Source organism: Ochlerotatus camptorhynchus, unplaced genomic scaffold (genome assembly GCF_037179485.1).
Source record: "Ochlerotatus camptorhynchus isolate MF236.1 unplaced genomic scaffold, CSIRO-AGI_Acam_v1.1 ptg000041l, whole genome shotgun sequence".
Lineage (NCBI taxonomy): Eukaryota > Metazoa > Arthropoda > Insecta > Diptera > Culicidae > Ochlerotatus > Ochlerotatus camptorhynchus.
Genome location: NW_027040532.1, coordinates 1,794,993 through 1,867,081, shown reverse-complemented (window position 1 = coordinate 1,867,081; position 72,089 = coordinate 1,794,993). Strand labels below are relative to the sequence as shown.

The 72,089-nt window shown below is 39.5% G+C and overlaps 1 protein-coding gene across 1 annotated transcript; it reads left to right on the top strand.

Moving 5' to 3' along the window:
• Positions 1–39,405: 39,405 nt before the first annotated feature.
• On the top strand, positions 39,406–70,681 carry LOC135713712 (sodium/potassium/calcium exchanger 3-like). Its single transcript, XM_065236923.1, has 7 exons — positions 39,406–40,026; positions 52,014–52,307; positions 52,373–52,509; positions 68,780–68,950; positions 69,012–69,396; positions 69,454–69,804; positions 69,864–70,681. Exons 1-7 carry the CDS (start codon positions 39,918–39,920, stop codon positions 70,187–70,189), a joined length of 1,773 nt encoding a protein of 590 aa, XP_065092995.1. The 5' UTR covers positions 39,406–39,917; the 3' UTR covers positions 70,190–70,681.
• The last annotated feature ends 1,408 nt before the right edge of the window (positions 70,682–72,089 follow it).

The following is a 72,089-nucleotide window of genomic DNA, read 5'->3' as shown; positions in this document are numbered from 1 at the left end:
CGAATAACTGTTGAAAGTACCCGGGTCACCTATATATGAATCAGCGGTGCTGGTGGTGTAGTGGTAAGCGTGATTATCTCTCACTCCAAAGGGCCTGGATACAATCCTAGTTGGCGCCGTCGGGATTTTCTGAGACATAAAACAAACCTCTGATCACGCCTTCCTTCGGAAGGAAAGTAAAACCGTTGGTCCGCGGTCCATGAGTTGATGGGTCGGCAGGTAGTAGATAGGGTCCAGGTGTGGGTGGGAGCTGCCTTTCTGGCGTCGGTAGCATTGGTATTCAAAAAGTCCACACGTCTGATCGAAGTGTTTAAACAGTTGATTTTTCATATGCACAATCATTTATAGTGTTTGAAACTTTAAAATGTTGATAATCTTTCTCTATCAATTTAAGTGTATTGCACATTGAACCACACTACTGTTCAAAACAGATGGATATGAAGTGTTTGCATTTCAATGCGATGTGAATTTTTGTTCTGCAAGGTAAACATCGAAAACATGAATTGTGACTACATCCTTATCAACCAGCCTCATATATGAGAACAACCGTACTGTTTACGTCAATTTTTTTTTGGGTAGATTTTCTCGTATAGTTTTCAGACTGCAGTGAGATGTAACCCACACTTCTGAAATGTCCGCGAGTAACATCCTTTCACCGAGCATTTCATCGGTAATTTTCAAATTAAAATTCAGAATTTTTAAAATTATCTTTTTCGAAAAAAAATCTAAGTGCTTGTAAACAGTATCACTGAACTGTCAAAAGTTCATCCGATGAACACTGACTTCATTCGTGACGTCACACTGCAGAACCTAATTAACGTTTTGTTCATCTCTAATAGGACAAGATCCAAAGCGTTATATTTCAACAGATGGCACTTTTTCAGTGACAGGGAAATCGAAATTTCGAGCCAAAAAAGCATTCCATCTTGAAATTAATACATTAGGGTGTTTCATTCTGGGAAAAGATTGATATTTTTGATAGGCCACCCCCTAGTTCAGTTCATAACACAAAAACAAACATCTGTGCAAAGAATCAGCTAAATTGGTCGCGCCAACGATTTCAATTTTGTTCGGGATTTTCGTCAAATTAGTATAGGAGAAAATGATGACCCACTAAAATCATTCTTACTTTTTTCTTAATGAACTGATTTGCATGAAATTAAAATATGTTATACTTAAAACTATAATAAACAACTTTGTTGAAGACTGCAAGTCGATTTGTTGCTCCAGAAAACAGAAATTGTCTCTCGGAACTCAGATTGCAGATAAACCAGGTATTGCAGAAAAGCAGGTATGCTGATAGGACATATTTCATAGGATGTTTCTAAGTTTTTTTGATTACCTCAATGTTCATAAACATATTGTGCTGTCATCTCTGGATACAATAGTACCATGGAGTTGAGGAGTGATACGGAGAAGTGGTTGATCGGTCAGCCAATTAATACGATGTACTATTGGCAAATCAAAGTGGAGAATAGCAAAATTATGAAAGTGATAATTTCAAAATTTTGCATGGTGAGGCTTAGGAGTGAAATCTTAAAATAGTTTTATCTATTGAATAGTTTTTTTTTCAAATCTGGTTTCTGCTACGGTGGAAGAAAAGTTGAAATCTATGTATACAACTAAAAATCAGATAAGATTTAAAAAAAATATTTTCCAATTTCTTCATTCGTCTGTCGTCCAAAAATGCATTAGCAGCCCGGAAAAAAACCATACAATTACCACAAAATATTATAAAATCACAACGAAATCTATTGCCAACAATCGATCTTATTGTTATTCAAAATATTGTTATTACAATAGATATACAATACGTCCCATATAGTATGAATTTTCAACAATATAAAAACAATAAAATAAATGGAAAATGGTTCAAGTTTGTTCGGGAAAAAGTGGTTTTTTGTATGGTTAAGATACATAACAACCTCCTTGTTCTATTGTAGATATCCCCATTTACCATAGAATATATTGTGGAAACAATACATTATATGGTTATTTTTTATTATTTTTAGCTCAAATTATGCAGGTAAAATATTATCAGTAATCATAGAAGCTCGTTGATATGAATCATTACTATACACCTCTTTTCTAATGTTGTGTTCATCGAAGTTGCAGATAAGAATGACTGATTTGTTTTTACTCGTGCGTAGTCAATGTACCACGGAGAATCGGCAGACTTTTACTTAACCTGTCAGTACTCGCGCCAACTTTTGTAACACGAGTACTCGCGCGTTGTTCAAAATAAAACAGTGTGGTTTTTTTTTTTCACTTTGGGGGCACTTCATGAAACCTGATATTCTCCAAAATATTCTTCAAGTTCTGGTCTATTTGACATGGGTATTAAGTTTCATGCAACATATTTAGTTTTAAAGTACAGTAGGTTTATTTCATCGTGCTGTAGTTTGTAAATGGCGCGAGTACACAAAGGTTAAATTGAAATTCGTATTGACTGCTGTTGGATTATCTGTTAATTAAAGTGGCTCATGGCTATTGCGACAGAGCCGATGATTGATCATGTCACCGCTCCAGACAAAGTTTTACATTGCATGTGTTAGTGTGTCAAAGGACGTTGCATTTGTAGGTTAAAAAGGAAAATTATAAAAATATAAACATCACGAACGATAAGCCTTGTTATCGGTGTCATTGATAGAGGATTAGGCGTCTATCGGTTCCTGTGCTCCAGTATTACAAAGTAAAATCCCGATGTCTTGAGTTTATTATTTTACTTGAAACTGTCGTGGAAACATTCCAGGGGAAATTTTCCATTGTTTATGTTTAAAGGATAGCTTAAAGAAGTGAGATAATAATAAATAAGTTTATGGATAAATTAGGCTTATTGTGTTTGTGAGACTGCACTCTATTTTATTGTGGGGATGTTTCGTAGAAATCCTGAGTCATCGTGAAATCTACCGCGCGGTTTATGAGGCAGACTACCGGTTTATGATAAAATCTTTTTATGACTTAACTTAACCTCACGGAGCATTATTAAACTCCGGACACTTGCTGCTTCTGCACCGAGTTATGTACCACGCACTTTATCACTAAACACATTGATATAGCTGACAGTCTATAATGTATTTAATTATATAATTATATAATTATAGGTGTATAATTATATATTACTTATCAGTGGTCTACTAACAGGGCAAATGGTACCACCTTTCCTATTTTCTATAGTTCTGATGTACCTTTTGCCTTTAATCAAATTCCTACATGATTTGATACCTTGCAATATGTTAGCAATATTATCAGGTTGCCTTTATATTTTTGATCTCCAATAGCAAGATAACTGACAGCCTTTTCATGACGGGATCTGTAACTCAATTGTAACTCCAATACTCTTTCAATATTGAATTTTTGTGTAAATCAAACCACACTAAAAAGTCGATCATTAAGCTTAGTCGAGATTTTCTTTTATGATTTGCCAATTTTAAATATCTGACCAAAATAAAGTTATATTCAAGGAAATACAGATTAAAAATCGAAGATTGTAAAAAAAACAAAAATTTTAAAATTGGTTTTAATGGGTTGTTTTGCTTAAAAAAACTATCAAATTCATAAAGTTTTAAAATGGCTTTTATGAAGAAAACTAGCAGAAAGTCATTTTGCTTGATCCTAATTCCTTTAGATTCATGGTAGCAATTATGGAGGCAAAGATGCCTGCAAAAAGCTAAACGTCAAAGCTTGTTTATCTTTCGATAGTTGAACTGATCCAGCGTTCTTCCAGGCGATTTTCTCCCGATGGGTTGGAAGCCGTTACTCAGAAAGGGTGCGATACTGCTTTACAACATTTCGCATTTTGAACAGCTGGAAGCTCAATCGTTCCCGAAAAATATCCCACCTTCCTTCTGATAGTTCCCGAAGTGCACGATGCAGGAATGTACGCTTGAATGAAGTTTTTCGAAGAGTTGACCCTTTCGCCGAATAAAATCGCTGTTGTGAATCGGAAACCAGCTAATCTCCGATAGCTGACAGTTTTAGTGGTTTGCTGTCGGTACTGATGCAAGTTATTCCGATCGTCAACTATACGCAAGATCTAGAGAAGGCTGTTCTGTTTTTAGATTGTTTCGACAATGTTTGATGAATTCGAGGACCACGCTCACTTCACTTTTCTCCGCAAAATGCTTAGTCGTTGATGGTATCTGTTCAGCCGAACGTGATGGTTCTTCTTAAGGAGTAAATTTTGTTGAAATCGACTTCCCTTCGGTCATAAGCATCGCTTGAATTTTTCATCCTACTTCGTGTATCCTTCGACATTTCCGTGTCATAAATTTGGCTTTTATTCACTTATGAGCCCTAATAAAAAAAATACCATAAACGAATGATAACCCAAACAATTGAACTATTCCATAAATGGTTTGGATGATACCAAACACGTCGTTAAGAAAATAACCATAACAATTTAATTAGGGAGGATCCATATTTTAAGTTCAATTTGTAAACAGAGTAATTGGGGATTTTATGATACACTTTAAAAAGCCTAAAAAACAACAATATACTTTGACTATATGTTTTAGTATTACTTCTACGTGAAGTCAACGATTTACATATTTGAAGATGCTAATTTCAAATAACAGACTGTAGTGGTAATTTTTTATACGATAGATGGAGTAGATGAAAGCATAGAGTTGATAGTTCCGTTAGAGTACGGCAGTGTGAAGATTGCATATAGATATTAGAATAGCGAGCTAGGCCAACTTTTTAAGGAAGGTACAAATCGGGTAAACAATAGTTGCAATTTCCAAACCTACGACTGGATGCCTTCCTTCAAATAACAACTGAAGTGCGGTAAAAAATCGGTAGAACTGTTTCAAACACATCGTTGGTACTTGAGCGGTCGGTTTTCATCTCTTTTTGCCAGTGGTGGCGGGGGGACACCAATCACCAACCCTCTCCAAAGGGGGAGTTTGGTAAAGAGAGATGAAAAAACCGATTTGTACCTTCCTTAAAAAGTTGGCCTAGCTCGCTATTCTAATATCTATATGCAATCTTCACACTGCCGTACTCTAACGGAACTATCAACTCTATGCTTTCATCTACTCCATCTATCGTATAAAAAATTACCACTACAGTCTGTTATTTGAAATTAGCATCTTCAACTAAACAATATACTATATGTTTTTTGCTCTCATATAATGCCAAATGGTTTTATTGTTGCTTTTATAATAGTAGGACACGTTTATAGAATATTTAATCAAGCCATTCATATACAATTGCTAATGAAGTTTATGATTGCATTACAGCACAGTTTTTTGGCGGGATTGAGAGCTGCTTTAAATTAATTTAAAACAAGACAATTTTTGACGTTCTCGCCAGACTATAAAAGATTTTTAAAACAGCAAAAAGCTAAATTTTAAAGCAGGAATGTTTTTCACTTTGAAATGCTGTATTTAAACTAAAAGGATTGTTCATTACCGTTAGAGGACCATCATAAATCAGAGTGGATGCCAAATGGTTGCTGAATTGTTACTTGGAGTTGTTGCCTTGACGTCTCGTAAGTTTAAAATCATTAGCCTGGGATATTTAATTTTAATTCGAGCCCGTGATACCATTAAGGTACAACGGAACAAGTTGAAATGGATTGTTTAAGGTGAAATTTGAGGCTCCCTAGAAAAATCATAAAGTAACACAAACCGTAGTTTTTTGCACTAACAGTTTTGTAAAAGCCTCTTCTACCATGAAAAAATTTAGAACTTTATTTTAATTTCGAAACACTTTCAGCCTTGTTAAAATAATCGATTCATATCATTGTGGTGTAGTTTTTCTTAGTGTAGTTTTGAAGCCTTAAATCTAGGGAATTAAAATGCCTGATTTTTACCGAACAGTTCAGCTGTTTGAAGTACGGTAAAAATTACCAAAGTCGGTAATCATTTCTAAGAGTAATTGGTAAAATACATAAAATTCCACTTTTTTGAGATGTAATGCGTAAAACATGTGTGTTGTAAATTTCATATAAAATTAAAATAAACAAAGCTGAGGAGCACGCTAAGCTGTTTGACAGTCATAGGATGCGTTTAAGTCTATATTATACTGTTAAACATAATCACGGCGATAACTCACTTTCGCTTGTAGTTTTGGCTTCCATTTCAACTTACCTAGCATTTCAACTTGCCCCGGTGTACCTTACCTCGCAAAATTAAAAAGATGCAAGCTACTCAATTCCAGTTCCCCAGGCGCCCTCTCTACTACTCTACTCTACAACGCTAATCGCAATTAACCCACGTTTTTTCGAGGCTTTAAAGTGTATATATCATGGTCTGCAGAACCCTCATAAAATCAAAATGGCTACTTGAGAAGTGTCGAATCATACCTCCTTATCTTGCTTACTGGACCTCCGAGTGTCATCCGATTGCTGAGATGTTCGCCGTCTATTGTTAGTAGATGTTCTGTCTGTGCTATAACGAGTAGAAGGTTCTGCCTTGACCGGAGAGCTTCCTCCTAGCAATTTGGTTGATGATCGCTGTCTTTCGTTTGCCATGCTAATTTGCGAGCTGGAGTTGATGCTATTATTGATTTCCGAAGCTATGTTTGGTGGGTCCATGGGTGTTCCTGGTATGTTTTCGTTGTTTGTTATTCTGGGACCAAATATTTTGCTGTAGAGATCAGGACTGAGGTTGATTATTTTGTCATTAGGAGAGGTTGAAGAATAGCCAATTAGATGTGAAGTGAAGTACAGAGTGTAGAGCATTTAAATTAGAAGATATTGTATTATGCATGTAACTGTGACTGTTATGTTAATGGCAGTATTCGATACACTTGAATGCATTTTTTGGTAAAACTCGATCTTGTTTGATCGAACGCATTTTTTAACTTTTAATTTTTCACGCAATACCACGCTACATGCTTGAAACACAATAGTTTTAGTCTAAAGTTGATAAATCTTAATCTTACCTTCGATTTTGATCATCGTTGATGCGCATCTGATCCAAGGCTTTGTCCTGTGTTTCGAGCCACTTTTCCACGGGGCTTTTCAGGAGAGGGCTTTCCATAATATCATCCAACGATTTCCTATTCGGTACATCCTGTTTGGCGGTGTCCGTTTCACTCATTGACTCCTGCGAGCTACCATGGTAACCAGAAGTTGTGCTATCAGCCACGTGGTGATTACTATCGTTCGACTGATCAACTGACGCCGTGGAAACTGTTCCATGTGTGTCGTGCTCACCGGTGGTATTTGTACTGTTGGTCCTAGTTACATTGAATTGGTTGGAGCTACTGTTGCTATTGGTATTATAACTGTTGTCACTGTTGCTGTTGTGATTCATGTATTGGCCCATCCCACCATTTATGCCGATGGTGGGACCAGAGCAGCACGGAAATTTATTAATAGCATGAATGTTGTCGGTACTGTGTCGCATAAATAATTGATTTCGCTCACTTTGATGATTTATCTAGAGTGTAGGAAACAAAAAGTAGAAACTCATTATGCAATGTGGTTATTGATGGAAATAATAGGTGCAGTAACTCGAATAATCAATATTGGAAACTAATGATCATAGTCGAACCAAGAACATATAAATGTTACTTCATTGTAGTGTACGAATCTAAAAATACATTTTAATAGCTTTCATACAGGAATTTAGGAAGTATTTAAGTATTTATTATTGGGTAGAGGAGAAGGGGACTCGTTGATCAGTTTTTCAGACAAATCGCTACATTTTTAGGTATTGTGATTATTTTAGATTTAACGCCATGTTCAGACAAAGGAAATGTAATGTGTTATACGCGGTTTTCGTGATACAAGAACAATGACTATTAGACAAATGTCTCGTTCACACCAACCAGAGTCATTTACCAGATTATATATGATATATATATGAAAATCACCAATGTGTGACTTTAGTACTGCTTTTTCATCGGTTTGGGACATAAAACCACTGCGGGGAGTAGTTTAATCTATTGTAGTATTTTTCTTGTCCTTAATTCAGTGATATTCCATCACTTTTAAAAAATGATGAAGTATTCGGTTTTAATATACTTGCCATTCTTGTTTTCATCGTAAGGAACCGATTCTAACTGAAAGGTCCCACTATTTATACCATTCGTAGAGCTAGAGCACTCCCCAGCCCCTTTGTCAGTCAAAATCGGATTCCGCAGCTACAAAATCAAGAAATGACATCGAAATTGACCATGCATCTCAAAACTTCAAACTAGAGAACAACGAATTGAATATTAGGAATCACATAGATGAAGACTATCTAACTCATTTTTCCTTGTTTCAAGATCATCCCCGGTGGAACAACATGAGTCTTCACCCATATCGTGGGTAGATCACCTTTTCGTGGTACTAGTCTTGACTACTTAAAACTAGGTGAACAGGATTTTTCAGTAATCAAAGGAACACATCTTAGTCCTTGTTAATTTTTATGCCTTGTTGATAGTGATAAGTCATCGGGTTGCCTGGACCGAGGATGATCTTGAAACAAGGAAAAATGAGCTAGCTTCATCTATGTGATATTCTTATAATCTTATTTTTAATCTTATATTCGTTGTTCCATAGTTTGAAGTGGTTAATACTAGGGTTCTGATGCATGGTCATTATCGGTGTCAGTGCTTATTTTTGTTGCTAAGGAACTCAATTTTGACTGACAAAGGGGCGCGTCTTTGGAGGGTGTTCCAACACTCCGAAGGGTATAAATAGCGGGACCTTTCAATTAGAATTGATTCCTTGCGCTCATTCTTGCCTTCATTGCGTGGATTATAAGATGCTCCATGACCCTCGAGGGATCGATTTTGCTCACTGAGCAGAAAATCATGGATTTAACCCCAAGCTCTTCCACAGCACAATACATCGCCACCATCATTTGTATATTTGATATTGAACATTAACCTCGGAAACTATTTGCATATCAAGCGAAAACGTAGTCCTGTTTTGTCACGAAGTGTTATTGTTCAAAAAATTTTACAGAAATTACAAGAAATTTGCACATATTCAGACAAATTTACAAGAGAGATTGTAGATCTGCATATAAATGTTTATAAAAAAATTCAAATCTTCAAGCAAGCTACAATATTTCCAGATCAATTTGTTAAACTATAAGTGACATTTTGCAAATCTTCAAGAAAATTTGCACAACTTCAGTCCAAGAATCTGCAGTGCAATATAAAGTTTGGAGATCTACTGAATCATTATTGAACATCAGTGAAGCTCGTAGATCTTCAGAACAAAGCCACAGAATTTCGAAAAAAAATACAGAACTTCTGAAAAAATCACAAGAATGGTCTTAGATTTCTAGATAAATTTGAAGAACTTCAAGAAAGTGTGTAGATTTTCTAATTTTTTTTAGGAACTCAGAAATTTTAATGAATCTTCAGTGAAATTTGCAGAACTTCAGGGTAATTCGTCAATTTTTTAAAAAATATTTATACAATTTCAGAGAAATTTGTAAATTTTGAGGGAGACATTTAAAATTTCAAGGAAGCTCAAATATTTTCAGATAAATTTGGAGAACTTTAGGTAATTTAGAAGATCTTCAGGGAAATTTTCAGATCTTCAGAGTAGTCCGAGAGCCTACAGAGGAATTTACAAAACTTCAGAGAAGTTTGTATACCTACTAAGAAATTTATTGAGCATCAAGGTTTTTTTTTCGTGGATCTTGAGAATAGAACTGCGGAGCTTTCAACAAATTTACAGAACTTTAATGATATTTGCAGAACTTTAAAGATATTTGCAGAAATTTGAGAAACTTCAGAAAATTTCAGAGTGTAGATCGTAAATCTACTGGATTTTAAGAGAAGTTTACAGAAATTCAGGAAAGTTCGCTGATCTTCAGATATACTTGCACAGTTTCAGAACAAATAGTAGATCTTCAGAGAACTTCATTGAACTTCCGGGAAGCTAAAAATTTCCAGATAAACTTTAAATACTTTAGGGAATTGTGTAGATGTTCAGAGATATTTGCAGATATTCATTGAATCATGAAAATCTACAGAGAAAATTACAAAACTTCCGAGAAGTTCGTAGATAATTAGAAACTTAGTGGACATCAGAGATAATTGTTGATCTTTAAGGGTCTTAAATCTGCAGGAATTCAGGAACTTTGCAGTTTTTCAGAGAAATTTGCAGAACTTTTTAAGAACACAGAACTTCAAAAAAATCTGCAGAACTACCGAGAAATTTGCGTATCTTCAGGAAAGTTTGTTGATCTTTAAATATATTTTACCAGAAAACATAAACAAAACTTCAGAGAAATATGCAGAATTGAGTTCTTAACAGAAATTTTCAGAACTCAAGGAATCATGTAGATCTATAGAAAACTTTTCCTACTAGTTTGTCGAAAGTTGGTATCGACATCCTGGCGAAGTTTTGAAATCCTTTTTCGTCTTCATATCACAGTTCTTGAAAGACAAGATGAGCCAGATCCCTGCTAGTGTTCTTCCTGAGCAACCATATCCTACTCCACAAAGTTCACTTCCTCATTCTTATTTTAATTAAAATAATAATAGCTAATACGCCTGCCAAAGCTAGAGCAATTTTCCGTTAATTCATGATGGAAGTATTTACCTTTGATTTCTGATACAGTTTTGATTTGAAATCTAAATTGACAGTTCTTTTGACATGGACAATAGAGTGATGCAAAATTTGAAATTTTCGCTCCACAATACTTAAACGATTCCAAATCGGATCCTGACTAACCTCTCAAAATTTGAGCCCATTTGGTGAGAAACTGAGATGGCACAAACCATTTGAAGTTTGTATGGGAATTACTATGGTAAAACCAAGATTTTTGTTCATGTCTATCTAATAATTCACCATATCGGTTTGCTTCAAAAGCTTTCAACTGTACTTGTAGGAATTTTTCCCAGCTACAACTTTACTCAAGACCACTTTTTGTTTAAATGCAAGGATCGAAAGTTATCAATGGTTCAATGCGCTGATGTCTTATGATCATGCTCAATCAACTGCTCAGCAGGCAACATTGGTGTTTCTGGGGCGTTGAATAGGACACAAAAATCATGACTACTATGTCACACTGCAAAATACAGTGTTGCCTACAGAGCAGCTGCTTGATCATGTCATAAGTTTACCAATCTCTTAAATAATTAATAACTTTTTCCTGTCTCGTTTTACATAGAAACGATATTGAGCAAAGTTGTAGCTGAGAAAATTTTCTATAAGAATGGCTGTTGCGCTATTTCGCAGCTCAATATGGAAAAAAAAACACTAGAAGGCAATGAACAAAGAGTTGAGATGTCCCATAGTAATTTACATGTAAACTTCAAATGGCTTGTGCGAAGTCTGTTTCTAACCAAATGAGTTGTAACTTTGAGAGGCTAATCAGGACACGATTTGAAACCATTTAAGCACTGTGGAGCGTAAAAGTCAAATTTTGCATTAGTCTAATGTACAAGCAGCGTGAACACCAGAAAACAGGGGGGTTCGACAAAGTGTGTCGAAAGTAAATTCGAGCAAATTTTCCTTATGCCGGCGGTCAAAATCAGACCAGCAACCCACTTCAGAATGTATGGAGAGTAGACTGATGCAAAATTTGTAATTTTCCAAATTGGGTCCTGCTTAGCCTCATAAAATTTGAACTACTTTAGTAAGCAACTGACTTGGCACAAACCATTTCATGTTTATATGGGAATTACTATGGGAAAACTTATGTTTTTGTTCATATCTATCTAAAAATTCACCACATCACTATGCTTTTAAAAATGATAACAGTGATTGTAGCAAATTTTCTCAGCTACAACTTTGTCTAAAACCACTTTTCAATCAAATGTAAGGAACAAAAATTATTAATGATTCAAGTCACTGATGTCTTATGATTATGCTCGTTCAACTGTTCAGCAGGCAACATTGGTGTTTCTGGTGCGAACAATAGAGCAGAAATATCATGGCTACTATGTCACACTGCAGAATACAGTGTTGCCCACAGAACAGTTGCTTGATCATGCCATAAGATTATCAACCTCTTAAACAATTAATAACAATTTATTTTGACATTTGGCTGAAAAACGATATTCCGCAAAGGTGTAGCTTAGAACATTTCCCGTAAGAATAGATATTAATATTTATTTATTATTTATTTTCCCATAGTAATTTCCATATAAACATCGAATAGTTTGTGCCAAGTCACTTTCTTTCCAAATGCGTTTGAATTTTGGGAGGCTAATCAGGACCTGATTTGAAAGCGTGTGAGCACTGTGGAGCGAAACATTTCAAATTTTGCATCAGTCTAATGGAGAGTCACACCCATTCCGAGGTTACGTTCACTTACAATAAGCCCCGCATGTATGTATTACCTTTATCAATTGGATATTAGTATTACACACTTCCAGTTTAAAAATGTTCTTTTGAATCTTGGCACGTATTTAGTTTATGTTTTTTTTAATTGTAAAAAGTATTTGGACCGGTCTCACCATGTTAATTAATACTTCCTTCGATGAACACAATTTTTCTTGCATTGCCATGGTCATCTGGGAGGAGGTTTGCATCTTGCGCTTTCCTCATGAACCATTCGCGGCCACCAGCTACCACCCGTCCAGTCATGGTCGTATCCAGCGAGGCATCTTTCGTATTGCCCGAAATCTCCGACACCAGCGAGAGACCAGTAGCCGAGCACTTTTGCAAGCGGAAAACTTGCTGATTCATGGCAACGTCGGCCACCAAATCACCACCAAAACACGCGACGGGCACATTGTCAGCACGTTCCCGGGCTAATTCACCAACCGGACCGAGTTTAAACTCGCTCACGGTGACGAATCTTTCAATAGAACAAAACTACACGCTGAAAGTGTGGCATCCGAACTCGGAGAACCGGGCTCCCGGGAGGCAATGAAAACTGACACCGAACCATGGAACTGAAGCTGCATCTTGGATTTTGGAGGTTAGATTTATGGTCAACCGAGTCACCCAACGCAAACACAGGCAAAACACGATATCTTACTAAATGATAACTTTATGAACACTTGAAACTACATTTCAGCACACAAATTAACAAATTTAAAGCAAAATATGTTTAATTCGCAGACGAAAAACACGCAGCAAAAGTTAAACACGTTAGCTTTCAAGCGTGGCCTTTTGCGATCGACCTTCTTTCAACAGCTTTCGGGCTTGGCTTTTTATACTGCAACGCAAAAGGAATGCCGTTGCCGAGTGTTTCTGGACAGAAGCTTCCGAAATTCTCCAAAAAGTATTTGGTTTGGCAGACCATATGTAGTTGCGGCCGGAAATCCAAAAGTTTCATCTCTAACGGCACTATCAATAAAGATGTGTACGAGAAAAATGTTTGCAAATGCGGTTGCTACCGTTCATCAGAAGCCACGACACTCCAGCTCTGTTTTGGCCTGATTTGGCTTCTTGTCACTATGCAAAATCCGTCCTGGAATGGTATAATGCACAAGAGGTCAAATACGTGCCAAAACAGCCAATCCGCCAAACTGTCCAGAACTTCGCCCAATAGAAAGGTACTGGGCTCTGGCTAAGCGGAAACTATTCGGAACAAAGAGGAACTGGGCCGATGTGTTTGAATGCATTGATGTTGATGAGATGACTGTGCGTTTCTGTAGCATTATTCAACATTGGTTGGAATCAAATGTTCCTCTCAAAAGACGACCAATTTCTCCAGCTTGGAGTACTCCTCAGCTTAGAGTGCTGAAGCGTGAGCGTAACGCAGTCCAGAGAAAACTACGTCGTCACAGAACAGCTAACACGAATCGTGACTTCAAGCGTGCCAGTATCACTTACATTAAACTTAACAGTGTCTTGTAAAAATCACACGTCTTCAGAGTCCAGTGGAATTTGCGGCGTATACCCCGACATTTTTGGAGCTTTGTCAACAGCAAAAGGAAAGATTCGAGTATATCGTCCAACATGCTACTCGATGGGAAAGAGTCCACTTCTCTTACCGAAGCGCGTAAGATGTTTGCTAAACACTGTCTTCGATAAAAATATGACAAGTGAAGTGAATCTGCTGCCTCTTGAAAGCCTAGTGACTTAGTGGAACTGAGCACATTAGAAGTAACTCGGGAAATTGTACTTTCAGCAGCAAGGAGACTGAAAACCTCACTCTCTCCTGGTCCAGATGGAATTCCGGCAGTGGTGTTCTGCCGTTGCTCAGCTGCCTCAGCAGAACCTTTAGCAGCCTTATTTAATGCATCCTTTGAGCAAGGAAAATTCCGAACATTGTGTATATGTTTCCTGTTTTCTAAGCGGGATATTAAGAACTATCGTAACGTGGGTAGATCACCTTTTCGTGGTACGTTACGGGATGTAAGATCTACCACCGATTCCTAGTCCTGACTTCTTCAAACTATGGGAACAGGTTTTTTTCAGTAATCAAAGGAACACATCTTAGTCCTTGTTACTTTTTATGCCTTGTTGATAGTGATAAGTCCTCGGGTTGCCTGGACCGAGGATGATCTTGAAACAAGGAAAAAATGAGTTAGTTAGTATTCACCTATGTATGTGATTCCTAATCTTCTATTCGTTGTTCCCTAGTTTGAAGTGGTTAAGACTAGGGTTCTGATGCATGGTCATTATCGGTTTCATAGCTTGTTTTTGTTGTTAAGGAATCGAATTTTGACTGACAAAGGGGCGCGCCTTTGGAGGGTGTTTCAACACTCCGAAGGGTATAAATAGCGGAACCTTTCAGTTAGAATCGATTCCGTGCGATAAAGGCAAGAATGACAACTGTATCAAAACCGAATACTTCATCATTTCTCAATAGTGATGGAGTAAAACGACATGCACTAAACTAAGGACACGGAATATACTACAATAGATCAAATTACTGGTCGCAGTGGTGTTATGTCCCGAACAGAGGAAAAAAAAAAAAAAAAGAACTATCGAGGTATCACCAGTCTTTCGGCAGCGTCCAAACTGTTTGAGATCATCTTGAGCGAATTTGTTCTGAATCGCTCGAAGAATTACATTTCGACTGACCAGCATGGATTTATTCCCGGTAGATCAGTAGCTGCTAACCTTCTGGATTTCACCAGTACATGCATCCCCGCGATGGAGGATAAGGCACAAGTCGACGTCATATATACTGATCTGAAAGCCGCATTCGACAAATCGACAGGAAGGTTTTGTTATGCAAGCTTTCCCGACTAGGAGCGTCTGAGCAACTTAGGTCATGGTTACATTCCTTCTTGACTGGACGAACTCTTCGAGTACGACTAGGATCTTGTGTTTATTAGTACTTCTGGAGTACCTCAGGGAAGTAACCTGGGTCCACTTTTTTTTACGTTATTCTTCAACAATGTAGCAGCTTTGTTGGGAGTTAAATGCAAGCTCGTTTATGCAGATGATCTTAAAATATACGTCATAGTTCACTCGATTGAGAATTGTCATCGTCTTCAAGCTCTGCTAGATTTGTTTGTGGATTGGTGCCGTCGCAAAAAGCTCATCATCACCGTTCCAAAGTGTGCAGTGATGACGTTTTACCGCTCTAAAAGTTCAATCTTTTATGACTACTGCATTGACAATGTAACGCTTCGCAAAGTAGAACGTATGACTGATCTTGGTGTTCTTTTGGAACCAAAGTTGACCTTCAATCTTCACTATTCCTCGATCATCTCTAAGGCGAATCGTCAACTGGGATTTATGTCGAAGATTGCACGAGATTTCAAAGACCCTCACTGCTTGAAGGCACTATATTGCTCTTTAGTTCGGCCCATACTTGAGAATGCATCTGTGGTATGGTCTCCATATGAGCTAGTGTGGAATCTCCGAATAGAACGTGTTAAGAAAAGATTTTTGAGGTTGGCTTTGTGCAGCCTGCCGTGGCGCGATCCAAAGAATTTACCACCTTATGCAGACCGATGCATGCTATTGGACCTGGAAACATTGGAACACAGAACAAAATGCAACAAGCCGTATTTGTCGCGAAACTTTTAAATGGCGATGTGGACTGCACTCAACTGCTTTCAAAAGTAAACTTCCATGTTCTTCAAAGGATGTTGCGGCAATCATCCTTACTACAACCAAGATTCCATCGGACTGCATATGGATACCATGAGCCAATATCTGTGAAGATTCGGGCATTCTCCGCTGTGGAAGAAGCATTTGAATTCGGAGAAACATCGAACCAATTTCGAAACCGATTGAGAAGATTGTGATTATTTTTGTAATCTGTTTATTTGTTGTTTTTTTGTGTATTATCTAAGTTTTATTCATTAAGGCAACAACTGTCAGATGAATTACAATAAATGAATAAAGCAATTTTTTTTTATCAATTAATTTATTTGTACAGGCTTAATCGAATAAACTTTACAGAGCCAAGTTATCATTTGCGTTATACATAATTGATGTCTTAAATCTAGAGTTAAAGGAACTGAACCGATTACTCGTGGTCGTCTCGAGGTTAGTAGAGATTTACAGTTTTATGGATAGGGAGAGGGAGGAGGAGGTTTGAGTTATGATTTACGATACAAATATTTCATTATTCCTAAAACATGAACTTATTCCTGTTCAATTTGGTATCCACAGTGTAATTATACAATTATTACAGAAACAAACATTTAAAAAACCCACACGAACAAAACAAAAACTAAACACAGGTTAGTCAAACTTACAATCTAAGGTTGATATTCTCAAAGAAAACATATATAAGTTTCATAAACTCCAGATCACGTCTACCCAAAATATCCCGAACTGGAACATTAGGTTGTCTACTTCGAGCCCGAAGGGAATCGTACAGCTCAGATCTGACTCCGCGATGCTCAGCACAAGACCAAATAATGTGATCTGCGTTCTGGTCTTGTCCACATCCACAGAGATTGCTGTCCCCCAGCCTAACACGGAACAAGTGAGAGTTTAACGAGTAGTGATTGAACATGAAGCGAGACATTCATTCGTATGAAGTCTCGACCCACATCCAACCCCTTGAACCAATGACTCTTCGACACCTTAGGGATGATCGAAAAAATAAATAAAGCAAATGGCATCAATGATTTCAAGAGGAGATGGAGGCACGCCGCCACCAATGTATCTGAGGATACTGCACGGAAGCTGATGGCGGGTATCCCACAGAAAGTTCGAGAATTTTACAGAATTAACATTCAAATAAGCTACGTTTGCTATCAATATACTGAAATAAACAACCTGTTTGGTTGTATTATGTATACTTTTTTTACCGATATTATCTTAGTGCCAGAAATTTAACGTGGACAGGCTTTTGTCTTCTTCTTCCTCGCATTTCAAGCTTATTGCGCTCTCAACTTAGTGGTCTAGATGCACTTCTACAGTTATTAATTGAGAGCTTTCGATTCCTGTACCATTTTTGCATTGGTATAATTGTGTGGCAAGTCCAATCATACTTCTATGCCCAAGGAAGTCGAGAAATTTTCCAACCCGAAAAATTCCTAGACCGGACCGGGAATTGAACCCAGCCACCTCCAGCATGGTCTTGCTTTGTAGCTGTGCCTTTACCGACTGAGCTAAGGGAGACCCCAGGCTTTTGTAGGAGTGTATAAAATGCCCCTTGCGTTTCTATGAATATACCGTGTATTTAAATGCAACAATGATGTGCATTCCGAGTAGGATAGGACGCACCGTTTAGGCAAAATCGTCAATTGCTTGCGCATGGGAGCTACAATCAAAGAGAAAGCAATTGAGTATGATTCATTACAATGTTTTCTAGGAAGATCGAGTGATTTCTAATACACAAATCATGATTTTCATGATTTGCAAGGAATTTTTTAAATCGCTTCCAAAATGATAGCGGGGTAAAACGCTTGATTCATTATATGCATCACATCATTGGGGCAAGACGCACGACAACAATGGAAAAAAAAAACTCACCACAACATTAAGGTAAAATGCAGCGGTTGACAGAGACAAACCATAACCTGCAAGAGAATACAAAGGCATGAGGTATTTCAAATCATTATTCCTTTATTTTACATCAGAAATAAGGTCTTCATAGAGTGTTCAACTGTTGTTTATAAAGCAAATCATCTAAACAATATATCAAACGATATTTTTTTTGCGATACATGCTATTAAAAGCTTATAGCTTTATAGTCGATGATTTTAACGATGTCATGTTATGCACAAAATATATATTAGACTGATGCAAATTTTCGCTCCACAGTGTTCAAACGGTTTCAAATCGGGTCCTGATTAGCCTCCGAAAGTTTAAACTCATTTGATAAGAGACTGACTTGGCACAAACCATTTGAAGTTTATATGGAAATTACTATGGGAAAACAAAACTTTTTGTTTATTGTCTTTTAGCCTTTTTATATATTGTACTGTTAACAAATTCTATTGCTATTTTTCAGCCAAACGTCAAATTAAATAGTTATTAATTGTTTAAGAGATTGATAATCTTATGGCAAGATTAAGCAACTGTATTGTTGGCAACACTGTATTCTGCAGTGGAACATAGTAGTCATGATTTTGGTCCTCTATTCAACGCGCCATAAACACCAATATTGCCTGCTGAACAGTTGATTGAGCATAATCATAAGACATCAGTGACTTGAATCATTAATAACTTTTGTTCCTTACGTTTGATCGAAAACTGAAATTGTACAAAGTTGTAGCTGAGAAAATTTTCAACAAGCTCAGCTATCATTTTTTAAAGTAGAGTGAACTGATAAATTTTGAGATAGATATGAACCGAAATGATGATTTTTCCATAGTAATTCCCATATAAACTTCAAATGGTTTGTGCCAAGTCCGTTTCTCACTAAATGAGTTAAAATTTTGGGAGGCTAATCAGGGCCCAATTTGGAACCGTTTGAGCACTGTGGAGCAAAAATTTCAAATTTTGCATCAGTTAATATATATTTGTCTAAAGAACTAGTATGTCAGTAGATCAGGAATTATTTGTGAAGCCTCCCGATGAAAACATGCACTAAACCGTTACCCGGAAAAACATCTGAGGGAAAGTTATCGTAATTTCTACATGTGGACATTTTACCCCGTGGGTGCATTATGGGCTGTTCTCCCTAAAGAACCTGAATATATATAATATAATATAATATAATATATATATATATATATAATTTCAGGCTGTTTAGTTCTCCCCTAATTAGTGAAAGTACTCTAATTAGCAAGTTTGACAGCTGTCAAGAGTCTAGAATCAATAATAAAAACAAACCTCTCACAAACTACCTTCCATTGTTTTTTTTGATTGCTTTCTCACCCTGGTCTGGGTTCAATTCCAGCCGAGGTCGGTGGGATTTTTCTGAGGCATAAAAATCTCTGGTCACGTCTTCCTTCGGAAGGGAAGTGAATCTGTTGGTCCCCGGCACATATGTGTTGATGGGTGCGATATCCTACGCTTCCACACCTACCTCGCAGTACATTCGAATGTCGTCAATGGATGACAATCGATGTCCGTCAGTAATTGGCTTTAGATTGTGGAACAGAGACCGACGTTTAATAAAGGAATTAAGAAAAAGAATATGTAATTGATTGCGTCATTATGATAAGCATTCAAGCGATAAAAAAGCTAGTCAGACTGTACACACCATTTTTTTTAAATCTTGTTGGGTACTTTTTAGCTGGATTCATGCTGTAAAATATCATTTTTACCGAAAGATTTGTAAAACATATTGGGTTGGATCGCACCATCGGTGCCGGGCCCTGCAACATTTGAATATGACAGCGACCACAAACAAATGCCCCCCGGCGTGGTGATAGCGTAGCGATGCATTCTGAGCTACAATGACAGCTGTGCTGCTCCTAGCTTCTGTGATAGAATTTTTGTAAGTTTTGTTGTACTTTTATCACAGAGAAAAAGACATAACACTCACAATCACATTCTTCGCAAACAAGGTTTAAGCTCGGAATGTGCTCGCATTTGTCATGGTGGAGCCACTGAAGCGTTAAGCAAGCCAGCTCATTTCGAAGTTAGTGGTGCCAGTTCGTTTTCAGGTCAATTTATTAGATGTAAGCTCTTGAAATAAGGAGGCAAGGCAACAAATTACCTTTCATCGTTTCTTGGGAAAGCTTCCCACATACTAATCTGACGAATACAGAAAAAAATTATTGAAAATGATGATGATGGTCCCACCGCTTATCCCTACAAAGATTTGAGCTGGAAGATTTATCTTTAAGATAATTAAGTATAACATTTAACCAGATTAGCAAACAAAAACAAACTGGTTACAGTTACACACTTAATCTAGCTCGGTAAAATACAGTTGTAAATTCCCTCAACAATTTTCAGTTGCTTCACAGCGATATAAATGTGAAAAAGCTTCAGCGCTCACTGTTCACTCTTTTTTCCACCTCAAATATTCACAAGCATTCCCAGCGATCAAGAGTTCATGAATACAAAGCATTATAATACACTAGCAATCCCGCAATCTGATCCCTTCATTTCATTTTGGCTAAAAAAATATTTTATGATATTATAGAATAACAAGATATTCTGATGACATTCTGTGAGTATCAAGAAAATATTGTAAAGTTGCTGTCAGTAATGTTGCACTGTCAGTTGCGCGCGGCCGCGTGCGTGTGTGTGGTGTTTCATGTACCTTACATGTAAAATCCTAAGAGGAAGAGGTGACAATTGGCTTATTCCTCTTTTATTTCCATCTCTATCTTTATCTTTATCTATCTCTATCTCTATCTTACGCACATGAAATCAACCAATCAGGAGCTGGTTCTCGTTTGACAGAAAAGTGGTTCATTTTCGCTTCCGTATTGTCACCTCTTCTCTTAGGTAAAATCCGAAGTTGGTATGGTAAGATCACAGACGAACAGACATAACACTCGAAAGTTGTTCATCGAACAAGCATTTAACGGAAAATTTAAAAGTATCGTAGTTGGTAGTACCACCACCTGTGGCGCGCATAGTCAATTCCCTTGCGTTTGACGTTTACACACTACCACCATCTGTTCAGCGTAGTGCTCACCACAGTGTACTCAACAGATGGCGGTAATGTTTTAGCGACGATGTTTTACAGTGAGAAATATTCAATGTATTATGCCTGTTTGTCTGTGGTAAGATTGTCATTGGGGAACTACAAGAGGCATGATTAGCAGGTTGAGTACAATTAGAGGTTATTAAGATTGATCAACTCTAACAGTGAAGACAGCCCACAGCTACACGCAAACCAAAATTTATTACAATGAATGTTAGTTCCATTTCCTATCATCCTCTGTTCATGAACATCGCAGCGAATGTTAGAAGTTGACCTTGCAGGCGATGTAATGGTTTTTTTGTCTTTTTTATTTCGTGTTCTATCTACGCTTTCGACTATACCAGTAAGCTTTTTATTTATAACATTGTAGAACGACGCACACACTTGCCTCGAATCTCTCCAGCAGAAAAAGCATACGTAGTCGAGTATGAGAGGTTTGGTTTGTTCGTGTTTGCTTTAAGGCTGTCCATATTCAAAAGCAGAGCAGCAAAGAAAGCACAGGTCTGTTAATCGCAACGTTCGTGGTTCGAGTCCCGTCGGCAACCTTTTTCCTATTTTTTTCGACATAATTAATTTCCCTCACTAATACACTCCACATTTTTCGGTCTCCAATTTGCTTGCATTGGACCGCAGCTAGGTATATGGCATCCTCGGTTCATGCGGATCCACTAACATCCTCTGATGATGAATCGCACATAATTGTAAGTGAATCTTACATCTTACAATGAGTGATAGTTCCATATCATCATCAGCAAAGGAATTCTCAGCATATTTTCATCAATCATTGATTTGTTTTCAAGCTTTTCGTTGATGATACGTAAACCAGTGGATGTTAAAATATATTACTTTTTTTCAGCCTACGTCCGGCCACTTAAAAATATTACATTTTAATATTATTTTATCACTTATAGAACGCAAAATTGTTCATTTTTGGTTTCAGGAATTCCTGTTAATGGGATGAAATTAATTGGTGGAGCAGGATCTTGACTCCATATTATTATATTAAAGTTCCTTCGGTTACAGTCAACCCTCCTTTACTTTATATGATCCCTTCAATATCGAGTTAGGGAGAGATGACTGTTTTTAATATTCATTATTATATATTTCATTTATTAAATTGTATTCCTGCATCTTTTTATATTGTTATCATTGTTTATCATGTTATATCATTAAATAATATTCATGCATTTCAAACTATACAGTATTTTAATTAAAATGAGGTAAATTTACCCCCCTTCCACTTTGCGTTTTTTCAAGTCATTGCTTGTCATTGCTTGATAACTATGCCTTTACCGGTTGATCTAAGGGAGGCACATATTGAATTTAAGTATTTCCATTTCATTGTTCACTTCAACAGCATACTTCTTCATGTACCAGACAATGTCAAATAAAACAAGGATAATCTACCCATTCAAAAGAAATTCAAAACATATCTGAAATACTGGATTCATCGATATCAAATATTCATGTTTTTTTTTTCTTTATTATAGAGATTTTTAGCCATATGGCTAGTTCATCTCTTAAGATTTTTTTTTTTTTTTTTAATACGTTTATTGGTCGTTTCTTTGCTTATTTAAAATTATTTACATAATTGTACTAAACACCGACTTCAAGGTTGAAACTCAGTTCATCTACATTGATCCTACCATTACAATTTTCAATGAAGGTAATGTAATTGGATAATATTTTCAAAATCGCCACTTTTGTTATCGTCGATATCCGCTCAAACGAGGGTCGCAGTAGTTCGTCACTATGCAGTGAGCGTTGATACAATACAAGCAGCCTCCGTTGTAGTAGTCCATAAGCTTCACGCACTCTAGGACAATCGAAAAACTTGTGTTGTATGGATTCTACAGCTGCTCCACAGTGCTCACACTGTTGTCCGTCAGTCCGTCTCATTTTAAACAATAGTAGACGATGTGGCAGTTTCTGGTTTACATACATATACAGAGTACTCTTGTGAGAAGGCAGCAGATTCCGCATCGAAATATTATTTCAAATACGACTCCAGATGATATTTGGATTTTCTATCTCCACCTTTGGCTTGTCCGTTCGTTCGATGAAGAAACGATGGATTAAATATGTGGAAGGGTGCTGACGGATTTGAAAGGGGAAATTTGAAATATTGCTTAGGATTACTTTTAAACAGGTAAGGTCTCTGATGGAATTTGCTTGGGGAGGGATTGCTTGGTGTAGGAGGGAATTGTAATAAGGAAGGGATTCGATCTCATGTATGTGACGGTTAATTAGTAGGGCCTTGCATTTCAATGCCGGTAGATGCAGTTTTAGGCCACCATCCTCTCTACTACGTGCCAGTTGCTGCATAGGTATAGTGGCGAAATATCCACGGAAAAGATAGTTGCGCATGGTTGCTGTCAGTTTCGCTACGTGTGCTGCAGTTGGTGCTAGGTGAGCAGCGATGTACCATATTTTTGATGACAAGAAGACGTTTAACAGTGTCACCTTCTGGTGCAGTGACAAACTGCGTAACGAGTGAAGCCACACTTGTCGACTGAAGTTCGTCACGAGGATGTCCCAATTCAGCGAGACCATTTCCCGCACCGAGTTTGAGAAGACCACACCAAGTATTTATATGGTGTTCTCCGTACGTAGCCACGGTACAGTCGCTGGGTGGCCAATTTGACCGACGTCGATTGCCGTTGTTTTTGCTTCATTTAAGCGCGCTCCTGATACATTTCCAAATTGCCTGAATAAATCACGCATTGCGTTGAGCTGATTGACACTGGTGACGATGGCACTGATGTCATCTGCATATGCGACGATCAGATCAGCTCCACACACTTGTTCTAGTCGCCGTATAAGAGGGTGCAGATATATTACAAATAGATGCATAGAAAGTGGGTCGCCTTGTCTAACTGATCGCTGGATCGGGAAGGGTGCAGAGAGGTGTCCGTTGATCAACAAACACGATGAGGAAGCAGTAGATATACGAGAGAGTAGGTTCACCATTGCCGTGTTGAAGCCCAGGTTTTGCATCGTTTTGAACAAAAATTGCTGATTAACACGATCGAACGCGTGATCAAGATCAAAAGAAATTAGCTTACCCTGCCTTCCGTTTGCTTTAAGATGAGCGATTCTATCTTTTAGTCCGAGCGTGGCTTGGAATATGTTGCGCCCGGCATTCGAGCACTTTTGTGATCCTGTCAGAACGGAATGAGCACGGAGCACATTTTCAAGACGGTGCTTCAAAATTCGAGATAGGATTTTGTAATCATAGTTGATCAAGCTAATTGGTCTATATGAACCCACGGTGTCCCCCGCACCGCGTTTTTTCACCAACACGATCACCCCATCGACGAACTGGGTTGGAATGTTTGATCTGATGGCTTCATTCAGGATTAAATTCAGTTCGCGGTGAATCACGTCGAAAGCCCGTAGGTAAAACTCCTTCGGAAGACCGTCGGGACCTGGCGGTTTTTTCGATGCGCTCGTTCGGATGGCAGAGAGAATTTCTGTTGTTGTGATATCGTCCATACACAGTGATGCCACATTTTTCGATTTTCAATCTGTATTTTCATCGCAAAAAATCTTTTTAATCTGTATCTGACTGACAAAAATCTGTAAACAAATCTGTAAAATTTCAATATTTTGGTCTTAGTGCAGCTTTACGTAAATCTCCATTGAGTTAATTCATAGTTTAGAAGGACTTTGTTCAAATTTTAGAATCTTGAAAAATTACTAATCACAGCCATGCTTTCTAAAGAATTTGTCTATTTGAAAAATCCCCAAATCCTACAAAATTTTTGTTAAGTGATGTGTATCTTTTCTATAGATTGAAAATATAAAACATTAAGTTCCAGTTGTGAGAGGTGAATCTGTTTCCGGCTGAAGATTTTCTTAATGAAGTAACTATCACAATTTCTAGAATTTTATTTTTTTGTATGTCTGTAATTATGACAACCTTTATCTGGACATTTGTTTTATTTTTCAACTCCGTAATTTTTCAATAACTTTTAACACAAAACTTTTACTAAAAGTTTTGTCGAATTGTATGCAATATTCCAAGGGGTGTTCAACTCTGCAAACCTTAATTCGTGCCGAGTTATAAGTTGTGTCAAAAGCGGTGCCAAGCGCTCTGCCGAACGTACCTATCAAGGACAATTAAAGTATGCTTATCAAGGTGTTTGGCAACCCTGAAAGTTATGAATTTCATATGTTTGTTTACATTCCCAATTTCTCTGATGGATCATGGTAGACATTCACCTCCATTCTCATTAGATCATTAGCGGGTCGGGAGGTGGAAGAGGAACTGCAAACCATCAAACCAAGCATAGTTAAATCCCACGCTTGGAGCAACATCGTCGAACCAGTTTTATCGACTCAGAAGTGCGTGTCCTCAAAGATATGACCCAAGTCTATCGTATCGCTGGGATGATGTAAAAGTATCATATTCTTTTCATCACCGCTGGCCATTGGCCAGCGGGGCAAACGACTGGGTAATGCGTACCACCAGTACCGCGAGTACTTGAAGGATAAAATAGACCCCATTAGTGGTCCATTAGCCTCTTACCCAGTAACTCCTATCCCTACCTCCTCGTGGTGTCTCCTGGGATATGAGCAACCTTAGCGAAGATCGGGTAACCAACCCCGGTGGGAGCTTTGGTCATATGCTGACAGGGAAGGGGGCCCCTAGCGGGTTCGGCCTACACGGCCTGAGCGTCTGTTCACCATGGAGGTGCGGCTCAAACAGCGTCTGACTGGCATCCAGCGGCTGAATAAGAAATGCTGTATTGTGTCAGCTAAATCTAAGATGGCAGCCCCATCTACACAATAACTGAGCGTCTGTCCACCATGGAGGTGCGGCTCAAACAGCGTCTGCCTGGCATCCAGCGGCTGAAACAAGAAATGCTTATCCCCGAAAGCTATACCCAAGATGGCAGCCCCATCACGGCGGATAGGAGACCTTAGGCTAACTACCTACTGTCCCCGAAACTTTACAACTGTTACAGAAACCAATAGAGAAAGATCACGGACTGATATTACGGCAACGACTTTTAGCGCAAAACAACGGACAAGAATTGGAACATGGAATGTACTAACGCTAGCCCAACAGGGGAAGCTGGCACAACTCGCCAGCGAGGCTCGACGCATGAAGCTCGAAATCCTGGGACTAAGCGAAGTCCGTTGGCCAAACTTTGGAGAACACAAGCTGCCGTCGGGACAGGTACTACTCTATTCTGGTATTCGAGGTGAAAACGCTCCCCGCCACCGTGGAGTTGGTTTCCTGCTTAGCGCCCAAGCAAATGCGGCGCTCATCAAGTGGGAACCTATCAATGAGAGGATAATCGTTGCCAGATTCAGAACGCGGGTTCGTAACCTAACCATAATCCAATGTTATGCGCCAACCGATGCTGCCGAGTTACAGGACAAAGAGAACTTTTACAGTCAACTGAATGCAGTCGTGGATAAAATTCCGAGAGGTGACATCAAGATCTACATCGGCGACTTCAATGCGAAGATCGGCTCCGACAACACGGATTATGAGCGTGTCATGGGGTGCCATGGTCTTGGCGAAATGAGCGAAAACGGTGAGCTGTTGGCAGAGTTTTGTGGCAATAACGACATGGTGATCGGGGGTTCGCTCTTCCCCCATCGACCAGTGCACAAAGTCACGTGGGTGTCCCGTGATGGACATACCGAAAATCAAATCGACCACATCTGCATCAGCCGAAAATGGAGAAGGAGCCTTCTTGACGTTCGGAACAAACGCAGTGCCGACATCGCGTCTGACCACCATCTCCTCGTTGGAGAGATCCGCCTTCGTATCGCGCGGGTCCAGCGGCGGGAGGAGCGGCTCGGACGGCGATTCAACACACGCCGATTGGAAGATCCAGCAGTAAAAAGGTCATTCGTCGAGGAACTGGAGACCAGAGCTGCGGATATTCCTGATGGTGGCAGCGTAGAAGAGCAATGGACGGCGATCAAGGATGCCTTTACTGAAACGAGTGAAAACAACCTGGGCGAGCTGCGCGCTCAGAGAAAGGAGTGGATCACGGATGACACCTGGAGGAAGATAGAGGAGCGGAGAAATGCAAAAGCCGCGATAGAGCGGGCGAGAACCAGAGGAGCGAAGAACCAGGCCCGCCAACTGTATTCGGCTCTCGAGAAGGAAGTGAAGCGCTCGTGTAGGCGGGATAAACGAGCGTGGGTGGACTCCCTAGCCGATGAAGGTGAGAAAGCCGCAGCAACAGGCGATATCCGTCTCCTCTACGATATCTCACGACGCCTGAGTGGAGCAAGGATGAATCCTAGGATGCCAGTGAAGGACGCGACTGGTCAGTTGCTCACCGACCCCACTGATCAGCTGAAACGCTGGTTTGAACACTTCGAACAGCTTCTACAAGTTTCGTCGGTCAACCAGCCATCAACATCTCGGCATGAACCGCCAAGAGTGCGACGCATCACTCGCGTCAATTCTGAGGCGCCATCCCTACCGGAGATCGAAGCTGCTATCCGAACCATGAAATCCAACAAGGCTCCCGGGGTCGATCGCATATCAGCAGAGATGCTCAAAGCTGACCCCATGCTATCTGCACAAATGTTGCATCAACTATTCTGCAATATCTGGGACACCGCGACTTTTCCGGCTGACTGGATGCAGGGCGTCTTAGTGAAGGTCCCAAAGAAGGGGGACCCAACTGTATGCGATAACTGGCGTGGCATTATGTTACTGTGTTGTGTTCTCAAAGTTCTGTGCAAAGTTATCCTCAACCGGATACAGGAGAAGATCGACGCGACTCTCCGACGGCAGCAGGCGGGATTCCGTGCTGGAAGATCCTGTGTGGACCATATTGTCTCGCTCCGCATAATCTTGGAGCAGGTCAACGAATTCCAAGAGTCCCTTTACTTGGTTTTCATTGACTACGAAAAAGCTTTCGACCGACTCAACCACGAAAACCTGTGGGGCGCCCTAAGGCGCAAGGGAGTTCCGGATAAAATCGTCAACCTCATCGAAGCTCAGTATGAGGCTTTCACGTGCAGGGTGCTGCACAACGGAGCCCTATCTGACCCTATTCGGGTAGTCGCTGGAGTGAGGCAAGGATGTATTCTATCACCGCTACTGTTCCTCATCGTAATCGACGAGATAATGGTTGGTGCGATCGACCGTGTGCCGAACCGTGGGTTGCTCTGGCAGCCTATTACAATGGAGCATCTAAACGACCTAGATTTGGCGGATGACGTTGCTTTAGTATCACAACGGCGTTCTGACATGCAGAGTAAGCTCGACGATCTCGCCGAACGCTCCTCAGCGGCAGGTCTCAACATCAACGTCAGCAAGACTAAATCGTTGGATATCAACACGGGAAATCCATCCAATTTTACGGTAGCTGGTCAGGAAGTGGAGAAGGTTGAAAGTTTCCAATATCTTGGCAGCCAGATAGCGTCGGACGGCGGAACCAAGAGTGACATAGGTGCACGGATCAAGAAGGCAAGGGCTGCTTTTGCGAGTTTACGAAACATCTGGAAGTCAAATCAGATTAGTCTCCGCACGAAGATCCGAATTTTCAACTCTAACGTGAAATCTGTACTGCTGTACGCTAGCGAAACATGGTGCGTATCAGCGGAGATCACACAGAAGCTGCAGGTGTTCATCAACCGATGCCTGCGGTATATAATTCGTGCTTGGTGGCCTCACAACTGGATTTAGAATGCCGAGCTCCATCGACGGTGTCACCAGAAGCCGATATCGACAGAAATTCGGGAACGTAAGTGGAGGTGGGTTGGCCACACTCTACGGAAGAGCGGAAATGAAATCTGCAAACAAGCGCTGGATTGGAATCCAGCCGGACATCGCAGCAGAGGCAGACCCAGGGGCTCATGGCGGCGAAGCCTAAACAAGGAGATTAAGCAAGTCGACCGGAATTTGACCTGGGCCCAGGTCAAGGCGAAAGCAAACAATCGCCCAGGATGGAGATCTTTCACGTTGGCCCTTTGCGCCAGGGATGGCGCTCAGGACACTTAAGTAAGTAAGTATCGTATCGCTGATTATGATGCCTTCCCCTGAAGAACTGTCATAAGTTGAAATTAGGATTGTCAGCCACCACAGACTTCAGCGGAAGTGCTTTATCAGGCGCCTTAGATCTGTATAGAACTCGAGAAGATTCCGCCCAATCCAGTCAGCTCCACACAGATGACAAACGTGGGCAATCGGTGATTCAAGAGCATATAGCATTACAGATACACCTTTCAATATTCTATGGACATCGCTTTAAATTCCTGTGGTTGTCCTATCAAAGACCACACCAATAAAGACTAATTATTGACAAGAATACCCGAGGAAAAACGCAGGAGAAAATATGAAAATTTCCGTCCTGAAGATACTCGGCAAGACCGGGAGCCAAATCTGGTCGCCCCTAACTTGTTTTCTTCTTTAGTGTTCATTATGTATAACAAAATTGTTGATGTACCTCAACTCTCGCAGAAGATATTGTTCTGATCCTTCGTTGTACGCTTCGAGATTGGATACACATGACAGTATCAAATGTTATGTTCAAAAATAAGAAGTGTGTTCTGGAATAAAGCCTCCAGTGGGACAGCATGTGGGCTAGAATGTGAGCAGCGTTGGAAAAATTTTCACGATATTTCACGAAGTTCATCAAGGAACAAGTTCGTGAACCCCAGTGCGTTTTGGTGAACTTTTCCAATAGTGAATATGAAGATTCATCAAACTATAGATGCCAAATGCTCATCGTTCCACAATTAAATCCGATCTTCGCAGGATGCATGGTACTCTTATTTTCATACGAATGACAGAATAGTGCAGGTGTTCTGCCATCCCTGTTGTATAGTTGGGATCCATTTGCTTGATATTGATAAAATTGTTGGTGTGGCCGTTCGAATTTATCATCAAAGGCAACCATTGGGCATTTTTCTCAATGATTTCATCCTCAATCGAAAACGAATCGTCTCTAGAGGAAACCCGTTTCAACCGTCTTGACTGCCATATCGACAAGACGCTCTGGACCGGCCACGGTGTACATAGATGAACTCGACTGAAGTGAGGCCCTGTTAGAAGCTGTTCTAGATGAAAACACGATCCGCTGTGATTTTTGCTGTGGAAATCGGAAGAGACGGACTTAGTTTTGCTAGGTTTGAAGAGATTCACGATTCAGACAATATTTACAGATTTTTTCGAATGATCTCCAACACCAGTGGGTATCCGTTTGTCGTTTACAACTTCTTGATTGAATCCTTGTATCACCAGTTTTATGTATGACATTATCCCACTAGTTTCGTTTGTGCGTAAACAAAGTATTGACCCGAGTAGTAAACCTTAGAAACGATTGACAACATGTCAACACTCAACAGTGATGCCGTTTTATATTATATTGTTTGTGTCTTCCTTGTCAAAGTGTGCCTTAATGTGCCGAACAATGTGCCATACTGTGTTTCGGCACAGTGTGCAGATTTGATTGCCCCTTGCAATATTCTTTATTTCTGAAATTTTGTTAATCAAATATCAATATACACAGCTGACTCTTCGACAAATAGAAAGGGAAACTACTATTTCTTCCAACGAGAAATCAGAGCATCTGAACATCAGAAGTCCATTCAAAAGATTCCAAGTCCATTCGAAGCTAAAACAATGATAATTTATTTAGTGAAAAAGGCGATTTGGGTTTGATGCTCAGATTGAATTCAAGCTGCTCAAAAGTAAGAAAAGATTATTATTCGGAATTAAAAAATATAAAAAAATAGTATAACATATTTTCCCCTCATTTGAAAAATCTGTATATTTTTGAAAAATCTGTAATCTGTATATACAGATATCTGTATCAAAATATTGACAAAAATCTGTATGATTACAGATAAATCTGTATATGTGGCACCACTGTCCATACAGGCTTCATTTGCAGCGTCCTCTTCGGGTATGACTCTCTCACATTGGAATAATTCATCTACATCGTCATCTACATTCTCCCGTGTATAGAGATCAGAAAAAATACCGAACCATATGATCACGAATCGTATCGGAATTGTTGATTATCTCGTCCCTCTCGTTCCGCAGATGTTCGATGGTGGTTCTCCGTCTTGAACGCTCTCCTAGCTGGAAGGTAGACAGGGGTTCTCCGGCGACAAAGGTTTCGTTTATTTGCACGAACATTTCGGAGAAGCGACGTTGGTGTGACAGCATTTCTGCTTTAATCCGGTTGATGGTGGTGAGCATTGCACGGTTGTTGTGGTAGCCATCATACGCTTGCCGAAGTAGCTCGTAGAGGCGTTGTTGCTCTCGATAGAAGTTATTGAAGGCAATTTTAGACTTCCATCGAAAAAAAGATTTTAGTTTTGGTTTCGCCACTGCTAGCCACCATTCTATCCACGAGAGAAAACTACGGCGTTGACGAGTCCAGTATTGCCAACGTATTTGGAGCTCTTCAATGTGTTCGGTGGTAAGGAGGTGGGGACGGAGGCACCAAAATCCGCTACCGTGTGCTCTGTCGAGGAGAGGAAGGCATATTCTTGCAGTGACGGCTTTGTGATCTGAGAAACAGCACACATGTACAGCTGTTGATCTCAGCTGCCCTCGAAGACCAGCACTAAGGCCGACAACATAGTAGAAGCGATTCGAAGCGATTCGATGCGATAGCAATTGGCAAAGCGAAATGCAGCGGCAAGCGAAGCAACCTATGACATAGTGAAAGCGTTTTTGAAAACATTACAGTCGCGCGCGCAGTGCAAAATTTTCCGAATCGATTTCGGTGTCCATTTTTCCTCACTAGAATCAGTCCACTTGCGTTCGAAGGCGTCAAAACACAACACGAACAGCTCTGTCGCTTTGCTGAACGCTTTACACCTCTTCGCATCGCTTTCACTATGGCTGGTTTGGGCGATTCCCATAGAACGCTCATAGAGGGTGCTTTCACGCAAGCGCTCCGCTTATTGCCAACGAATCGAATCGCTTCGAATCGCTTCTACTATGTTGTCGGCCTAAAACGTAGAGCCGATCAAGCCTGGACGAAGAGTTGTGCGTAATATATGTATACTCCGTCTCCCGTGGTCGGAGTTGTTGCCACACGTCATGCAGATGAAGTTGCTGCACGGTGGCTTGAAGAGCATCGCATTGTCGCAACACACAGTTGAAGTCACCTCCTAGGACGATGTGATCGGTGCGATGACGAAGGTAGTACGAGATGGTGTTGTTGAAGAACCGTTCTCGTTCGGCACGAAGAACGGAACCCGACGGAGCATACACGTTGCAGAGGGTAGTGTTGTGTACACGCATGGCGAGCAATCTTCCGTCCAGGCTTTTCTCTACATTTGAGAATTTCATATGGTTTTTAAGAGCGATTGCCGTTCCTCTCCTTGCATGATCAACGTTGCAGATAACGTTGTAACCGGGCAAGGCGAGCTGCTCGTTTTCAACCTCCTGCAGGAAAACGATATCAAGCTCCATCGTGCCAACAAACGTGCGGAGGGCGTTTAGCTTGGTCTGGTTGGTGATCGTGTTGATATTGATGGTTCCGATGTTACAGCCAGTCTTGTAAGCGGTCACGGTAGTCGACACATTTTCTGTGATAATCGACTGCTTTTGCCTCCGACACTTGGAAAACAAGTTATCATAGTACAGTACCAAACTCAAATGTCATACGACAGGCTCTGTCATATGACACTGTCGCCGAAGACCGTCACGAATATATGTATTTTAGTTTTTCTCATAATAAGACCTGCTGATGTTGTGCTTCTGTGAATTCTGAAAATAGCAAGCAATGATGTCCTAGAAATAACATTTCTGATCAGAAATGGTTTAATTTACACCAAATTGAGGAATTAGAACGAAATGACTCATGTCATATGATAGTTATTTGATAATTTTCTTTTCGCTCGAATATTATTCTACCGGTTGTGTTGTGTAAGAGAGACGACGGTAGAGCATGAGTGTACCAATAAAAACAGACTGTCGCGCACGACAACGAAGCGAGTGTAGTAAAAAACGTCAACTGTTTCAACCCCTGGTTACAGCTGACGTACTCCATTATTGTTGCATGTTTTCATCGGAAATTTGGACGTGTTCGTGTTCGTGTTCGGTGCTGGTGTTGGTTTCTTCGTGTCGCATTTTCTTGCCTGGCGGTTGTCTACGCGAGCGTCGGCTGCTGTTTGAAGTCTGCGAGTTGTCCGTTTCGTTCCCATCAGTCCTACGATGTGATGTGATGGTGCCGATTGGGATGGAAATTGGTGAAAGCTGGATGACAGCTTGCGCTGTGGAGGATTTTTTTTGCACTGTAACAGGTACAGCGGGGGGCTGCATCGTGTTTTTCTGTTGTGTTGCTACAGTACGTGACTCACTTGTACCAAGCAGATTTGAAGACAGACCCGAAGCGCCAAGTTGTTCGGATACAAACGAAGCCTTATTCTGCCCAGAATGTGGTTTTCGTAGATCCGTAGGTTTCTGTGGAGGTTTGATCGGTGTAGGTTTGTTTGTTTTACCTCTCGTAACGTTTGCGTACGATTGGTCTGCGGCAAGCTTCTGCACCAGCAGTTTTTTGTTCTGCACACATGGGATGCCGATGTGTGCAAATTCATGGCAGTGCAAGCAGGTTTGCCGCTGCCCCTTGTAGCCCACCGCAGTTTCTTCGCCCTGAATGGTCACGAGAGAAGGAATGTTTTTCGTAACCACCATACGAGCAACACGAACACCGGTTGCAACACCACCGAAATCACTGTATCGGTCATCCCACAGTAGGTCACGAACACTGATAACTTCTCCGTATTCGGCAAGGAAAACTGCAATCTGATCGTTGGTGACGCCTTCGGGTAGCTCGAAAAACTTCACCTCCACCGCTCCATCCTCCATCGTAATCCGTAGCTTGTAGGACTTCCCATCAAACACGAATTCGTGCTTTCCGTCGTGTTGCTCCACGATCTTCTCGGCTAGTTCGAGGTTGATAACCTTCACGAAGGTACATCCTAGCCGTCTGCTTGGCTGGAGTAGAACCACGTTTTCGCGAGTAAGACCGAGTTCTTTCGCGATGAACTTATGGATCTCGTCATGGGAGAGAAGCTTCGGAAACTGTGAGTAATCGACGCGAAACGTATTCTCGCGGCGAGGCATCGCGGAATATGACGTCGCGACGAGCGCGAACGCGATACTTGATACGTCGAAAAAAAAAACTGGCAAAAAGCGTACTATATAGTCTGTGAACGACTTCCGAGATCTGCTCGTCCGAAAACATCAACTGATCGGCTCGGAAGTTGAGCGCTTACTGAAGATTGAAAAATAAAGAAAAAAAAATTGGTTTTTCAGAAGGAGATTCCCAATCTTGGCTGTAATGAAAATGATGTAGAAAACTGCCAAAAGGGTCATCAAAACAGAAATACAAACAAGGAACACTCAGATATTGTGGTAAAGGTTCGCCTCCTTTAGGAAGGTGATGAGGGCGGCTGCTGCCGGGGACTCGTCACCCAACAGGTTCCGAATGCTGATTGACTCCAATCCGAAGGCAGCCCGAAGGTCTTCCAACTCCGCGCAGTTCACGAGGATGTGCTCCACGGTGGCTGGCAGGTTTCGCAGGTACTCCGGAACGGTGTTCCTCTGAAGTTGTGGGAGACTCTGCTGTGCCCGGTGCGCAGCCTTGACACCACTCGCTGTTCTCGTAGGTTTGGTCGATCCTTCCAGGTTCCGGTGGTCGCCTTGATCTTCCGAAGATGGTGTGTCCTGTTGTTCCTCCACGCGGTGTCTCAGGCTCTCCAAATCGTCCGCTTGATCCACATTTTGACATCTTGGAGCGGTACATTGCCGGTGGACCTGGGTCCGGTGTGGCCTGAGCCGGCGAGGTGGTCGGCTTTTAGGTTCCCTTGGATCCCGCAGTGACCGGGTACCCACATGAATACTGTGTTGGGCGGTGCATGCTTTACCGTTCCTTGGATCCACGGATGCTTCGGTGTTTCTGTTGTTAGGGCCAATATCACGCTGTGTGCGTCAGTTACGACTAATATCGGCCGGTTGGCCGGTAGCTTAACCGCGTGGAGAATGGCCGCTGCCTCAGCTGAGAACACCGAGCATTGGGTCGGGAGCGATCTGCTCACAAGCAGACCATCTCCGTTCCCCATTCCCACTCCGCTCCTGGAGAGAGAGCCGTCGGTTACCTAACTTCATAACCTTGGTAGTGCGCCCCGAGAGTTTCGACAACTGTCCGGCGTAAAGCCAGCTAGTTGTCTCCTGCCCTGAAGCGGTCCTTGATTCGGTTGTCAATTTTAATCTTGTGCGATTGCCAACTTTTGTCAGTGTACCCTGGCCAATGGAGGGAGATCTACGTCGGCGGCCATGCGGACCGTGATGATGGCCAAATCTTAGATCCATAGGCCAACATTAGAGCCATTTCCCCTATTTGGTTAATATAACCTTGAGATTTCAGTGTTACATCCACCTAATGCTGTGAGCTGAGGAGACATAAAGCTGCATCTTATTATATGTAAAATGTTTATTTTTTTCATTGCAGAATATCAGCTATTTTATCCACATAAATGTATTTTCATTATTTCGTTCGGATATATTTCATTTCTCCATTACATATATTTTCATTATATAAATACTGAGTTGGGAGGGAGCATCAGGGTATCATTTGACCTAGAACTGGACGATGGAGTGGTATGACAACCGGAGTCTAGGAGGAAATAAACACTATCATTTTCTTTATCCTACCGATTCGATTGTGGTGGTGTGAATTCTACTTCAACAGTTTCAGTGAGATTGACGCGCCCTTCTTTACAAACCATCCGGTATGTAGCTTAATAAGTATTGTGAATTGCGTTATTCGATTTGTTTGATCGTATCGTTGGAAAGAGATTCTTAAATTCCCATGGATTTCGCGTAAGTGTCTCTGCTTACGGGTCCGCACCTCCGTTTTTGGCCTTTCATACAGCGATATTGTGAATTCAGATCGGTAGCTCAAATTGATCTTGCTATTAAGTGGAGCTGCATACAAGACAAGATCCTTGAAGGGATGGTTGTTACCTTACATACATTACATAGGGGAATTTACGTATTCTCGGCAACCTAAGCAGCGACCTTCTTTCTATAGCCTTTTTCTCTAAGGAACGCACACATATGCAGTATAGGTTTGTTTACAATCTTTTGCTGCCAGCTGCTCTAACAACTTGAGTCGAAATAATTGTCAAAAACTGTTTTGAAACGCTTTTACAAAGCTCCAATCTTCTCTAGTGAGAGCGAGTATTGTCGGCAACCAGTTTTTCTTCGGCAACCGTTCCATTTGAAATCAGCTACAATTTGTAGTGCGTGTGTTGCATTTCAAGAAAACCTTGCTAGATTGCTTTTTCTAGGTGGTAAAAATATAGTCAAATTAAAGCTGAAAGCGTAAAGAATCGTTTGCATGCATTCAGCGAAGTGTTTTCGTAAAGCTGGGTTTAGACAGGGCAAGTCAATTGATCAAGTCAGTTGAATTCAATTGGCTTGAAAAGTTGAGTCTGGTTCAACTTTTTTCAATTCAAGTGAGTTGATCATGTCAGTTGAATGGCATGGTTTGCACGTTCAATTCGCGTTCAAGTCAGTAGAATTCAACTGAGTTGATCATTTGATTTGCCTAGTCTAAACCCAGCATAAGAAAATCCAGTGAAAATAGTGTTTCAATTTGTGTTGCCGAAAATAGTCTGTCATGCCGAAGCCGTCATTTCCCCTACATACAACAAGAAAATATTGTAAAGTTTTTGTTTGACACATAAAACCTGCAAATGTAGCTTTGACAGAGTCACAATGAGCGATTTGCTGATCGCCTCTTCGCAAAGAGTGAAGAACGAAGATTGGGTGAGATAAATGACAAAATCGCTTATTGCGACTCTCATGTAGCAAAATTGCCAGGTATTATGTGTCAAACACAAATCTTTTCTTGTAGCTTACGCAAAAAAATAATATCATAATTTCTTATTATTCCATAATTTCACAGAACATTTTTCTAGTCAAAATGAAATGAAAATTTTAAGATAGTTCAAATTAGAAAAATTGCAGGCTAAAGATTTTTATAGAACATCAGGGAAGTTAAAAGAACTCAATAAAAATTTCTGAAACTTAGCAGATGCTCCAACAAATTTAAAGAACTGCAAAAACCCGTCGGAAAGTTAAGAGACTTTCAGGACAATTTAATTGATTTCAGGGCAGTGCCAGAAACATCCTTAAGAGAATAACGCGAACCTCAGGCTAGATTAGAGAACTTCAGAGTGGTCCACATATTTTTAAAGATATTAAAAGACGATCCGAGCAGTGAGTGGACATACTTGAAGTTTCGGGATTTTTTTTTTGCAAATATGTTCAGTTTAACGCTCTTGGGTCATTCGTGACTTGTCTGGGGGTGAGATTTAAACTCGTGACTTTGGTGTTAAAGGTATGGATGCTAACCATTACACCGGCGTCACCCCCACGGGAAAAATTTCATGGACGACTGCGGGATAGTAAGGTAAAATTTGAGAACTTCTATAACATTTTGGGCACTTCAGGGAAGGTTTGAGAACTTCAAGCTGGTTCTATCAGCTTCATGGAAACTTTTAGGAAGTTGTAAGATCATCAGAAACAACAAGAAAACTAATAACTTCTGAATACTTTATAGAAATTACAACCCGAGTAGCACACTTTCATCACAACAAGTTACAGCAACTTGTTTATGACTGAAATAAGTCGTATATAAGTTTCTACAATTGATTTGTGACAAGCGTGCTACTAGGGAAGAACCTTAGCCAAGCTGGTTCTTGAGATCTTCAGACAAGCTCAGACATCTTAAGGCCAGTTACAATAACTTCAGGAACGGTCAGACTTTTGAGAAAGTTTAAAAATCTGTAATCGATTATTTTAATAAATTCAGGATAGCTTCATGAATTCTAGGAAAATATCGAGACACTTAAGTCTATAGAACTCATGAGACATTTAGAATACTTCGTATATATTTTGGAAACATAACAGAAATCCAGAAATTTTCAGGTGTAGAACTTTATGAGAACTACACGAACTTCCGGGAAGCTCCAATAACGTAAGAGAACCTCAGTGCAGTTCAATTAACGCAGAGTTTTCAAACCTTCAGAGAAGTCCGGAGCATGATAGAGAAGTTTTTTGATTTTAAACACTTTTATAAATTTTTGGAATGTTCAGAGTATTTGAAGGATGATCAGAGGTCGCCAAAACGGTTTCTATAATTAAATGCTGAAAGTTCGAATACTTCTGAAATGCCTAGACTTTTAAAGATCTTGAAGAATTATTAATAATATTTGGGTTTCGATCCAGGGGTGAGGGATTTAGGAAGTTTTAGGAGATCGTAAAACTTTTTGCGCCGAATGGAAGATGGTGTAACTTTGTATCCCATGAAGAAAGTCAAGTCCAATGACTGAAACGTTGGACATAAATCGTCGTACCGTTTTGATCCTGATAATCCAATACTGAATAGAATAGTATTTTTAAGTTTTGCCGATTTTGCATTTTTAAGTTATTCGTGACTTTTGTGGAATTTATTTTAAAGAAGTGAGAGTGTGAGTGTACTCCAAGGTGGACTCCTTTTAATAAATTATTATTTTATTTGTTTTTCATTTAATTTCTTAACATCGCTTGATACTGGTAATTTACCGGTATTACCGGTATTACCGGTATTGAACTCTCAACTTGAACTCCGAAATACCACACAGCAAAACAATAATTTGTGAATAATGAAAGTGAATGCACTTCAATCGTGTCAAAACTATGGTGTACTATTACTTGCCAAAAAGGACAAAATTACCACAGTGCATGAACTGATATTACGCTTGCTTATACTGTATTTGTTTATTTTTGTGTCCATTAAAATTACATGAGATTTTCGACATGATTGAAGTGCATCCTCTTGAATGTAATATTAAAATTTATTTTTTGCTGTGCGGTACTAACAAAAAGGGTCCGGTACTGACAACCCTAGTGTCAACAAGAAACTAGTTCTCTACAGAAATTAGCTCAATGAAGGACAGCCGAGGACATCCGATAAACAGCGGTGAGAGGGCGGTACCACCCAGCACTGCACTGTTTATCTTGGCATATAATTCGCGTGACCTTCTGCGTGAAACACATGCATGTTCCCAGACATTTTGAGGTTCACAAAATGTCCATTCTATTCCTTGCGCTATGGGTGCCTATAGGCACCATTCTACAAAATAAGGATTAGGCTATGTGTCACCGGAGTTAAACTGGTAGGAATTATCAACGCCATGCGCCATCACCTACAGTATCTCACCTGCGTAATATTGGATTCAAAAATATCGTCCAAAAGCGATAAATATTGAACCGTTATTCCATTTCGACTTTAATCCACCACTGAATACGTAAATGATCCAACTTAGTCACAGTCATATCGCCTGTCCGGTATCCAATCATGGTGGATTGATTCCTGCCATCGTTCGGTCAGTTCGATTGAAGACAAAACAAATCTGTGCTACCAACATGCGATGATCGATAACGAATAGATAAAGACTGGCTGATGGTTGAAGGTTTAGGCTTCTGTGTGAGGAGACAGTCACTCTAACCGCTCGAAATTTTGCATCGGTTTTTGGTAACCGATATTATACACTACCATACACTGATCGGCCTGGTTCAGTATTCTGTCAAAGTTCGGTCCGGGAAGGTGCAACTTGAACGCTCGGGTCGGTCGAATAACTCTGTGATAATATTTTCTGGACGTTTATCGAATAAGAAGGAGGTTGAATAATAGAAATTGTCAAAGTAAAGCGTCGCGTTCCTTGAGCACAACAATCAAGCCCAATAGGTTCGTGTGCTTCGTCTAACTGTGCATAGTCAGGTGAAGAGACACTGAAACCACCAGCGGAGTCTGCAGGCATTTCTGCATTCAGTCATTGTGTGAATCTAGAATATTGTAAACACACGCGTGTTCATCCATAGTGCCCAAGCTGTCATACTCACATACTACGCATCCCGACCAAAATGTTCCGTCTAAATCATCTGAGAACGTGAATGGTTGGCATTGTTTCGTGTATAAAGCTGAATATTGGTGTAACGTACTGGCAGCGTGGTCAAATATTTTGTTATTTAATAAGATCTGAAGTTATTAGTGTGAAAAGAAGAATTGTTAGCTTCGGCAGCAAAATATGAGGACTTTCAGCAAACGTACAGCGTATTGTATCTCGGTACTTTTGGCATTCCTATGCAGTACTCAGGGCTCGATATTTTACGTTCAACCAGATGAAAATTCAACAGGTGAGTGTTAAATTAACTCTAAAGTTAAGTTATTTGTCATTCATGTTCACTATTTGTGATCTTTAAGGACATTTACAAGATTTGCATTTCAATTATGTTTCGTTTTTAAATGAATTATGCATCAGTAAGAATCATTTCAGTTCAGGAACTCTGGACCCTATAAAGTTTGAATGATTCAGTTTTAGATTTTGTTTTTAATTCTAGCATATTAAAACTGGAACATATAGCCATAACTGCTTCACAGTGGGGCTGATTATTCCACCTTGCTAGTACACTCAATTATGTTCTACATAATTTTTATCAACAACCGTAGTTTTTATCGTGTGACTTAGTTTTGTTTTAGCACATCCGCAGTTGCTGATTGAAAGCTGAACCTAAAATTTGCGATCCACTTTATAAATTTCACGACCCACCAATAATGAAGAAAGATATTGCAAGGTCAACGTTACCTTATAAACTACAGAACGGCTTATAAATCCCAATGTGCCTTCAAACTGCACAGTTGCCTGAAGCCCACTCGATAAAACGGCGAAAAAATAGCAATAGTTAAAATAACCAAAACATGCAACACATGCGCATAAACGATCAATCCTCATCGTGTTTATTCGTGAAATTCACATCAAATATTGATAACTTGCGTAAGAAATCAATTTGGTATGGCATTTGTGACAGGCATACACCTTCCACCCGTATAAAAAAGGTCCAAAGCTATCCAAATCCACTCGTAAATTGTTTTATTCTGGCACTGTAATGACAAAATAGTGAACTTTTCATGAGCATTAACGGCAAATAACTCACCAACACTAGCGGACCGTGAGTAGTTCACCACAATTACATACTCCCATCTTGATCTTTAAGTATCTCCACAGCTGTTAATTGACAGCTTTCTAAGCCTTCCCATGTTTGCATTAGTATTAGTTTGTGGCAAGTATAATCATACTCTATGTCCAGGGAAGTTGACAAAATTTCCAACTCGAAATATTCCTAAACCAGCTTTTGCTTTTTAGCTTTATATCATGCTTCATTTTGCTAGCAATAGGGACTCTTGGGATTCCCAAAGTAAATCAGTATTTGAAAAGAGCCAACACGCATGAAAGCCTAAAATAAGCATTGGTCACTCCAAGTGCAAGTGGGTAAAATCTGCCATGATCAAAAATGTACCTAATGAAAATGTAGACAGAGACCTACATATCATTCAAAATTTAAATTTTAATCAGTGAGATGGGTCAGATCTCACCAAAAACGGACACATTCAAGTTTTTTTTTATCCTGTTGCAGTCGTGTTGTGACAATTTTGGAGATTTGAAGACCATCTTGGCGTTTTCCTTTTTTTTATATGTTTCAGGCTATTTGGACGATTCTAAGGCCAGTTATTAACCGGGAGATGTTTCGGAACCTCCTTTAGCTCAGTCGGTTCGATTCCCTGTCATGTCTATAAATTCTTTGGGTTGGGCAATTTCTCGACTTCCCTGGGCATAAAGTATGATTTACTTTGCCATACAATAACACTTATGCAAGAATGGGAAGGCTTAGAAAGCTCTCAATTAACAACTGTAGAAGTGCTCAAAGAAGTGGAAATCCGGCGTAAAGTCTGATCTGAGAAGCTAACTTTTGGTGAAGAAAATCACTTTGTACACGAAAGTTAATTAATCTCTTCAGACACTGTGTGTGATGGGCTTTGGTCTATGTCAGAAACTGATCACATCCCGGAACTTTTTGCTATCTGAAATGATGAGTCGAAAAGAAAGGCTATTTTTTTTTTCGAAAAAGCGTCCAAGTAAATTGAACCTTATGGAGGAATGAATTTTGGTGCTGTGAATGCGAGTGCGTGAAAATGCATCATAATCTCAAGTGTGAGAATTGTTTGCCAGATTCGCACGTGAGTTTATTCTCTCAGGGAGACTCCATGAATGAGATTTGAAAATGATTTTCTTAACACTGCTTACCTGAAAATCGGCACTCCTGGCCAGTGTCGGTTTTTATCATTTACCATCGCAAAGAGTTCTGAAAATCTTCGCTGTCACGAGCGAAATGAAAAATAAGGGCTCTCTTGCTGTGCGAATCTATTTGCTTTTTGCTGAAGGAAGTGTTAGTGATAGCTAAAGCTACAACACATTTAAACAGCACTTGTCAGTGCTCAAATTGCTAAATTTCTACCTTGTTTGATCTTTATTCCTCTTCGATCCTTGTTTGGACTCAACGCGAGGTAGTCCTCCTTGGATATCGATTTGGAAAAATCCTCTTCGATCCTTCGGATTCTTACATGGTGGCCAGCAAACCGCTAAAACCGGGAATATCGTAAAATATTCAGGAATTTGAAAAGTAATCGGGAAAACCGGGAAAAACCCGGGAATTCGGGGAGAGAACCGGGAAAAATAAATAAACTATACCATAGCAACAAATTTTTACACCAGAATTTCAGGATAAACCCTTTAAACAGAGTGATTCTTTACCAAATGAATGTTTTGCTCTATTTGCTGCATAATTTTCTTCAGTTTCCCGTCTTATTTTTTTTTTAGAATTTAATCACTCAGCAATATTGCAAATTGATTTTTGTCGTCTCAATTTCAGATGTAAAGTGCATGGATCTTAAAAGAACATATTGAAGATGCTGGACTTTGGATTTTTTTTTTTGTAAAAACCGAAACTGAATTATTCTTTCCCGGGGTTTGAATTTTTCCTTGTTCAAAATTCTCATGATTTGAATTCCAGAATTAACTTGGAATTCTGCTCTGAATTATTTTGAAATTGTTCTGAAATAAACCAGAAAACACTCCGCGAATTTATTAACGTTGAATTCTTTTTGGAATTTCCTTACAATCCCTTCTAAGAATTTAATTGGAATCCTTCTTAGAGTTCTCTTGTGCCTATCCGGAGACCTTGATTCCTTTGAAAATCTTTTCAAAAATTTCTTTTAACTCTATTCAAAACAGCAAAAATCTTTTGAAATTTTATTTAGAAACCCCATGGAGTATTTAAAGAATTTCGTTCTAATTATCAAAATTTTTTTGCGATCAATTTTGCTGGAGTTTTGTGATGAATCTTTCGTACTAGGGTTGAAATTATTACCGGAACATTCTTAGAACTCAGTTGCTTGTTGAATTCTGAATATAATTCTCTAATTTTATTCAAATTCATCTTGCATTTTCCTCGCGATACCCATTTAAATCTCCTCAGAATCAAGTAGGAATCAGTGATGGGCAAAACACCGGTACAGCACCGGTACGGTTTTCTAAAGCATAACCAATGTGCTGATCTGATCTGTTGTACCGAGCGTATGGTGCGGTGCTGCTGTCGGTTCGGTTTGGTAGTTGCAAGTAACACCGCACCGTGTTCACCAGTTCGCTGCACACGGTGCGGTTCTGATTTTCCAGTACCGGTGTTCTGTGTTCACAAGGATGATGTTTTGAATTCAAGAACCGATCCGGTACTGTTGTGTGTTTATGTGCGTGGTGCGCATTATTCAGAATTGCCAGTGATGGCAGATAACTAAACAGAAATTGTATTTGATGAATAATATTATGCAGTGTCAAGTCGAAATAGCGGTTTTTGAATACAGAAAAACTGTGAATTCAAATGATGTATTACGCAATGTGACAATGAATCGGTGTGACGTGGAGATCGGAAATCGTCAACCAACGCCACCTTGAAATCCAAGATAGCGGCTTCCGGTTATAGAAAAAAATTTAAACACCTTTAAACACCTGTCAAATACCTTTCAAAATGGGAATTTCCGGAATCAGGGTGACGTCTTGAGACCGGAAATCAATGTCTGCCGCCATTTTGAAATCCGGCTTCCGGTTATACTAAAACTGGGAAATAATGCCAAATATCATTCGATATGGGTATTTTTGGAATCAGAATGACTTATATGTACCAGAAATCAATGTCTGACGCCATTTTGAAATCCAAGATGGTGGCTTCCGGTTGTAGAAAAACTGGGATATAACGCCAAATATCCTTCACTATGGGTATTTTTGAAATCAGGATGACGTATATATACCGGATATCAAAGTCTGACGCCATTTTGAAATCCAAGATGGCGGCTTCCGGTTATATAAAACATTAAAAGCTGGGAAATAATGCCAAATATCATTCAATATGGGTATTTTTAGAATCAGGATGACGCATATATACCGGAAATCAATGTCTGACGCCATTTTTAAATCCAAGATGGTGGCTTCTGGTTAGATAAAAACTGGGAAATAATGCCAAATATCCTTCAATATGGGTATTTTTGGAATCTGGATGACGTATAAATACCGGAAATCAAGGTCTGACGCTATTTTAAAATCCAAGATGGTGGCTTCCGGTTATATAAAAACTGGGAAATAATGCCAAATATCCTTCAATATGGGTATTTTTGGAATCAGGATGACGTCTTGAGACCGGAAATCAATGTCTGACGCCATTTTGAAATCCAAGATGGCGGCTTCTGGTTAGATAAAAACTGGGAAATAATGCCAAATATCCTCCAATATGGGTATTTTTGGAATCAGGATAACGTATATATACCGGAAATCAATGTCTGACGCCATTTTTAAATCCAAGATGCTGGCTTCCCTTTATAGAAAAACTGGGAAATAATGCCAAACATTCTTCAATATGGGTATTTTTGGAATCTGGATGACATATAAATACCGGAAATCAATGTCTGACGCCATTTTAAAATCCAAGATGGCGGCTTCTGGTTAGATTAAAACTGGGAAATAATGCCAAATATCCTTCACTATGCGTATTTTTGAAATCAGGATGACGTATAAATACCGGAAATCAATGTCTCATGCCATTTTTAAATCCATGATGGCGGCTTCCCTTTATAGAAAAACTGGGAAACGACGCAATTTTGGAACCCAAGTTGGAAGCCATTGGTTTCAAAATGTGTCAAATACCCTACAATATAGGTATTTTCGTATAAGCGTTTAGATTTTTTACCGAGAAATTTCGGTTTGTTAGCGAAGACCTCAACAAAATTCCCGTTTTTTAGCTCAATCTCGGCAAGTTTTCACTGAGATCCAGCAAAATTAAATGCTGAACTACTCGATGGTGCTAATATCGTCAAAAAAATCTAAGTGACCACCTGTTTTAGAAAAAGTGTAAAATATTATACGATATGGTCGGCATCGGGGATTCCATAATGGCTTCGGACATCAATTTTCGGCATCTACACGTCGTCCCTATTTCAAAAATACCCATATTGTAGGGTTTTTGCCATTTTTTTTAACCCAATGGCCACCATATTAGATTCCAAAACGGCAACGGACATTCATTTTCGGCATCTACACGTCTTCTTGGTTCCGAAAATACCTAAATTGTAGGGTATTTGACCCATGTTGAAGAGAATTTGCTAGTATTTCCCAGTTTTACTACAACCGGAAGCCGCCATCTTGAATTTCAAGATGGTGTCATACATTGATTTCCGGTCTTTATACGTCATCGCGATTCCAAAAATACCCATATTGAAGGGTATTTGCTAGTATTTCCCAGTTTTTCTACAACCAGAAGCCGCCATCTTGGATTTCAAGATAGCGTCAGACATTGATTTCTGGTCTTTATATGTCATCCCTATTCCAAAAATACCCATATTGAAGGATATTTTACATTATTTTCCAGTTTTTCTATAACCGGAAGCCGCCATCTTGGATTTCAAGATGCCGTCAGACATTGATTTCCGGTCTTTATATGTCATTCAGATTCCAAAAATACCCATATTGAAGGGTATTTGCTAGTATTTCCCAGTTTTCCTACAACCGTAAGCCGCCATCTTGGATTTCAAAATGGCGTCAGACATTGATTTCCGGTATTTATACGTCACCCCGATTCCAGAAATACCCATATCGAAAGGTATTTGACAGGATTTCTCAGTTTATCTGCAACAGGATGCCGCCTTCTGGATTTCAAGAAGGTATCGGTTATCGATTTCCAGACTATAGGCGTCAAGCGGACTCCAAAAATACCCATATCGAAGGGTATTTGTCAGACTTCAAAATGATTTCTAGTTCCTTCGCTACCAATATTGTCTATCAAAATATTTGGCAATTGGATTAATAACTGTCGCTTGGTACAAATATTTTACTCACCTTTTTGGGAGCACTGCTATTTAATTCTTGCCAATGTTCCGAACCAAGAACGGTATACCCGGTTTTGGTAACATATAATTGAACCCTGCACATGGTTTATATCTCGTGTACCAAAACCAAAATTCTAGCACACCGGTTTTCGGTTTTCAAGCTGCGGTTCTGAACATCAACTCGAAAACCGGCACACGGTTTTGATTTAGAACACACTGGTACACTAAAACTCAACCGAACCAGGGTACACGCTTACATAAACACAGGAGTATTTTTTGAACACGAACCAGCACACGGTGCGCACCGGTTGGTTCAGTTACCCATCACTGGTAGGAATTTTCCGTAAAGTGTTGTTTTCCACAACTCCTTTTTAGAACTTGCATTCTTCTCCACAGAAATCCTTCCAAATTCATCTAACAATTTCTAGGGTTTTTATGTCGGAATAATTCTGGAAATCTGCTCAGAACTTTTCCTTCGAAAACTGTGTGGGAATCCTTCTCAATATTAGTTTGAAATCAACGCTTTGAATTCTTTTAAATTTTACTAAACATTCCAGGGTTCGTTCGCTAGATTATATAGATTGTTATGTAATTTTTTATAACCCTTAAAATGCTTCCAAGTCTTAAAGCGTGACAATTATGACTCCACGACTCACAAGTATGATTTTTTTTTCAAATCTGTGATCTTGAAATTTTTTCAAAATCTCACTTTTTAATTATTTTTACTCCAAATCTTGCATCACAAAGATCGTTATTAATCATAAATTTTGAAAAAAACAGAGTTCTAGTTTCAGACACTACTCAAATTTTAAAACCCCAGAATCTTGGGAATCTTCTTAAATCACATTTTTTATCCTTTCAGTAAATTGCACGCTCCTAAAATTGTGTTTAATTTCGTTTTTTTTTTTGTTATGGAATACTAACAACCGTTTTTTTTTAAAGATTTGAACCGGGAGAACCGGGAAAAAACCGGTAATTTCAAAATGAAAATTCACTGGCCACCCTGTTCTTATAGTAATCTACTTGGAAGTCCATTTGGAGAAACTTGGTTGCCACCAAAGCGCAGTAGAAAAGGGCAATCGCTTGATCCCCCTTCTGATGAAATTATATTGAGCAATCAATTTGATACGCTTACGGATGACGATAATGATCCATCATCCAGGCGAAATTCCATTAAACATTCCCGGCTTAATGCGAAAAAGGTAAAGGTTCCCCCTATTATTATAACCACTTCCGATTTCCATGCTCTTCGCAAGGAACTTTTGAAGTTCGTTCAATTTAAGGTTTCACTTCAAATTGGCCGTCGGGGTGAATGCCGTGCTTTGGCTGAAACCTTGGACGGATTCAAACGTCTTCTCAAGGAACACACGTTTTTTACTTACGACACCAAAACTGAACATCTGTTCAAGGTTGTGTTGAAAGGTCTGCCCAGTGGTGAATCCCTGGACCAGAACAAAGATGAATTGACTATAATACTTGGAGTTGAGCCGGTCCAAGTAATCAAAATGAAAATGAAATCCCGTTCTGGCGATTTACGCAACCAGATTTCCAATGATTTTTATTTAGTTCACTTCAAGTCTAGTGATCTAAACAACCTTAAGGTCTTGGAAAAAGCTAGCCTTATGCTCCATTTCCGAGTGAAGTGGGAACACTTTTCGAAACCTCACCCAGGGCCGTAAGTGCCAGCGTTGGGGTCACGGAACCAAATATTGGTACATGCCAATTCGATATGGCATAACTGGTAGTTCGCACACGCTTACTAACACCACTAGCAAGTAGGGGAAAATTTCCTGGGGGAAAGTTAAAGTTGACTTCGATACTCAGAGGTTGCCTTGATCTTGAATGCTGATATGTCAAAATTTAAATTCATGCAGAAAGTTGGTCTATCTGTTAAGTTTGTCTTAATTTTACGCTAAGTTGAGTGTAGTAGCACTGCTCCTGGCATCAGCTGCGCAACGCAATCAGCATCCCGAAACTCAGAATCACTTGAACACGCTCGTCGACGTAACAGTTGCTTCAAATTCTGTAATATTAAATCGATGAAATTATCCTTACACACTTAGAAATTATTACCGTATTCGGTAATTTTTTACCGAACTTTCAACAGCTGAACCTAACGATCAGTAAACAGATTTTTTGATGAGCTGTCAAAATTACCGAACAATGTGGTAATTATTTACCAAACTATTCAGTAATTTTTGACTGAACTGTCCCGTAAATGAAAATTTGTTGATCTTGTGTATTTTTTGTTTTTTTTCCGGGGAATTAAAAATTTAAAGCTCTTTTTGCATTATTATTTACGAGATTTTATTCAATAGTAAACATCTAGGTAAAAATATCTTTTAAAATAACATATATTGCTCGCTGGAGTATTCTTTTCGCAGGTGGCTGCTTTCATGGGGATGCCAGTCCAGAAACATTGACTGGAACCTGATCCCGAAAGCACAGAATTCCTGGCTATGTCTGAAGAGCAATCATAAAAATGAAAGAAAAAAGTAATTATCAATATCATTATGAATATTTAATAGATACATTATTCATCTGTATTTGCGATCATACTTACTTTTTTTTCACTGAATTTTCCGGTCACTTTCCACTCTTACTGTTTACTTTAACACTTGATATAAATATGACCGTATTTCGATTGACAGTCTGGAATTATTTACAGAAGTTCGGTAAACGTTTCTGTAATTTGCAGTTTGTTCGGTATTTTTTAACCGAATTCGGCGTTTGCTTTGTTTTACAGTTCTTACTGTACTCTTTTTAACGAAGTTCGTCAATATAGAAGCCAGATTACCATCACTTCGGTAAAACATTACCAAATGTTAGTAATATTATTTTTGTTTACCGAAAAATCTGTAACATTCTTCATTTACCGATTATTTTCGGTAAAAAATTACCGAACAAGGAAAACGTTGCTGAGTGTGTAAACCTTGTAAAATGCTCTTTTACTGCGTAGCTACTTCAATGTACTGTCCTGCCCGTGTTTTTTAGTCTGATGAACGGAGCGACGGATAAGCATCTAGAATCAGTTTTCAAAAGAAGCTTCTTTTAGAATCTTCCTTCAGAAACTTCTTTAGATGTTTGTTTTAAAAGCTCATACATGCCTACATCATAACTGTTCTTCAGAATCTTCTTTTATAAGCTTATTCAAGACGCTTGCCCGTCGCTCCACTCCTCTAACTAAAAAAGTAAGAGGTTGTATCCAAGACACGACCGTAGATTTGACGTAGGATTACGAAAGGTAGTTTTGATGTCACCGCAAAAGTAAACTGATTTCTTAACTCGTTATCAGAGAAAAAGTTCGATAGGTTGAAATTCGGAAGCAATTTGAGAGTTCTGTTTGTGAGGTGCTCTGTCGATGTCCATGTAGTACAAGCCAATTCTAGACGGTATGTCTTGGAAACAAGCTCTTACTCTTTAGTTACATCTTTTTCAGTCATTTGTGGTCCTGAATAGGACCGATGGGTTGGAAGCTTGGAAGTCAGCTTAGAACAATGCTGTGGAAATTGGTCCTGGATTCTGAGCCTACCGGACGGTACCTACGTTTATACTTTTTGATGCAAATTTTAAGCCTCTTTTAGAGAAATTTAGAGAAATCGGCAAGATTTTTTTTGGCATAATTCTCTTAATAGGAGGGGCTTAAAATTTGCAACAAAAGGCCTAAAGATAGGTACGGCCTGGCATGCTTAGTGCTTGGAATCAATATTCGGTGACTGTGTTAGGGAAACCACATTTTCCATCACGGAAATACCTCGTTTTCTAATGTCAATATTACGCATTTTCGTGCACAAAATTTCTGGTTTATTCAATAGATACTAAAAAAAAGCGGAAATTGATTGGAACTCCAGTGTAAGAATTTAGTAAGCGTTTTGGAACATTCGGAAAGTGTAGTCAAGTTTTCAACAAAAACATGGATAGAAAGAGTAAGAAAAAAGTCTCAACTCCAACGACACGAAGGAAAGCCCTATTGAGAAGAAGGGCAAACGGAACAGTAGCATGTCTAACCGTTCAGTGGATTTTCATACCGCTAACAGGGAAGAACAAGATCAGAACAACAACCGATTTGCGATCGTCGCAGATGCGGAAGACATCAATTCTCGCAAGCAACACCTGCAGGCAACTACCCTGACAACGAGTCAAGCAAACATCATGGCGAAGGACCATCAGGAAAGCCTCTAGCAACAAAGCAAAAGCTGCCCCCTCTGGTAGTTAAATCGGTCCCACTCCTTATAAAAATGCAAAATTTTTGAGCCGTTGATCCACACTCTGTGTTTTCACTGAAGGTGCACTCCAGAGCGCTCTCAAGTGTACCTTCAGTGAAAACATAGAGTGTGGGTCTGCGGTGCGAAAATTTTGAATTTTGATAGGGAGATTAGTAGCACTAAACTATCTTGTTTTAAGATGGATTAACTGAAAAGTCAATTATATTTAACGTACGCATTCTATATTAAAAAGTATTGGAAAATTCCCGAAAGAGTGATCCATCATTGCTTACCAAAAAGTCTGGACTATTCTGAAGTATCAGAACTTCTGAAAAGTTCCTGCAGTTTTCCTGAAACTAATGGAACCGCAATAAAACTCTGGATGCATTCCTGAAGTTGAAGAAAAAGTGACGGGAGTGGCAGGAATTACACCTCTATCGTGATTCCACACAGCAAAAAATAAATTTCAATATTACATCCAAGAGGATGCACTTCAACCATGTCGAAAATCTTATGAAATTTTTATGACCCCAAAAATAAACAAATGCAGTAAAAGCAGAGTAATGTCAGTTCATGCACTGTATTAATGATAATTTTGTCCTTTTTGGCAAGTAATATTACACCATATTTTTGACATGATTGAAGTGCATCAACTTTGATGTGATAATAAAATTATTTTTTTGTTGTGCAGATGGCTCAGAAAGTATTCTGAATATTATGCCTTTTATTCTGAAGATCTCTAATTGTTTAATAAAACAAATCATGTCTCTAAGATATTCTCACAAGAAAGAAGGTTGATCTGAAATTATTCTAAAAACCTTCAGATGATCAATCATATACATTTAGAAATACCTAATCTTACACGTGACGGAATACATCTTTGACATAGGGGGCGACCCCGGCGTAGTGTTTAACATCCATACCTCTCACGCCAAAGTCACGAGTTCAAATCTCACCCCGGACAAGTCACGAATGACCCAAGAATGTTAAAGTGACTATAATAATAATAATAAAAAAAACATCTTTGACACAAAGAATGAGACGTAAACAAACATGTCATGTAAAATTAAGTTATCCGAGACTGAAAAGTTAGAAAGTACGTTTGGTTGAGTTGAATTCTGCGTCTATTATGACTCAATGTTGTTTCAAAATTGACACTCGTATATGTCAGTTAAATTTACATAATTTTTTCTAAGTGTGTGCGGTTAACTTTAACTGTTCAGTAAATCATGACTGTTAGATATTCTTGTATCATAGTAAGTTGATCAGTAAACTACTCAAAACTCATGTAAATTTCGGTTCCCTGAGACCGACACATGTAAACGGCCCTTTTGACATAAGAATCAGTTGAAAGAAACGAGAAAATCAATTCAATCAAACGTTCTCTTCGTCGATTTGCTTATGTTTCGGTTTGAGAACACTAAATTTTACATGAAATGATTGTTAACGCCCCATGATTTACGTCCGATATGGATTACGTCTCGTGTAAAAGTAGTTATTTCTAAGTGTGGGGCTGTATCCGGTCATGAAGAACTTTGATTTGTTTATTTTGTTCGAAACTTGACTTGTCTAATTTTGACCATCCGTACGACATGCGCAGCACACCAAAGTGTGCCGTGTTTTACAACCTTATCAATATCCTTAGCATTTTATACTCGAATCTATCATGTTGAAAAATCATTGCCTACTTTTTTTATCCTTCCGGTTTTTAGCGTTCTCGAATCATCGGTATGGCGAATTCATCTCAGATTCAGAAATACCAGAAGCTCCTACAGCACAGGAAGTCCCTCCGGATGGCAGGTCCATCAACGTTCAACAAATCATGCTTTCCGGTGAATCCCCCGTGAACCTGACCCTTGATGAGCGAATAGAGCTAGAGAAAATCACATGGCACTGGTACCCATACCGGAGAGTCAACTATGTCGTACTCGAGGACGGACAAAAGATAGAACTGGTTTGTGATGAAGGCAATGCGATAGATCAGCTTCCAGACGACGTATTCACACGTTAGTTACGAGTGTTTCGCAGAATTGCGTCCGTCTACTAACAGTTACGGTATGTTTATTTTCAGAGGAACAGCGATTACAGGGTGCCATTGTGCTGCATTTTATCGGTGCAATCTATTTCTTCACATTCCTGGCGATTACCGTTGGTGATTATTTCCTGCCATCGGTAGAATGCATTTGCGAAGACCTAAACTTAACTCAGGTGAGTAAGCGATTAACGTTTGTTTTTGTGTAGAAAGCGATCTGATAGTTATCACCAATCAATTTGCGGGGGCTTGATTTTTTGTGCGTGTGGTGTTCCGTAACATGATTTATGATTGCTGCTGGGGTCCACAGTGGAGGTGGGACAAATAATTGATTGAGTCACGTGAGTTCCTGTGGATGTCTGCACGCTTTGGCGTCGATCCGATTAAGCTGATAACAATAAGTAGCCAGTGCGATAAGAGGTGTTGACATAGTTGTCAATCATCTTATCGGAGATCGAACAAAAGATGGTATGTGGAAATCGGACAATTGCCACAGTTCTGGATTTGGGTAAATGGGCAAAATGATTATGCTGTTACATTGCAGCAAATGTTTACCTTGCTACATGATTTTAATTCGTTACATTTTTTGAGAATTTCTGAAGTCCCAGAATTAAGACAATTTTTGTAGGTATGAGATCAATAAAGCACTTATTGGTGATTGAGTCCTAAGCGTGACTGCCTACTTAGTCAGTGTTTGGGGTCAATCCTAGCCGAGAACGTTGGGGTTTTTCTCGCCATCAGTTGTAGAACAACTTATTTGAAGCAACTTTGCTGAAGAAAGCCATTTTATATCTCTTTTGGTACACGATTTATACTTGTTTTTAATAAGCAATATTTCGCGACTCCCCAAAAATCGTTCTTTCAACAGTAATTTTTTAAACATTGATTTCTCGTAACAAATATATTCTCTAGTTATGTTAATTTATTTTTTATTTCTTTGCTATTCTTTTTTAGTTTTAAAGTTATAAGTGGTTTATGTATTTTAGATGTTGCATACAACACAAATTACGCATTGTGCAGACCCGAACTACAACTCGCTTTCAAAAATCAATGTTTTAACCGATTCTTGATCTATTGGCCTCTAATGAAAAATGAAGGTTTCAATTTGGCCATTTAGGCTACCTGGCACCGGTTCCGGTAGGGCTCAGAAAGGACACTCATGTACTGATATCGTCCGTCGGCTCAAAATGGATGAATTTTCATCCATAAGTAAATTTACATCATGTCATAGACCAACAGGTGGATCCGGATACCAAGAACCGGTTCCGGGAGGACCCAACCCAAAAAGGAAAATTCCTAATCCTCATGTACTGGTACACGGAGAACAAATTCGTTAAGTTAAGATAACAATCCTAATAGTTACTTTCACATGGAAAAATATTGTTGTTTGAAAGAAACCTATAGTTATTCCAACATTAATTCGACCGCCAACTCAATCATATTTACCTAATAGATTCAACTGTTCATCTTATACTCAATTCAACTATAACTTTGATCAATTATAACAACCGCCAAATGTAATTTATTTATACACTTTGGTTTCAAGTGATCATCATAAATCCACACACTTTTAACTTGTGATGCGTAGAGCAGGCGATAAGATAGCTGGCTCTCACGCAGATGAACACGGTTCAAATCTAAGTTGAATGTTCTTGGTCACTTTTTTTTATGATTTTGCAGTTGTGTTTTCGAGATCGATAAAGAAGCAAAACAAACTTCCTTGATATGTCGATAATGAAGAGCAGTTCGTTTAATAAACATTGTAAAATTTTGCTTTCCTAACAATAGTTTTCTTGAATCAACTAAAGCATAGTTGTATTTTGGAGTTTGACGTTTGTTCATCGACTGAAAAATATAGTTGAGCCAACCGAGGAGCCAACTATGGACTATAGTTGTTGCCCTCTATATATAGTCAAATCAACTATAGTTTCGGGTTATCTCTAAAACAATTGAACAATATAGTTATTTTGACCGGAAAAATAATTGTGTCTGCTATAATTTGTTTTCCGTGTACCGTCTGACAGTTCAAAATTGATGATTTTTCATCAAAAATTAAATAGACATCATGCAATGGGCTAAAAAGTGGATCTGGCCACATTCAGATACCCGGAACCGGTTCTGGTAAGGCTGAAAAAGGACATTTGAGTGGTTCCATATTAATTTGCTAATTCATTTCTTGTATGTTTTTTTATTTGGATGCAAATTTGCAACGACGTTCCTTTTCCCAAAAATGCCACTTTCCATCTTGAAATTGCGATTTTAAATCAAGCCTTATTTTTAAAAAGGGCCTATAGAAAACATACAGCTCATCTTTGGAAATTTGTTACTTGCCATGACTCTCCCTTTAAAATCGACATCACCATCGAGTAGAGGAAGACTTCTCCTACCCGATGGATATGCTGGTTTGTGTAGGCGCACGGAGAACAAATTCGTTAAGTTAAGATAACAATCCTAATAGTTACTTTCACATGGAAAAATATTGTTGTTTGAAAGAAACCTATAGTTATTTCAACATTAATTCGACCGCCAACTCAATCATATTTACCTAATAGATTCAACTGTTCATCTTATACTCAATTCAACTATAACTTTGATCAATTATAACAACCGCCAAATGTAATTTATTTATACACTTTGGTTTCAAGTGATCATCATAAATTCACACACTTTTAACTTGTGATGCGTAGAGCAGGCGATAAGATAGCTGGCTCTCACGCAGATGAACACGGTTCAAATCTAAGTTGAATGTTCTTGGTCACTTTTTTTATGATTTTGCAGTTGTGTTTTCGAGATCGATAAAGAAGCAAAACAAACTTCCTTGATATGTCGATAATGAAGAGCAGTTCGTTTAATAAACATTGTAAAATTTTGCTTTCCTAACAATAGTTTTCTTGAATCAACTAAAGCATAGTTGTATTTTGGAGTTTGACGTTTGTTCATCGACTGAAAAATATAGTTGAGCCAACCGAGGAGCCAACTATGGACTATAGTTGTTGCCCTCTATATATAGTCAAATCAACTATAGTTTCGGGTTATCTCTAAAACAATTGAACAATATAGTTATTTTGACCGGAAAAATAATTGTGTCTGCTATAATTTGTTTTCCGTGCGTGCCTTGAATTTTGAGAAATCAACGAGAGAAGTCATTGTTTACAAAGGCTGTTACGCCCTAATTCCAGCTCTATCTAGAGTTAGGCACATCAGTGTTTTACCTTTTCCACTCAGCTTCAAGCAACTTACTTCAACCCGAAGTGGTTTTTGTTAAATCATCTTAACCACAACAAAGGATGCGCATAACCCAAAAAAAAATTACCTTCGTCAGTTGATCCAACTAAAGAACCGAATTCGTTAGTTGTGCCGAGGTGGATTTCCAACCAGCAAGTTTCGAATGTACCCAACAATATGGGTAGTTTAGGAACGGGGGCGACATGTAGGAAATCAGACTCTATGACATTACCCCGAATTCCATTACTTCGAATGTATTATTTTCCCGAATTTCTAAAATCTTTTTATTTCATCTTACGTTCAGCAATCCACATTTTAAACAAGTGCGGTTCAAATAGGATATGGATAATAACAGCTAGTGCTATTGGCTCAAAACGTTAATAATTATTCTGTATCATGTCCGGAAGAAGACGGTAAAATCAACCACATACATAAATATATTCAAAGCAGCGCTAGTTGTGTAGTGGTAAATATATTCTTCAAGAAGCAAGCTACCAGTCAAAAAGGTGCGTAAACTGCAATATCAGCTAAAGGCTGACTAAAAGTAAATTGGTACGCCCCTCGCACCACTAGTGTTGGGTGGGAATCGAAAATCTTTGACAGTGGTTTGTTTACACTTCTACAGAGAACAACTGATGCAAGCTTGATCAAAGTAGTCGATCGCGTTCGGAAATAACGTCAAAAGGAACTCGAAAGATTGTGTTCGGTTCCAAGCTGGCTAAAGTGATGAAGATGCTGAAAACAGCAGTTTGTCGAGTGGTCAAAACATACAAAGAAACCCTGAGTGTGGAAAGGAATCAGCGGACCTATGAAAAAACTGGAACCAGGGATCGTCAGCTGCGCAGCAAGGTGTTGAGGTGCGCTAAAGTCAACCCCGGTCTTTTTTGATCCGAGATGTGGCCAGTAGCTACAACGCCAACATTCAAACTGTCCGCGCGTGTGGGGGAAAGGTCAGAGAATCTTTTCTGAAAGCCTTTTGCTTTAACGTTTGCTTCACTGCAATTATTTTATTTCATTAGAAACATCACTATCATAATTTTCATTTTACTCACAAATTTGGTGATTCTTTGTAGCGTGGGGTCTCTCCCGCGCTTTAAGTTTATGGTTAGCTTCTAGGTCCTAGGTAAGTTTAGAATTAGTTTCGTTTTAAGTTTAGATTTAATAGTTTGAACTTTTTACCTCCTTTACTAGATTGTAATAAACTCCAGCACTCCCTAATATAAGTAATATAATAGCAAAATAATTTTAACTGTAGCGGTAAGAAACACTACCGACCACGCCGCGAACTTTTATCCAAACAGATAAACAGAAATATTCTTCCCCGTTTCACTGTCGCTGCCGTTGACAGCTCGAGCCACCAGCGTTGACGTCTGTCAATATTATTGCAGCGGCGCTTTAACAGCCTTTGGAAACGTCGGTTGACAGGGTGGCCAGCTCATCGAATCCTGCATCGACACAAACGGTGCGGAACATTCGTGCCAGGGAAGGATACAAGTTATACAAAGCCAGTAAACATCCGAACCGACACATGAAACAGAATTCCACGGCAAAAAAAAATGCAAGGCTCTTGTACGACCGTGTTTCGACGAAACACAAGTGCTGCACTTTGATCGATGACAAAACATACGTCAAACTCGATTTTAAGCAGCTTCCCGGTCAAAAGTTTTACATCGCGACTGGACGTGGGGATATGCCGGGAAGATTCAAGTTCGTGTTTGCCGACAAGTTCGCGAAGAAGGCCATGATTGGCAAGCGATTTGTAGTTGTGGCCTGAAGACGCAACCATTCGTCACATCCTCGACGATGACATCCCAAGTTTACATAGAAGAATGCCTGAAAAAGCGTGTATTGCCATTCATCCGCAAGCATAGGGCCAAAGTCATCTTTTGGCCCGATTTAACCCGCTGCCACTACTCCAAGGTGGTTCAAGATGGATTTTGTTCCCAAGCAAATGAGACCTCCGAATTGCCCGGAATTTTGACCAATCGAAAAATACTGGGCAATTTCAAAGCAGCGGGTTTGACTAAGCTGCGGGGCAGCAAGGACATTCAGCAAATACGGGCAAAATGGAAGAAATGCGCTGATTCCCTGTCCGTTTCCACTGTGCGGGCGCTGATGGGCTCCATCAAGAGGAAGGTTCGAGATTTCGATCGAACTGGAGAAATGTAGCCATTTAATGCTGTAACTTTGTAGTTTTAATAAAAGTACTGTAAGACGGAAAAATAATGTGATTGTATATTTGGTTCATGGTGTACAAAGGAATAAGTTCTCGGAACTTCTGGAAAGTTTTCAGAATTTCTTGGAAGTTCTTGAAGTTTCTTGGAAGTTCTGAAAAGTTACGAGAACTTCCCAGAAATTCCAAGCACTTGCCATAAGTTTACCGGACGTTTTAGGAATTCCTACATCTTTCCGGAAATTCTAAGCATTTCGTAGAAGTTCCGAGAACTCCTCATAACTAATATCTACTGGATCGAACTACCACCTGTTTTACGGCTATGGGGGAAAAAGCACAGGTAGACGTAATCTATACGGACCTGAAGGCGGCTTTCGACAAAATCGATCACAAAATGTTACTCAGGAAATTATCACGATTGGGAGCCTCGAATAGACTGGTGTCATGGTTTTCATTGTTTCTGACTGGTAGGGTGCTGCATATTAAGCACGGATCTTGTGTTTCGTCGCCATTTGCTAGCACGTCCAGCGTCCCATAAGGAAGCAATTTGGGGCCGTTACTATTTGTCATATTTTTCAATGACGTTGCAACTTCACTGTAACTCATATATGCTGATGATCTTAAGATATATGTGGTACGCTGTATCGAGGATTGTTTTCTCCTGCAAATTAAACCAAATTAACTTTACAGAGCCGAAGATTCTCAAAAGGTACAACACAATAAACATTTTATCTTCCGCTATCCAATAAGCCTCCTCCACCAGTTCGGGAGTCGCTTCCAGTGCTTTCATTGTATGGCAGATTCGCCAACGGGGTTCAGAGCGCTTCCATTGCATCAATGGACGCAAAACGTTTTCAGCACTCACACACTCATCACGAAACGGTTACTTTCCAAAGTCGACGACGCATCTACTGAAAGAACTGGTGATGAAGAACAATGAGGAGGACCACACAGTGGTTGCTGCCGAGTAAACAGACCATCGTGTGACACACATTGAGAGTGGTTTGCTTCTGTCGTCAGCCGAGTGAACACTCACCTGCAAATGTTGCTCAACATATTGGTTCACTGGTGTTGCTTGAATAAACTTGTCATAAGCATCGCAAAATGCCACGTGATGACCATCCATCGTTCCAAAGACCCGATAATTTATGAATACTACATCGATGATACTGTGTTTGATAGGATGGACCATGTGACCGATCTTGGTGTTGTGTTGGATTCTAAGCTCTCCTTCAATTCCCATTACGCATCGATTATTTCAAACCGTCAACTTGGCTTTATCTCCAAAGTTGCCAAGGACTTCACGGATCCACACTGTTTAGAAGCGCTATATTGTTCCATCATGCAACCGATTCTAGAAAACACTTTACTCGTATGGGCTCCAAACGACGTTACATGGAACCTAAGAATCGAGCGAGTCTAAAAAAGGTTCATACGGCTTGCTCTCAGGAATCTACCATGGCGTGATCCATCTAACCTTCCAGCGTATCGCGCAAGATGCCGTCTGCTTGGTCTTGAAACGCTTGATCGAAGATGAAAATTACAACAAGCTACGTTTGTCGTTAAATTACTCAACGGTGACGTCGATTGCTCCTATCTTCTATCGCTCCTTGACTTCCGTGCTTCAGGTAGGATATTACCATATATTACGTCAGCGGTCCCTGTTGCAGCCGGGATTTCATCGTATTCTGTATGGTTATAACCAGCCTATATCTGCAATGGTTCGTTTGTGTGCTTCGGTTGAATCCGCGTTAAATTTTGGTATGTCAACGCCTCAATTTGTAAATAGAGTAAGAAGATTGAACATAATTTAGATATTCATTAAGACTGTTTGTCAGATGATTTACTAAACAATAAATAAATAAATAAACTCCGAGAACTTACTAACAGAAATTTCCAAATCTTCCTACTGTGTTACCTGTACGAATATATGTTGTGCCCGCGGATCTCGAATACAATGTTTATTACTGCTAATTAAACATTGCATTTGAAATGCAAAATTAGGCTAGTTCATGTTTCCCGGAATACAAGATCCGTGAAACTTCCAAAAATTCCATTCTAAAACCCTCCAGAAATTTCGAGTATTTCACAGAAAAATCATGAACCTCCAAAAAATTCCAAAAGCTTCTCAGATATTCTGAGAACTTATCACAAATGTTTAAAACTTTCAAAAGTTTTCGGAACTTATGGGAAGCTCTCGAATTTTTCGGAAAGTTCTTATAATTTCTGGGAAGTACTCAGTTTTTTTTCTGAGATTTTCTGGGAAATTCTTCGATTTTTTGAAAGTTCTTGGAATTTCTGGTCATTTTTCGGGTCTGCTAGAAGTTGTTAGAAGTGCACAGAATTTCTGGGCATTTTGATCTTTTTTCCTTGATTTGTTTTCCGTCGATGTTGTTTTCCGTCGATTTTGTTTTCCGTCGATCTTGTTTTCCGTACTGAGTATCGACGTCAAGGAGGTAGTTTTCACACCTGGACCCTTCCTATCAACCCATGAACTCAAGGACAGGGACCAACGGCTTTACTTCCCTTCTGAATGAAGGTGTGATCAGTGTGATGTGCGATTTGAAGATGGAAAATGGCATTTTTAGGCAAAAGGAACGTTTCTGCAAATGTTCATCTAAATCAATAAAATACAAGAATAAACGGATTAGCGAATTAATATGGTCCTAATTCGCCTCCCAAAATTTGAAGTGGTTTGGTATCAAACTGACTTTGCACATTTGAAGTTAGTGTGGGAATTACTTGGGAGAGGCCCAGAGGGAGTCCGCTTTGAGAAGCGTCCGAGAACGGTTGTGTGTTTTTGCTCCGCTGCGTGCTTTTTTTTTAGAGCTCGGGCTATCTTTGTGCTGCCGTGTAGTTTTTCGGTGCTCGCATTTGAATAGTTTTATGTCCCGGACGCGATAATTCTATTTAGAATGATTTGTGCTGATGTTTTTCCCCTGTTGCTTTGGTGCCTGGTGTGCTCTCGCTCCCTTTGTTGACAGTGTGACTCGACCGCGCTGATCTATTATTAGGTTTTTGCGGTGTGCATTGCTTTTGTGCACAGAGTGACATGAAGAAGAAAAGTGATATTTAGTTATTGTGTGTTTGGATTCGCTGGAGGAGGAATTGTTTAAAAATGACTAGAGAAAATTAAGCATCGAGAATGCGCTCCCGGATGTATTGATTTGGTGAGTACGTTCCAGTTGAAGATTGTTCTCTCTAAATATCCCTTTTTTGAATACGTTTCATCAATCAAACATTATTATATGTTGGGTTTGGGGGGGGGGGGGGCAGCCTAAGGGTTTCAATGGATTTGTAGACTGGACAAGTGTTCGTGGATTTGCCAGTCCCTTGTCACGTGTTGATAGACGTACATCTTGTCGTTTGTCTTCCAAAGGTCTTCAATGAAGTTGATTCACCCAGCTGCAACAAACCATCAGGCAGAACTTTACAACCAGTGAAGTATCTGCAGTCATATGTAATCCTTGCACTGATGGTGGGTTCTATTCACATCACATGTTCCCCTATAAAAAAGTGAATTTGTGTCGCATATATTATAATCTCATCTGATTCTGGATTTTACAGTCAGCTTCACAGGTGTCAACCTCCTGCCCAGGAATAAGGAAAACTTCGTTAAAGTCTCTTATTGTGTTTCCCTTCCGACTGGGGGACTTGTAGACTTCGGGGCAAACTTTCTTTGACGGTGGTGGATTATTCCCTTCGTTCGCCTCCGTATCCGAAACTGGCTACATCTGTTCCAATTCTGCTTCAGCCTCCAAGCGAGTCTTGAACTCTCTTTTTTTCACTCAATTGATACGTTCCCACATTGGGTTTGGCATGGAGAACTCGTCTTGAGAGAGTTTCGCTACCGCGTTTTTTTTTTCCGGCCAGTGTAGGATTCCAGCTTCTTTCCAACCAGAAAGAATTACGGTTAGGCATGTTTCGCATCTTTCAATTGTTTGTACCACTTTAAATGGCATTTTTTCCGCACTTGAACTTGGACGACACTAGCTGACTCCCTTCCGAAACATTTTGAACTGTCACTTTTCTCCAGGCAACTTTGTCATCATAAAACTGAACGGTACCAAGTCAAGTCAAAATGGATAATAAATAAACAATAAGGTATTCAAATTTACTTTATAAATGCTATAATAAACCATTGTGCAGCGATGATCGAGACGTTTCCGTCGGATAAGATTATTTTGCGGCCGAGTGTCTAGGAAGCTATGGAAACCGAAATGGCTCTTGATTTTGTTTTATGCCCTTATAGTATAAACCACCATCGCACTTCGTTAGTTGCCCCAATAGAACCCTTGCTTTTGGTTTGAATCAGTACAAATTCGTTCTATTATATATAAAAAAAAAAGAAGTATACATATTCATTTTCTTCCGAACTAAATAAACCACCATCACACTTTGTGAGTGGCCCCAACAGTATCCTTGCTGTTGGTCTAAATCGGCTCAAATCCGTTCTAATAATTATTTTATATTCAATCAAGTAAACCACCATCACACTTTGTGAGTGGCCCCAACAGCATCCTTGCTGTTGGTTTAAATCGGTTCAAACCGCTTATAATTAATTATTTTGGTCATTGATAAAATAAAATAAACCATCATCACACTTTGTGAGGGGCCCCAACAGTATCCTTATTGTTGGTTTAAATCGGTATACACACATCTAATAATGATCTACATCTCTAGACAGCCGGCTGTTTAGAGCATAAATCGAAAACACTTATAAATAACTACACAAAACAAAAGATCGCATCACTTATCAAGGTGAATCCTGATCCAACGAACCTAACCCACTAACAAAACCTCCTTCCTGTGACTTTTGTGGGATGCAGAGGTAAACACGGTCCCAAAACAACAAAAGTCACACACTAACATTCCTTCCCTCTCCCACCTGATTGCAAGGACGTGGCCGGTGACGTTATTGATCTTTAAAGGTAGGAGTCACTGGAACATGTACACTGAGAATGGCAGGTTACTACCAAGCCCCATTCAGTTGATTCTTTGTACAATTTCACTGGTTCAGATCAATCACGGAGTGCAACTATCGATACGTGCAGTCAGACTAAGCTAAGCTAAGCTAAGCTAAGAATTACTTGGGAGAGGCCCAGACTCGAAACATATAAACGTCACAACTGTAATACCCAAGAACCAGTTGCCATCAATAACTTCGTTGGTACAAAGGTTGAATTGAACTGTTTCTTTGACATAAATTGCAACACTGCCTGTGTGTCTAGAATGTAATAATCAAGCAGCAACAATATATCTTGGAATACTACACTGATCAAAAGCTTCAATTTCTATAATATGAGTTTCAGATAATAAAACTAAAATAGGACGTTTTTCCTCAACATTCTGACGTAATGCTACATAGTTTGTTGACAACCCCGCAATGTTAGAATATAAAAAAAATTAATTGATTCACATTCCTGGAACTTGGCTGCTATTTATTGAAACGCAAGCTGCTTTTCTTCTGATCAAAAAGTCTTTTATAGAGCAAACATTCAGAGCTAACTGCGGTATGGTTGACGTCCAAGTTCATTTTACGTTCTTTATTCAATAACCACGTCGTTAACCACTCTCTTCTTTTTTTTCCTTTGGTTTGTTTTTTCCGTCGATCTTGTTTTCCGTGCTGAGCACCAATGCTACCGACGTGCCAGGAAGGCAGCTCCCACACCTGGACCCTACCTATCGACCCATCAACTGATGAACCGGGGACCAACGGCTTTACTTCCCATCCGAAGGAAGGCGTGATCAGAGATGTTATGCCTCAGAACATCCCGGCGGCACCGACTGGGATTGAACCCAGGCCTGTTGGGGTGAGAGGTAATCACGCTTACCACTACACCACCGGTGCCGTTGGTTAACCACTCTCGATACAGCTTCCTTGCGCGGGATTTGGCCGCCGTGTTTTGTTGATCACGCCGGTTCGGTGCCTTCTGGACCTTGAATACACGAAGAACAGCTCGTTTCATGGTTTGCTGAACGAACCAGGCGGAACACTTTGCCTTCAGAGCCGCGTCGCGAATCGAAAGGTTCGGATTACGCTTGAAATAACAGGGTCAGCTGTCTTCGATTTTCTTCCACTTTCAGCCCGCCGCTCGGTCGTCTGGGACTCCTTAAACGATTTTACCACCCGAGACACAGTTGTATGGGTGATTCCCAGTTGTCCATCTCATGGTCGCAGTCGGATTTTACCCACGGATAAAAAAGTTACACACGGATAAAAATGGTGCATTTTTTTCGAGTACAAGCCTTAGAGCATCTCTCACAATTTTTGCAATCCTTGCTTTTGTGCCCGAATGCTCCACATTAGCAGCATCTCAAAATATTAATCGCGGTAACTATCGAACACAGAAAAGGAGCCAGACACAAGCTGTCAGGAACTGTAATTGCAATGGAACAAGAATACATTCAATGGGATATCGTTTTTAGAATCATTAATTGAATATGCCGTATAGGGTTGAGAACTACTTCGGCCTAATCGCCCATTTTGGGCCCATCGAGCGGAAAACTTCAAATAAATCCATGATTTCAGAGTTAACAAGTCAATTATGCGTTTGGTACGAACGCTACGGAACGAAGTTAATGAGAACGCGTAAGAAAACAAAAAAAGCGCTCCGACCGAATCAATTTTTATCTTCATCCGATAGGCCGAAGTGAATTCATTGGCGTTTCAATACGTTGGGCCGAGTTTAGAATCCGTAGGCCGAGTTTGACGTCAAGAAGCAGTGTTAGACTTTTGACAATATCTCAACGATTGGTTTCTCTTTATCAAATATTACGGTACATACGGAAAGGTAAATAAATTTGGAAGCAATCAGTAATGATAACATTCCGTTTGGTGCTAAACTGCGCAAGATTAAGAAAGACTAAGTGCGAGTTGGGCTTAATAGGCTGAAAATGGAGTAGTTAACCCTATATACTTAAATCCATATTGTAAGATACTAACGGCTTTAGAACGGTTTGTTCAAATGCTGATGGGTCCTTTTCTATTGGTGCTATAGAGTTTACCTTTTCCTCTCGATTTTCTTGCTTTCAATGTCTTTTTCTCTTCCAGTCTTTCTTTTTCCCTCGTATTTTCATATTAACTCACGCTGCATAAAGCACTGCAAGGATGCTGATTGCGATATATCAATATTGCAAAACGGACAACGTTTTTGGCGTCAGAAAATCACGTGGTTACTTATAAAAGCATAAATATGTATTTTGGACTTAGACCTCTAAATGTCAACGGAAAAAGCTCAATTTTCGATATGTTACTTAATTAGTCCCAATAATCATTTGCCACATGGGAAAACATATACCGGAACGATTTTGAAAAATACGCCCCACTCTACTGTCATATGACATTTTAGTTTGGTACTGTAATTTGATAGCTTGTTTTGCAAGTTTCAGAAGGAAAGGCAGTCGTTTATCACAGAAAATGCGAAAACTACGGTGACCGCTTACAAGACTGATTCCTATACAAACTTCAAATGGTTTATGCACAGTCACACACTTAGAAATAACTAATTTTACACATGACGGAATCCGTATTTGACATACAAGATGAGACGTAAACAAACATCCAAAAAGAATTTTTTTAAGCAATAAAACACTCAGGGAGGGCAAATATGTTATAACCCATTTATTAGTCATCCTTCGAACTACAATTTGTATTTTTTTAACTCGATTGGCGTCTCCCCGTGGCCGGTGCACCAGGTCGCGCGGGCGTCCTCGCGCGGAAGTCGGAAAATGGCGTGGGAAAATGCTCCTTTCCACGTGATCCTGGAACATAAATCGAACAAAAATCCTGATTAGTAATGAAATTTGGGTTAAAAATACGTATTCCGATTTTATTTTAAATTAATTTTTTCAAAAGTTGTGGCCTTAGGAAAAAAAAGTCCATTTTTTCACCCTAAAAATGCTTACAAAATCGTGGATTAAAAATCCATTTTTGACAAAATCGAAAATGTGGGTACGTATTTCCAAGCAAAATTAAATTCTGAACAAGAAAACCTAGGCGATATCCAAATTAGATGATAACTAGTCAGAGTTATTTCCCACGCCAGTTTGAAAAACCCCGTTTCGAGATAAACGCGTTCAAATGCTCAGATGCTCTCTCAGCGCGCCGGTACATGTTTTAGGAAATCGCTTCGTAAAGCGGTAAGGAATATTCTGACGGACTTGGAGTCTTTTCTAAATTAAAGTATACATCCCAAGGAACATTTTAAGCCAAAAAAAAATGCATTTTTTTTGAAAAATAAAAGTGTACTCCCCTCTTAAAACTGTTTTGAAATTCAAGCATAAACGTCATTAACAATTTTTTATTAATGTCTTAATAAAACACGTTTATTCTATCATTATAAAAGCAACCATAAAACCATTAGGTTTTGCATTAGAGCAAAAAGCATTTATTGTTGCTGTTCAGGCTTTTTAAAGTGCATTATTAACTCCCCAATTACTCTGTTTACAAATTGGGCTTAAAAGATGGTTCCTCGTAGTTAATAAATGTTAAATTTATGACAAGGAAATCTCGAAGGACAGACGAAGTAGGATGAAAAATTCAAGTTGATTTCAGCAAAATTTACTTTAGAAGAACCAGCACACCATCAACGACTGACCATCTGGCGGACCATCCCTTCATCGTTGGATGGTGCGGATGGTAACCATCCGGAAGAAGGGGATCTTTTTCGGGAACGATTGCGCTTTCAGCTGTTCGAAATGCGAAATGTTGTAAAGCAGTATCGCAAACTGTCTGAGTAGCTGCTCCCAATCTATCGGGAGAAAACCACCTAGAAGAACCCTGGATCCCACAGCGCAACTATCGAAAGATAAACAAACTTTGACGTTTAACATTTTGCAGGCAACTTTGCCTCCATAAATGCTGCCATAAATCTGAACGGGTTAGGATCAAGCAAAATGGCTTTAGATAAATACAATTCATAACAGCCATTTTAAAACCTTATTAATTTGTTAAGGAATTCTTGAAAGAAAAACAACTTTTTCACAAATGACCCATGAAAATCAACTTCTATGCCACCGCCATGTAATAATTAGTTTGCTTATTTTTTACAATCTTCGATTTTCAATCTATATTTCCTTATATATAACAATATTTTGGTAAATTTAGCAATGACCAAACATTTAAATGCGAAAATATTAAAAAAAAATATGGCCAACTCGATCTGAAGAATATATATTATTTTTCAATGATAAATAATTAGTCAAATCGACGTTTTACGAGGGTGGACTTATTTTTTTCGATGTTTTCACATACATTTCACATAACATTTAATATGGCACTTAAAACTAGGCCACTTAATGAGAACTATTGTAATACATTTGGATATTCAACAAGATTTTTATACTATCAGTTTCTATTTTAATTATTTTGATAAGATCGGATTCATAAATCCTTTTCTATCTTGATTGATGCTTTCCTAGTGGATTCAGCAGGTTCTCAATGCGTTCGTCATACAACTTTTTGCAGTAAATCAATCTTGAAGAGCTTCGAGAATACACCCTTCAGAACCTTCCCCGATCAGCACACTTGTCACTGAACAGTTGTGGATACTTGTATGTAACTTATTTCTGTCACAATCAAGTTGCAGCAACCTATTATGATGGACATGTGTTGCTTGGGTCTCCAGGGTGGGCCAAGTAGACATATTCCAGTGTTAATGAGGTTTTGGTGAATGCATTAATGACAAAATAGCCTTGACCAGGGTTTTATGAATGTTGTTTTATAGTTGCTTTGTAGTATTTCATAAAACTTAAAATGTTACTTGGGATATATGTCACTCTAAGAGCACCTAAATTCACATGAATTATTCTAAGTGTGCAGTTCTTACCAAAAAGTTCAAATTTTGAGAGGCTATTCAGGAACCGATTTGGAACCGTTTAAGCATCGGTGAGCACAAATTTAACATTTTGCATTAGTGTAATGGGACAGCCCCTTGTGAAAGTCAGTTCATCGTGATGTCGCATTACTCTGGAATCGGTGATGGCCATGAGCATTCATCGTTCTGATAATGTTCTGAATCGTCTTCTTAGAAAACTGCGTTAGTATTTAAATATGTAAAAAGGGTCAGATTGTCATATATCACCACAATATTAGTAGTCTACCAAAACTAAAGATCTGTTGAAGGGTCAGTGAAACCTTGGTTCAATAATGCGTAAATTCGAACCGGTGCGAGATTGAAAAAAGCACAATTTTAAGCTGACAATGATTTTTTTTTTGATAATTTGCTATGCTTAGCTCTGAAGCCACTAATCGTCACCAATCTTCCCGTTTCAGCAACGGGTAAGTGAAGGTAAGTAACCAAGATCGTGCGAGTTGTAAGTTTGTTGTGCATTAGACTATTATGCGCCTGTTTTACACTACAATTGAAAACTAATCTAACTTCCTGAACTGATAACTGCTAGCATGCTTGTGAGAGTTCTGACGTCACTAATTTTACGATAACAGAAGCAGTTTCGAAACTTACGCATAGTGAAGATTGCAATGGTTTTTATTGTATGTATAATCCTTTATTTTGAACTTGATTTAATCAAGAAGAAAACGGAGCCACATTTTTCTTATCTTGCACTCGCATTCAATGGGACAGTAATCTGTTGTATCTAGTATTTTTATCATCGTAATCGTACGGTTGAGTGTCCACTGCCCAGCAACGCACGTCATAAATCAGTGCACTGATTGCGTTTAGCTATTTCGAGTTACAATTCACGATCGTCACGACAGCCGTTTGTCACACAGCAGGTAGAATACGAGGCGGTACATCGTGTGTATTTCCTTGTTGACGGCGTGGCGTCAACGTTTCTTATCGCTTAAACAAGCTTCTCGTCTTGCTTTGCTGTCCAATAATAATGAGTCATTATTGTAAAATATGCAAACACGTTTAGGCGTGAGACAATTATGTGCAATTATCGAGAGGGGCTGTTTTTGACAACGTCAATGGGTTATCTCAGCTAATCATACTAACCTTCTGTGTTGATGGCAATATTTTTTTTTTTATTGAATTGGTAAATTATTTTGTTTATTTTCTGCTTGTTTTATATTTGGTACAAAGGACGTTGCGGCGGCAACCTTTATGGCTATTGCTGGAACCATTCCGGAGTTTTTCACGAACACGATCAGTACGTTCATCGCCGATTCGGATATGGGTATTGGTACCGTCATGGGATCGCTTCTGTTCAACACGTTGGGTGTGGCCAGTCTGGCGGGTTTGGCCACTAAGAAGGTATGTTCTAGTTTGTAAATTGTCTAGTTTTTCCAAAGATTGAGATGTTTCATTTTTACAGCCCGTTCAATTGGACTGGTGGCCACTAACGCGGGACTCCCTCGTGTTTGCTTTTCACATAGCCATCTTAATTGGATTCTCCTGGGACGGTCGGATCTACTGGTACGAAGCGATGGTATTTGTCATATTGCTTTTGTTTTACTTCTTGATAATGTTTCAAAACAAACATATCATGAAGTTTGCCAAAAAATACATCGAGGTTAAGTGGAACCTCTGTACTCGCGTGATCAAAGAAATTGAAGCCGATGAAAGGGCCGCTGCGGCTGCGGCAGCAACTGTTGGAACTGCTCAGCCTAATGTTCAAAAGCCAACGTATCGAATGTCCACGGCATCCATCCTATCCGATCAGATGGCAGAGAAACCACTGAAGGTGGGAGAACTGCATAGTAAGTGTTGTTGAGTTAATTGCTGTGAATTGTTGTTTGATTATTTCTTAATTTCAGTACCCTCCCGTCACGTCCTCCCAGACTCGGATGAACATCCACCCATGACGTTATGGAAGATTTCCCGTGAAACAAAGCTGCGTACCTTTTGGTGGTTCTACAGCTGGCCGATCCGTTTTGTGCTGACATTTACAATTCCCAATCCCACGTTTCCGTCCATGCGTCGGTGGTATCCACTAACATTCATAATGTGCATCATTTTCATAGCTCTTGTCTCGTTTCTTACGTTTTGGATGATGTCCATCATTGGATACACCTTTGGAATCCCGGACGCGGTTATGGGTCTTACGTTACTAGCCATGGGTGGCTGTATGCCGGAGGCAATCTCTGCAGTGCTTATCATTAGAACCGGTAAGTTCTAAACAAAATGCTCATCTTGGATATAACCTCATAACCTTCCATCATCGCAGGAAACGGAGCCGTCGGAGTATCAAATGCCCTCGGTGCTAACTCGTTGGCGATCTTGTTTTCGCTCGGAATGCCATGGTTCATCAGAACGGTGGCCGACGGTGGAAGCACTAACAACTCGTACGTCGTAATTGCCTCCCACGGAATGCAGTACTCGATCATTTCACTGCTGTTTGCCGTTGGTTCACTGTACCTAGTAATCTACATTGCCAAGTACAAGCTGCGAAAGCGCATCGGTATTGCTTTGATGGGATGCTACGCCATTCTAGTGACGTTCATGTTGCTAAATGAATTGGACATCTTCTTCCCCGCCAATAACGGTTGTTGATGGAAAAACGGTCGTTTCAGCAGCTTTTTGATTGTGACTTGATATGCAGCAAGTAGATCCTAAGCCGATGTAAACCATTACGGAATACATGCAACTCGACTCCCGAATATTTGTAAGTTAAGGTTAGCTGTGCTAATATGTAAGTTAATTACTCCCGAATGAAACCAGTAGTGTACTTATGTGATATTTTTTTTTACAATGAATGAAATGATATTATGTTGATGAGACATATAAAATGTTTGTTGTAATCGCTCCATACCTAGTTCTCTTCCTAGGATGTAAAAAAAACTACAAAGGGTTATTTATAAATTAATGTACCATGATGTTGGTAGTTGGTAGTGTAGATTTAACGGATAAATGTTGGTAGTTGTAATATTATTTCCATTAATTCATACGGCAGGCCAATCATGACTACAATTGCTATTATTGCAAACTTACCAGTTTACGATTTATAATTCACCCCAATTCAATGAAATAAAGTTACCTATTGGATGAGGATAATTTTACTATTCTGCTATACCCGAAAACAAAACAAAAAACGATTTCATTAACAATTCTCAGAAATGCTTGAGACTTACCAAACAAACGGATTCAAAGAAAATGTCCCATGTATATTTCCAACCGGACAGAAGCTCCGGGTTCAGTTTGCATGCTTCTGATAAGAAACACATACACACCTCCCTCTCCGTTCAAATATACCAATCTGATCTACCGGGATCACTGCCTTAACTGCATTCGCTGCTATAAATTACCTCTCATTACATTGAATGTCTGTTCCACTTTCCTGCCACAGGGCCAGCTTAAAAAACTAAATGAGTTTGCGTGGATTGTCAGACATTTGCATGGCGATGCTCGCATTCTACGGAAGCGATACTGTTCTTACCACATCGTGTTGTTGACCACTTCAGTACCAACTTTTATTTCTTTCTACTTTGCGGTGGACAAACTTGAAGAGGGAGAAAGTGCCTATCTATCATATAGAGTCAGGTCGACGTGACGAGATTGATTCAGCTTCAACTGGCAGTGAACCGATCGGTTTTGCCACCCGGCTTGTACTGTTGTTGCATTTGTAACCTAAACATTTGCGGTTTTGCTACCGCAAATGGCGATGGAAGAAAAAAGACTGAAATGTGTCGTTATACAATGAATCATGCACGTAGTCCGTCGCTTGCAGCTATGCTGAATGCAATACATGTGTTTACGCCGTATTTTGATCGATTGAAGCGATATCGAACAAGATTTGCTGATGACATGCAAAATCTAGACAAGGTAGGAGAACCGGAAAATTTTGGGAGACTACATAACTAACATAAAAGTAGTAAAAATGGCAAAATTGAATTTCATTTCGTTCAAAGTGGAGGTCGATAACGGACCCAATACGAAAGCCCTCACTTGTGAGCCTTGGCTTCCAGATGTTATTTTCCGTGAATTCGAGGATAACAGGTAAATAAATGTTTCCCGAACAGTCAAGACTTTGTCGAAGGAAAACAAGGATCAACCAGTTCTGGCCACTGGATCGTTCATAACCGTTCCTCCACAACACGGGCCTAACTAATGTGATCGCTCTCTGAACCGGGACGCACGCTGAAAAGTACTACGGAAGCCCCTTTCACACCGTTCCAGTCGAGGCCGTTTCCACCATTGTTTGTGTTCGTGGGGTTTTTAAAACGGGTTTTTTACTCGGTACGTGACTCCCGAGTAAAAAATATTTTAGTCTAAATGTAGTTTTACTATTTGAGATTGGAGATCTTCCAATTATGGCTGTAATTTGTCAGTCGAAATTAATTAATTGTATCAATCGTTTGCATTAATTACAATTCTCCATATAGGGGAAATGGTTCTAATGTTGGCCTATGGATCTAAGATTGGGCCCATCGCTAAAAATATACTATTTATCGAT

What these genes read in the sequence shown, in the direction of transcription:
- LOC135713712 (XM_065236923.1), top strand. Translation starts at nt 39,918, where the DNA reads ATGAGGACTTTCAGCAAACGTACAGCGTATTGTATCTCGGTACTTTTG. An exon ending in ACCAGATGAAAATTCAACAG is followed by an intron (nt 40,027 to 52,013) that starts GTGAGTGTTAAA and finishes TCCGGTTTTTAG; the next exon opens with CGTTCTCGAATCATCGGTAT. An exon ending in AGTGCTTATCATTAGAACCG is followed by an intron (nt 69,805 to 69,863) that starts GTAAGTTCTAAA and finishes CCATCATCGCAG; the next exon opens with GAAACGGAGCCGTCGGAGTA.